We start from the raw sequence: 72,089 nt of genomic DNA, 5'->3' as shown, positions 1-72,089 counted from the left end.
TCCAGCAGGCCATTCCATGATATCATTTTCTCTCCAGAATAATGAATTTCATATAGTTTTTTCCTTTTTTTCATTAAATGTAATTAGTTTAAAAATTATTAAAAAAATGTAATATTTTTTATGAAAAGGTTGATCTGCTAAAGCATCACTGCAGAAACTTAATACCTCAACAAAATTGATACATCAAATTTTTCATAAATGAAAAACAAAGGTACATAGCAACTAGGAGTGGATTAGGGCAAAACTCAGGGGGGAGGAAAATCATTCCTGTTTCTGATAAAGCCACAATTAATAAAACTAGGAATCTAATTTCACCCAGCATAGTTATGTTTATGAACTAAGCCATAACTAGCAAGTTTGTCAACAAAATAAAATGTTCTTAAAACAAGTACAGTGTAAAAAACATCAAAGAATAATATCTTGACTATATTTTCTAGAAGCTTCTAGCATTTTCTAAAATAAGAGGTTAAGTGTAGTAAACTAATTTCAACTACTGATAATTAAAGCTGGTTCATGCATCTAACTATCTTATTATTACACAAGATAAAGATGTTATTAAAACTTAATTAAATTCCTTATATGTGGATTTGTTTGGCCAACCCATGTTTATGGTCACTTATTAGTTTGTTATGTCAAATTCTTCCTACCGAACATTTTTAATCAAAAACCCATTTCAGATAAAAAAAAATCTGCAATACAAAAAATTTGTTCTGGAAACATATTCTGAAAAAAGGATCCAGAATGTACTTATATATTTAACCATTTTTAAGGGCATTTTCGTCTTTTTCTCCTGGAATTGGGTATCTTATTAATTGAAGACTCCATTGTATTTAGTCAAATTGAAGACTTTCCATAAATATAATCATGGCACCACTGTATTAAACATCACCACACTAGTTTTTATTTTATTTTAATGTATAACTATGTATTAATAACAACATGCATAAAAGCATAAATCATTTTTTATTAAATTAAATAATGAGCTTGGTTAAACCCGACTCTTATATATCTCTATTTTTTTTATGCTCAATTAACTAATAAAAACTCACCTACTACTTATTGAATATAAAACTATTCTATAATGTTATGTAGTGATTATTTTCTTGAAAAAAAATACATGTTGTGTAGGGGTGATAGAGTAAATGAGACCCACCAGTCCACTGCTTAATTTGGTGGGTGAATAGATATTTTCAATTATTCTTCCCTTAAAATTTAAATGAAAAAAATAGTTTAAAAAATAAAAATATTTGTATTATATTTGAATGATGTAAATATATAATAGATTTTATATTTAAATAATTAACACTCACAAATTTAAGTTCTAATTATTAATTATAATGAAATAATTTAATATGTAAAAGTAATAATTTAATCTATTCATTATAGACATTTATTAATCAATTAAAAATTTAAATGATGAAAAGTGATATTATATTAAATAAAAAACAACTTTTTTTAAAAAAGTTAGCACAGAATTTTAGTCTGTTTACCTCGTTTTGGCAAAATAAACCGAACTGTCTTACAACCTTTATTGCTACGTAATTTACTTTATAACAAAATTTAAGACAAAAAGTTATTTGTTTATGAACAAAGAAAAAAAAATACATATATATAGTAATCACAAGATTATAAAATAGAAATTAATTTTATAACTAAAAAATAATTAGTTAGTAAGTGATTAAATTAAAGATCATTTAAAAAATTTTAATTTTTAAATTAGTTTTTATTATTGTTAAATGATTTCTAAATTAGTATCTAATTGACTACCACTTTAGAAACATAATAAAAATTGATTTAAATTTTTTTTTAGTTTTTAAAATAATATCTAATTTAGTTATTATATCAATTAATTATTTTTTGTTATTAAAATTAATTTTTTTTTCATGATTTTCTAGTGAAGATAATATATAAATTGAGGAAGAAAAAAAATTATTTATGAAAATTGAAATGTTATTTGCTTGGAGTCAACATGTTGGTGAGCAGCAGTAGGAGATGGTCCTTCACCAAACCTTTTCATTCTCTTTTTATCCATTAATTACATTTTTAACTGAGAATTTATTTGCTTTTCTTTATAATAAATTTCTTAGAAGCAATGATTAGGACCTAACTATTTGTATAATTAAACCAACAAAAAGGCAAAATTGTTGGCTGAGACCAGTGCTTCTACCAGTAACTAGATGCACATTTTACAAGTTCTAGAGAAGTCCCACTAAAATTACCAGTTAAAGCTATAAGACTCAAAGTGCAGATTTTGAGCTAAACCAGATGAGCAAATGGCTGCAACCTCCTGCCTCATCTTCTTGGGTCCCGAAACAAAAACTCCCACTCTTCTCCCTTCAACTTCCATTAGCATTTCTGGAAAATGAGAACAAGAATAAAACATTCAAACTTCATGTTATTCATCATTCGCTCAGATTTGCCTTTAGTTCTTGCATTTTAAAAATGATAGTTAAGTATGGTCTTTTTGTTTATGAAATGTGGTCAATTTTGTTCTTAATCAATCCAGTATGTTTTAGAAAAAGGAAGATCAAATCCACTGTTTTTAAAATGTGTGAATGAAAACAATTTCTGACTAATTTTTTAGAGTTCTAAAACGCATTTTTTACCCTTGAAGTGGGGTAAATGACTTACTTCTCAGATCAGGTCTTACACCAAAATGCACTTTTGTAGCTTGAACAAGGGATTGGTGTGGTTGGCTTTCCAGTTCTTTATCCCCTCCATTCAACTCTGGGGGTTCTGTTGATGATGACCCTTCTAACTTCTGCATCTGCTTTGCTTCTTTATCGTTGTGTTTCTTGTTCCAAAGAACAGTCACACTAGCAGCCATTGTTATGGACACACATACTGCTAACACGCTGAGGAATGACCCCAAAGCTTGTGAAAACATTTTATTAGAATTATGGTCTACAGGGAAAATGATGTATCGTGTAATGATCCCAATTAGGATGAGGAAAATAATGAAGGAGGATGAGATTATAGCACAAAGCCAAAGCCAACTGTTAGGACCTAAAATAGCAGATATGGGTGCATCTGTTGCCTTGGGCTTGAACCTTATATGTTCAAGGTGAATTTGACTTTCCAATATATGCTCCTCCTTTCTTGTGATGTAGACCTCAATTTGTAGTTTCATGTTAGAAATATCAAAGGGGGTGCCAGAATTTGGAAGGATCAGGTCCAGCATTGAGAGATAGGAAGAGTTCTTGAATGCACAAATTAGGATCACTTTTGGGGTTCTACGTCTGAATGCTGTGTTCAAGTACATTAGCTCCCTGATGATGGAGATAAAAGGGGTGATTCCACTCCCTCCACTAACCATCACAAGAGTGTCATACCTAGTTATATGAGGAAATCAAAACATTTTCAGATATGAATTAGCTACAAGTGAGGGATGCAAATTGCATGTAAATTTGCTTTTGGTTCAGTAGATGCAGACCTTAGATAATTGGTTGATGCAGGTCCATATGGACCTTCAACAGAGACACTGAGATGATCAACTGCTGCAGAAGGGGTTGCAAGCATCTGGTAGAGCTTCTGGGACCAAGTTCCTTCACCTTTAATGACAACACTCAGCACTTTTGGCTCCAAATTACTATTAGAAGTAATGGTAAATGGATGCCACTGTAGCTTGGATATGCTTGGTATATTTATGAACATGATACTTGTGGGACTATAACTCAAACCTGCTAAAATCCAAAACACATGTCACATCTGAAAAAAAATCAAATCATGAATAATAAAGCACTCTCAAGAGCTATATGCAGAAGACTTTTAGTCTTATTCTGTGGTTTCATCTGATTAAAATTTTTATTTTGTTTTGATATCTTGCCAATGTTTCTGTTAATGTCAATTCTGATTCATACAATACAATGACACTTAATTAACATCAACTTGGTTTATAAGAAACTTTTTACATAATCACACAAATTAATAAAAATAATTAATTCAGTTGGATTTTTAAAATAATATTATCAATGTATACACGTTGTTTTTTCAACTTATTAATGACAAATACACATTCATAATATACAATAAAATAAATAAATAAAACTACAAAATGTAAAAATATCATCAAATATTTGCTCTAGAGTTTATAGTAGTGTTGTATTAATTATACCATGGGTCTTGGAGAAGTTGAGTTGTAGAGTTTGACAAGGCAAAAGACGAGCAGAAATCAAACGAACTTGGTGTCTTGATTGCAGAAACCTTAGGTAGCGATCAACTAAGAAGAGGTAGAAAGCAGGGAGCATAGTGCATGCATAGGCGAAGCCAACGTGAAAGATGAAGAAGAGAATGTAGAGGTAGTGAGTGTAGAAGAAGAGCTCAAAAGCTTTACGCCTAATACGAGGGATGGTTGCAATCCACATCAACAAACCAGCAACCAGAGCTACCTCTCCACCTACATTTGATATCCCTGTTCTTTTCCATTCCAACATCTGCTTCATACCTCCAACATAAAATACAATCATATTCCCAAACAAACAACATCAAATATATGTCAAACTATGATTTAGTTTCCATATTGCTACTGTCATTTTTTTACAGTCAACTAAAGTCATGGTTTCTAAGATTAAGAAGTGTACTTTAAGCCTAATTTAACCTTATAATACTTATGAATGGTGTGATAGTAGCCTAATAGCAAGTGATGCGATAGGTCTAACAAAAATATTTGTTAAGACAAACTTTAATATCATATTAAGAAGTGAACTTTAAGTCTAACCGAACATTATAAAATTATGGTTTCTAAGATTAAGAAGTCTACGTTAAGTCTAATTCAACCTTATAATACTTATGGATGATACGATAGTGGTTTAATACAGGTGACACGATAGGTTTAACAAAAACACTCGTCAAGGTAGATTTTAATATCATATTAAGAAGTGGACTTTAAGCTGAATATTATAAAACGAGTTTATAAGGAATGAGTTTATAAGGTGAGCTTTAGATTGAGTTGTATGTAGTTGATGTGTGTGACCTCTTTTTTACAAAATTTAATTAATGTATTATTAATTAAATAAGAGTTTTACATTGTTATTACCTGAGCTATTTTCTCTTAACAGCTATTGTGGTTTGATTTATAGGAAGAAAGTGTGAACATCAACATTTATATTCCTTGAGTGTTGTTGAGTGAGAGTGAGTCCTCGTTTCAATGTTATTTTCAGTGTATTCCCTATTCCCTCTTTATCTTCTTCACGTTCCCTAGAAAATAAATTGTTGTCTCGGTTTATTGCATTGATGCACTACTTTTTAGATTTTTCACATGAATACATTAAATTTTCTGGTGATAGTAATAATTTATTATTGCAGCAACTTCCACAGTTTTACTGCTATTATTCAGTGAAGAGAGCATTAAATATATTTCGCATTTTAAAATTTATAAATATTTTTATTTAACATTTACTTTGTGAAATGCTGACATTTCGAAAGGCACCAAAAGAAAGAGAATATATAGTAGTAAGGATATGAAGATGAACCTTTGAAAGTTGATGAGTAACTGCCCAATAGACGATGAAAATAATACCATGAGCAGTGAAAAGGGTCATGGCAATGTGTCCTAGCCAAATATGGTATTTGATGCAGCTCTCTGGTGTGAGTCCAAGCAGTGGTAGCACTGATGAACTACGAACAACTGGGAAAAACAAGAAGGCCAAACATATGTTCCCAACCAAACCCAACTTCACACCTGCACTAGCTAGTCTCTTCTGCCAGCTGCAAAAAATTAATATAAAATCCTCCACCATCACCACCACCAAGCCTTTTTCATGAATATTAAGAACAAGATAGTTTAGTACTGGTATACTAATCAATTTCTAATTGAATTTTTTAATAATGTGTATAAGAAGTGGTTATAACAATTTGTTAATGACAGTTTAAAGGACATGTTTTGCAACCAAGTACCGAGTTGTTGAAATCTAAGTGGTTGATAAGAATGTTCTTACACTTCTACACCGTGTTCTGCTGCTGATTTGTGGGTGATTTTGGCAAAGCCATTGTGCAGATAGATTGATAAGGACCAAACGAGGAGAAGAATGAACATAGAGAAGAAGGCCAGTTCTGTGCCAGAAACTATGCCAAGAGGGCCTCTCACAAACACCAAACGCTTCCATATGGATACCTCGTCTTTCTTTCCATAACTGATGAACCAAATTAACAAAGCCAATTATTCAGAACTAGTTTTTAACAAAATAAAACACTTGGGAGAACAAATATGATAAGAAGATCGAAATGGGGGTTTCAAGAATAAGAAAATATTGGACCTTTCCGCGTTGGAACCGTTTCCTTTTTTGGCTATGTGGATGTAGACACATCCCAAAGCAGCTATCAACAGGATTGGAGAAGTGTAAACCAGAAGCCTTGCACCTGCAAAAGAAGGTCATAAATTGGAATTTGGATATCTAATACAAAAAACTAAATGCATGTAAACATGAAGTGAATTTGCTCATATATATATATATATAGTTGAATCAGAAAGAGACCTTGTTTACCAAAACCAGAATTAGTCTTTGCTTGAAGGCGATGCTTCCATTTTTGCTGGTAAGTGTTTGTGGGAGTCATTATCCATACGAAAATCCAACCCACAAACACAACCAGCACCAACCACCTTATTGCAGATTGAGCCCTGCCATATTTTTCTTGAGAAAGTAACTTTTTCTGCACTTCTACATCCATGGTTTCTCTTTCAGTTGTCTTCTTCTGCCTTATACTCAGAAAACTCAAGAGAAAACCATATAAATCTCTCTCTATATATATAAATGTATGTATATATATATATATATATATATATATATATATATATGTATGTATATATCTGAGTTGCACTTACTTACGTCTGGTGGTGAAAACTAAAGCCATTGATATTGAGGATTATTGGATGCTGAGTCAAAGTAGGAAATGATCAAAGATAATTTGGGATCACTTGGAACTGAAAATTTTGCGGTTAATAACTAAAAAGAACACACCTCATAGGCTTGTGTCTGAAACAAGTTCATGTTGCTCTGCGCGTGTTTCAAGTGGGTAAGCGTGTGTGAAATTTTGGTGTGCACAAGAAAGAACAGAAGCAATTTGAAAGAACTGTTTTACATTGTATGAAAAAAAACTGTTAACTTTTTATACTATTTTAAAAGTTCTATTTCAAATAATTTGCAATTAAATAATAAATCTACAGTAATTGGCATGCTCTTCACATTCTCTTTGGAATTGTAAAGGAAAATATTTAGTGAAAGGTTGAAAGAAAACAAGACAGTGATCCTATATAGCACCTGTTTGTTTATGGAAAAAAAATGGATGTAATGTTTTTGTTGTGTTGTTGTAGTTGAGTGTTTATTGTTAGTTAGGTTTTGATGCAGTTATGTGAGTGGTTGATGGAGTAACTTCATTTGTTTTTTCATTATTATTAGAGTGTTTTATATGATTGGAAAATTGGTTTTAAAGGAGACTTGTACAGTGAGTTTTAAGGTTAGAACACTAGATTTTGGAAAGTTTTTAGAATATGGATTGTTTCATAATTGTTCTATATTTGTTTGTTTATAATTTGGCTTAAGATGGGATGTTTTTAGAGTATTAAGAGCAGTGAAAAGCATGTTTGATAAAATATTAGGAATTAATAAAATATTATAGCATCTGAGATAATGAAGCATTTAAATGGAAGAAATGCAGAAAATGTATTTGGAAACGGTGGAATGAATGGAACATTAAATGTGTTCGCAGCGTTTTCTTGATCTCCACACTACTTTAACCATTATTCAACACCAAACTTCGCCTCTGTATCCGCATTTTTTATGTATTCATTTATATTGTATTTATATTTAATATTAAAATTAAAATAAGAAAAATGTTACTTTTCAGACATTTATATTAACAATATAAATTTATAATACATTATGAATAAAAAATGACATTATTATCATCATTATATGTAAAATCATTATATCTTGATATCAATTGGCTTAACCAATGCGAATGATTGATCATCCTTATAATTGATCATCCTTATTCAGTAAGGTGTGTTACTTAGTGCTGCCTCGTTATTGTTTAATCTTTCAAATGTCAAGTTAAATGAAGGAATAAATAAAACTATATAAAAAAAAATTAAAAATAATAGTTATGAAAAGTTAAATGTTTATATAACATTTTTGTTACCTGCATTATTGATTGATCGAGCCAAATGTCGAATTGATTTCAATCTTCTTTCTCTATAACTTCTGCTTCGTGTAGATAGTTCATTTGTCATTTGTTCCATGATCATTCTTCGTTTTATGTTTGCAATATTTAGCTTCAAGTTTGGTTTTGTCGTTCTACTCTTCATCTGTATTTATATTTTCGATTTTGTTGTGTAATGTATTAAAATGTAGAAAACTAATAAACATTAGAAAAATTATTTAAAAACTTCTAAAATATAAATCAAAACTAAAAACAAAACAAATTATAAAAACACGGTTGCAAACCAAGAATCACTAATGCAATGCAAACATACATACAGCAGCAAGAAAAAAAGATTAGTATGTGACAGAAAATAGATAGCTAAATTAAAAATATATTCAGAAAATATTTTACAAAATGTGAAAATAAATATATAAAATATGATAATATTTAAAAAACACTTTGATCTATATATTAAATATTGTTTATATAAATGAAAAAATATAATTAAAAAATATCTTCATATAATAATTCGCAAAATGTAAAAATAAATATATTAAATATAGATAATATTTTAAAAAAACATTTTCATCAATATATTATTTAAAAAAGTAGCGTAAAAAAAATATATATTTAGAAAATATTTTTCAAAATGTGAAAATAAATGTATGAAAAGCACTTATATTTTTCATTTGGTTATGTAATGTATTAAAATGTAAAAAAATAATAATAAACATTAGAATAATTATTTAAAAAATTCTAAAATATAAATCAATACTAAAAGCAAAACAAATTATAAAAACACTGTTGCAAACCAAGAATCACTAATGCAATGCAAACATACATACAATAAGAAAAAAAGATTAGTATGTGACAGAAAATAGATAGCTAAATTAAAAATATTTTCAGAAAATATTTTACAAAATGTGAAAATAAATATATAAAATATGATAATATTTAAAAAACACTTTGATCTATATATTAAATATTGTTTATATAAATGAAAAAATATAATTAAAAAATATCTACATATAATAATTCGCAAAATGTAAAAATAAATATATTAAATACAGATAATATTTTTAAAAACATTTTCATCAATATATTATTTAAAAAAGTAGCGTAAAAAAATATCTTTAGAAAATATTTTTCAAAATGTGAAAATAAATGTATAAAAAGAACTTATATTTTCCATTTGGTTATGTAATGTATTAAAATGTAAAAAAATAATAATAAACATTAGAATAATGATTTAAAAAATTTTAAAATATAAATCAATACTAAAAGCAAAACAAATTATAAAAACATTGTTGGAAACCAAAAATCACTAATGCAATGCAAGAAAAAAAATTACTATGACAGAAAATAGATAGCTAAATTAAAAATATTTTCAGAAAATATTTTACAAAATGTGAAAATAAATATATAAAATATGATAATATTTAAAAAACACTTTGATCTATATATTAAATATTGTTTATATAAATGAAAAAATATAATTAAAAAATATCTTCATATAATAATTCGCAAAATGTAAAAATAAATATATAAAATATGAAATTATTTAAAAAAAACATTTTAAATTTTAAATTTTAAATTTTAAATTACCTATATAGGAAATCTCCTCTTAACTACCATTTAAAACTACCATTTAAAATTTAAAATTTTGATTTTTGAATTTTGAATATTTAATTTTTAATTGTTTTAAAAACTAAATTTTGAATTTTAAATATTATATTTTAAATTTTAAATTTTAAATTACTGGGATCTCCTCTTAACTACCATTTAAAATTTAAAATTTAAAATTTTGAATTTTAATTTTAATGTTTTAATATTTAAGTTTTAATATTTAATTTCGTATACGTTTTATGTACTAATAAATTTTAAATTTTAAATATTAAATTATCTATATATAGGGATCTACTTTTAACTACCATTTTAAATTTAAAATAGTGAATTTTGAATTTTGAATTTTAAATATTAAATTTTACATTGATCTCCTCTTAACTACCATTTTAAATTTAAAATAGTGAATTTTGAATTTTGAATTTTAAATTACTTATATATAGGGGATTTCCTCTTAACTACCATTTTAAATTTAAAATTTAAAATTTTGAATTTTGAATATTTAATTTTTAATTTTTTTAAAAACTAAACCCCTAAGAAAACCATAATCCCTGCAACTCACCCATCACTGCAATGCCTCTTAATCACTATCCTTTGGATGGAAATTTCCTATATGTTTTCTCATATAGTAACACTTTCATTGGTTCAGTTTTTTCTGATACTTAATTTCTCTTTCAATTTTTTAATTGTTCTATTTATTTGTGTGAGCACAATAATTATAATATTGTCATCATATAATGCTAAAGACATTCATAAATGAATAATCAATAAAAGTAAAATCAGAATATATACTTTATAGTTGAAAAACAACACTTATAGATTGATTTCGTGGTTCTGGAACGGAAGTGGTTATGGAACTTGCGACTTCTGGTAATTTGAATTTGAAAACAGAAAGTTTGATGGGATAAAAGTGAAGATGATCGAGAGAAAAAAATGATAGAAAGTTTGATGGGATAAAAGTGAAGATGAACCGGAGAAAAAGATGATAAAAAGTTTAATGAGAAAGAGAAAAAGATGATAGAAAGTTTAATGAAAATGAGAAAAAGATGATAGAAAGTTTAATGAAAAGGAGAAAAAGATGATAGAAAGTTTAATGAAAAGGAAAAAAAGATGATAGAAAGTTTGATGGGATAAAAGTGGAAGATGAACTGGAAAAAAAGATGCAATTGTAGAATGTTTAAACTCTTTGAGATATAAAATTTAAACTCTTCACAAAATGACAAATAAAATAATAAGATATAAAGATAGAGATAAAATTAAAATAAAATAAGATGGTAGTTAAGAGGGGAATCCCCTTTTTATATAGGTATAGATAATTAATTTTATTATGCAAAATAATTAACTTTTAATTAAAAAATATAAATTTTAAGTTATTTGTATTTTTTTTAATGTTTTTGTGTTAATCACAAATCAAATTAGGTGACAAAATAATAGAGATCAAATTACGTTTCTAGTTGTTTCTATTAGAATTTATTCTAGATAATATTACAAGAAAAATATTAAATAAAAATTAATTTTAAAGATAAAAATTATTATATTAATTATTATTTAAAAAAATTTAAAAAATTAATTTTTATTATTAATAAAAATTTTAAATTAATATTTAATTTATTAATAAAATTTTGGTTATTAAATAAATTTTATTAATAAAATTTTAAGTATCTAATTTATAAATTTTATTAATGATAAAATTATTTTAAATATTAATAATTGTTTTAGTATTAATAGTTAAAATCTGAATAGTTAATTTGATATTAATTTAAAAACTAGTTTATAAATTTAAATAATAATAAAATTTACTTAAATATCAATAATTTTATTAATATTAATAGTTAATTAAATATAATTTAAAAATTAGTTTATAATTTTATTAATAATAAAAATTATTTTAAATGTTAATAAATTTTTTAATTTTTAAAATAATATATAATTTAATTAATGTAATGATAAATTATATTATCTTTAAAATTAATTTTTATTTAATAATAATAACATTGATATTAACATCCAACAGTTTAACAAATACCACAACATTTATAACATTAGAAAATCAAACCTTAAAGCTAAAACTCATATTTTATTGTTAAGAAGAGATTTGTACATGTGAAAATAAATCTATGGTAATGATGACACTATAATAGATATTTAAAAATAAAGTATATAGAAGGGTTTATATAATGGAAAGGAAATATTAGTTTAAATTAATTTGAGATAGTACTTTGATTCTTGGTACAAAAGTAATATTCTTTTGATTAAATACAATTCATATTTAAGTTCGTATTTTATTAAAATAATTGTCTTTGTTTATACATGATTCACTTCTAAGTTGTATATTTTGTTTTAAGAGTAGGGATCTGTTTTTCCTTAAGTTGTAAACCAAGAATAACTTTTTATCTTGGGAAATTGTGTTTTTTACTTTTAATTTATTCTTGACTCACAATTTAATACTATATCACTGTTTCAGTATTTATTTTAATGTAAAGATTGAATTTTGTTTAGTTATCTATAATCGATAACGTTGTTTCCCTCAAAAAGATTTTGAAAACTTTGTTTTCGTGTATTTTATCATCACTTAATTAAACTTCTTAAATTAATGAGGTTAGGAGATTACATAAAATCATAATCGATGTAAAAATAAACTATATAATGAGTTAATATTTTGAGTGATGTTATGTCTCTTAAAATTATATAAAAGTCACTCAATTTTATATTATGAGATGTTGGTTAAAAATTAAATTAATGTAATTAATATATATAACAATGATTTTTTCCCATAAAAGTAATTTAGAAATAAGTATGAATCAAGTTGACATCAAAACACAAAATAGATGTTACATGTTATCCATGATTAATTATGGTGGATGTGTTAGGAGTTGTGTAAAGATGTTTTTGAGTGGATTAGGTACTAGTTTTAAATGTTTGTGGTATGTTTATTTATGGTGTTGATTTCTCGAATTTTGAATTAATTGTGTTTCATATAAGGAATTGATGAAATTGACTATGTATATCGTTATATGTATTTTCATGTATTAAACGTTCTTGCACCAGATTATTGATTAATGTTTATTCTATACATTGATTTATTGGACATGTTTTATGATTCAATTTTCATCAAGTCGCCCCTTCATATCTACTTTGTGGGATTTATATAAATTATGAAGAAGGGATTTCTTAGAATAAACTGAGTTGTAACTTCACAATGTTAGATTAGTGTCATCCAACAACAAAACAAATTATCGTGATGCACAACGTCCAGAGTTGTGCATATCTATAGACTTTGATCAATGTTCATCCTTCCAAGTATTGCTATGGATTCAATACAAATTGCAATAAAGTGATCTTTGTTACAAAAATTAAAACAAAAGTTAGTATTAAAGACAAAAGTAAAAAAAAAAATGAGATTTTGTTTTGTTATATATTGTACTTGATCACATTAAATGTGATTTATCTTTACTTTTTACTCAACTAGATCATTGTGATGCACATTTTGAAAGTTTAGTACATTACCTTTGTTGTATGTGTACATCAATGGTAAGTTGGTTGAAGGTTGAAAATGAACACTTTGTATACCTATGATTAATTATAATAGTAACAAACAACTACTCACTGGCTTTGCCCTAATATTTGTGCACCCACAAAATTTTCTTTACAAAACCACTAAATATGCATAATCCCAATTACAATATAAGTTCCTATAAAGATTAGTGAAAAGAATTAAGTGCATAAGGTGTACTTTATTGCCTGTTTTGAAGACATTAACACATCTCCAATTAAACCTAAGATATACACCTTACAATAGACATAGAATTTCTCCGTGAATGGTTCTTCTGATAATGACAACATGTTTCTTTTAGCTATTTCAATTTGATCATAAAATCAACAAGTGAGTCTCTTTTGATAAACACAATAACCAAACATATATCATATTTTTATTTCTAGTCGGACATTGTGGGACCAACAACATGTCCATTAACTCTTAGCCGGAGCTAAAGTGCAACATCTTGAAGTGTTATGTTGCACTCCTTAGTAGGTAGATGATGAGATGTACAAGTCTTAGGTCTCTACCTTTCCACCAAAATGACTACCACATGGTAATCCACCTTTAAAGGGACATAAATGATGTTGGAGACATGTGAAAATGAATATGGTGAAGTCAATTAATTTTGTTTTAAAGAAGGTAAAGTCGTCAACCTAAGTCAACGATGATGGTATTATTACTGATACCCATGTATTAAAAATGATTACTTAAAAATCTTAATTTTATTTAAATATCATGATTGAATTGTGGACATGTAGAATGTCTACTAAAAGAATTATGATGTTTCTAAATTCATCTACCAACAAACTATTCCACAAACCCTAACATCATTTTCATCGAAGCAATAATTTACTTTAGTGGACTTATCCAACGTGTTACCATCATGGAAAATCCAAATGGTTACAATCTTACCTACAAATGTTATAACCCTTGAAAAATGATGTTCCAACATATTTGATTTTTTGTCCAACTATTTGAAAATATCACCAAAGTACTAGATTGTAGAAAATACAAAAAGCAATCGCAGAATTTAACTGAGATTTGAGTTATAAATCAAAATATCATTCACAACTCAAACTACAAGAAAATATTTCATCAAAAAATTCACTAAATAATAATTAATTTAGAGAAAGAAATAATTAGTCATTATATCATTAATTTAGATATTAATTTATAAACTAAAAATTATTATTATTTAAAAAAATTATTATTAATAAAAAAATTTAAACAACACGTGTTTTATATTAGTTCCTATGAAATTGTTTATTTTAATATTTAAATTATGTTTATGTAATGCATTATTTCAAAAATAAAAATATAAAAAAATATTTTTATTAATTATTAAATTATTCTTTTTTTTCACTTGTTTTAGAAAGGGAACTATTATTTGGAAACCGAGTTTCAACTGATTTTCAAGGATGGATAGAACTACTGAAGGCCAAAATTCAGCTCTTTGAAAACTCATTTCTAACTTCGAAGAGTCAACAATTCTCATTTTGTAGATAAATTGGCAGTAGGTTTAATTAGTTTTTTTTTTAAAAAAGGTATATATTTTAAAAAATAAAACAAAATATTTTAAAAAATATTTTCAATTATAAAAAATCTTCAAAATTTATTAATTGAGTAAAATTTAATTGTCATCTAATAAATAATCTCTCACAAATAAATTAAATATTATAATTTAAATAATCATTTTATATTAATCTTATTAATTTTTTATGAGTTATATTAAATAGATTTATTATTAATTACATTAAATAGATTAATTATTTACTTTATTAAGTATATTAATTATTAAATATATTAAATAGATTGATCATTAATTATATTAAATACATTAACCATTAATTACATTAAATATATTAATTATTAATTACATTAAATAGATTAATTATTAATTCCATTAAAATACATAAATTATTAAGTGTATTAAATAGATTGATAATTAATTAAATTAATTAATTATTAATTGTATTAAATAAAAAATTATTAATTATATTAACTAGATTACTCATTATAAAAAATGAAAATAATTAAAAAATATTTTAGATATTAAAAAATACCTCCATAGTCTTCTAACTTATACTATAAGCAAAAATTGAAACACAAGTGGTGGAAAAAATGTTCCGTGAAGAGTACAAAAGTTTATTCGGGCTCCCATTGGATTAAGGTACATCAATAAAGTCAGAAATTTTAATGTATCTTTACCAAAACTTGTAATTTCAAAATATTTTATAATTCTTAAATATTTAATATTGAAAAATTTAAAATAGACATTTAATATATAAAATATTGATATAAATTGAATAATAAATATTACTGTTATTGTTATTTAATAATTTTGATAAAATTGAACTATACATCCAATAAAATTCATTACTCAACAAATTATGATTAGTTTGATCTAGCCATAAAAAAAATTTAACTCAATATGCTTTAATCCCCTCGAATAAGATTGCTTCCTACATTTATGTGAAATGATAAAATTATCTTTTTAAGTTTTAATTTAAGAGGAGAGTATGAATCAAAATACATTCCAGAATTTCTGTTCTGTGATCCGTTCAGTTTCCACAACACTTCCCAAAATTCCTTTTCCAAAATGCATTTTCAGATTTTATTTTCTGAAATTTCATTTTTAGAATGTACTGTTTTATGGAATTGTTTTTTTTTCAATTCTATTTTACAATTTCATTTTTATTTTGGAATGTATTTTTTATTCTGAAATTGCTTTTCCAGAATTAAGGAACAGTTTTGGAAATTTAAAAGTTGATACAGTTGAAGGTTAAAAAAATGGGGTGTAGGAAGAAATAGCCCAAATCAGATTGAATAGTTGAATGGTCCGATCCAAATAAAATCTCCGATTCCCAGATAGATAGCTATATAGATTTTAATCCACACCATTTTTCTCCAAATTCTCATATATTTCACGCAAACCAAATTTTTCTAAACAACTATTCAAAATTGGAGAAAATGAGCAAAACAAACTCCCCTTTGTACTTCAGCTTCAACTTGCTCATGGAATTAGAAATGTGCTTCATGATTAGTTTAAGCAATAGTAGATCCAAGTATAAACCGAAACAGATCATTTAGGGTATCAGTATATATTCATATAACCACTCACTATGATAGCTACATAAGAATTTAGATAAGTTCAAACACTTAAAACGATGAAAGCTACAGCATTACAGAATAGAGCAAAATGAACAATGATAACAAAACAAGGTCTTGTGGCAAAAGGAATGCCTTCATATTATGATATAAACAAGTAAGGCAACACAGATATAATACAACACTCCCTAAACAGTCTGAATTAGTCAGACTTAGAGTAATTCTTTTCTCAAGAAAGAGTCACCTATTATGGCTACATTTGCCGATAAATTTTACACACAACTTGTTCACTTGGTGACTAAATATTGCCAATCTTCTTCATCTTATCTTTTGATATAACTATATATCACGAATCTTAATTCTTAACACTATCATCCGATGTATTCGAAGACAACCTTGACCACGACACAGATTCCCTTGACTCAAGCAACTTCCTACGAATCACTATGGACAAGCTCAACACAATGCAAACAGCAGCCACCAGAGTAAACAACATACCTGTACTATTCCCTGTCGACCAGCTCTTCATAACAGAATCAGCACAAACCTCTCCATCAAGACTACTGAGAGAATTGTTCAACTTCATGACCTCAACTGCATTCAATATACCATCGATGAGATACGGCATGCTACTCCGTGAGGGACCTACAGCAACACTCAAAGCCCCATCTCCTCCATCAACCACAAAGTCGGCGTAAATCGGTGAAGCCAGCGAGTTCGTAATATAGGAGAGATCCAAATCTTGATAAGCCAAATACCCATTCACATACACATTGAAATAAAGCAAACCAAGCGAAATGCTAGCAATATCACAGAAATGCAATCGAACCAAGTACTTATAGCCTCCAACAACGGGAAACACCCAGGTCATATTAACTCTAGGAACAGAATCATTCTTACTCCTGATCAACCTAGCACTGTTATACACATTATCAGGCCCGACCTCACGACTAGCCCCACCAACACGGTACTTGATCCTACCACCAAAGTAAAGCTTCTCAGACCCAACCCTTGTTTTGAAAAACTCATCATCAGGAATCCAAGTTCTCCACAGGGAATCGTTAAAAGGGGTAACTTTAACACCCCCAACAGAGACCCTGTACACAACCTCTAGAGACTGTTTGTTCAACCCCTCAAATTTCTCTACTTTTGATTGGCTCAAATACCGTGCCGTGTCAGGGACAAGGTCTTTGGGAGCAGAAATCACCTCAATGGCGTTGACAAACGCCAATTTCGAATCTTTATTGGGCACAAACACGACCACGAGGCTATCTGCATCGACCCAAATTAGATACTCCACGATCCTAGGGTTTCCGGAGCCACTGGCCAAGCGGGTGAAGTTGCTCAAAACAACATGGCCGTTGAGCAAGACATGAAATTGGGCTCGACCCAGATCGATATTGGAGGAGTTGAAGGGGTGGAAGTGGAAGCGCACGATGTGGGTGCCTTTGTCGGTGATGGGGAAGGAGTACCTGGCGGGGCTTGTGAAAACCCTAGCTGTGTGGTAGATTGGGGGTAAGTCGGGTAGGGGGTTGTCGTTTCGGAGCGAAACGGCGCGGGGGAAGGGGGAGCGGTGGTCAACAATATCGCCGGTGAAGGAGCGGTAGTCGACGAGGGTGGAGGGGACGGCGGAACCGCAGTTGATGAGGTAGTTGTCGGGGGGAGAGAAGAAGTGGGAGAGGGTGGAGAAAGGGAGAAGAAGGAGGAAGAGGAGAGAGAAGAGGGTGGAAGGCATGGTTGTGATGTAGGAGAGGGAATGAGATGATGAAATCTGGTGGGAAGAAGAAGAAGAAGAAGAAGACTGAGTCGGAGAGAAGAGAACGTTGGAGGGACCCACACGCTCTCACAACCTGGTAACTCACTGTCTTGACTTCTTGACTTTTCTTCATCATGCATTTTTTTTTTTTTTTCTGGATTAGATTTTGGTTGGAACGTGTTTTTCTTTTTTATAATATTAATGATGTGATGGTAACTTAGATTTTTGTTTAGGGTTTAGGGTTTAGATTTTTGTTTCCTCACTTCAATTCTTCTTAAATTTCTATATTTACGAATAGTTTTGTGTTATGAACTATCCACTAATGACCCAATAGTTATTACAAAGTTTTTCGATTATTTAAAAAGTGTATATAATTTTTTAGTTAATTTCTAAAATTATTAAAATTAAAAGTTAGTATCATGAAATAAAATTTGTCTTTCGGTCGTTGAGTAGAGGGTTATTATTATACCAAAGATAACGTGTTTATATGTTATTTTAAACAACATTTTTAATTCTATTTATTCATTATAAAAAAATTTCAGTAAAATTTTATGTAATTATTATATTTATTTAAGAAACAACTCACTTGTATGTATATAAGTGATACACTAAGTCAAACATAACATAATGGTTTTTTAATTGAATTGTACAAGATATTAATGCGAGAAAGTAAATAGTTATGGTGAAAAATGTGACTTTGATGATGGAAATGGAGATTTTTAATGTTTTTTTTTTAAAAAAAAATGGCCATCATTCTTCTTCATGCATCGTTACATTACTAATTCTATTTATAGTTGTTTGATAAAGAATAGTCATACATGACTTATTACTAATTTTATTACTAATTTTATTTATAATAACTAAACAACCCTTTTTTCTATATGTTTTTTTACAAATAGTATAATTTTATTTAATGTTTTTTTTAAATGGACAAAAAATTATTTTAAAATTAGATAAATCGTATTTGTTATTGTAGAATATTATTTTTTTATATTAAATTGAATTCATATTTAAACGTACAATTTTAACTATATTAAATTTTGTTAAAATCGTATTTTATATTTCAGAAAATATCAAATAAAATTATACTATTTGAAAAAAAAATCCATTTTTTAATATTGAAAATATCAAGAATGAATTTTGAACATGGACAATTTTAACTTTCATTGCATAAAGAACGAAATGAGAGAGAAAGATTTTGTATAAAACAAGGCTGAAATGTTTGATATTTTAGTATAAATAATTTAATAGGTGAGGGTGTTAATAAAGGATTTAAAATATTAATAATTAACTATTGTCTTTCTTTTTAATGGATTGATAAAATTATTAAGATATATATAAAAGAAATAACATTTTGTATTTAGAGATACATTAACTACTTGAAGTTTCATTTTAAGATACATTAATCACTTTGAATCGCATTTAATTTATATCATTGGAAGAAGAAGATCTTTTTAATGATTTGGATACAATATTCGAACCATTAGAAAAACAAATTCATTTTATGTCTTATGTTTCTAAAATAAGGGGAAAAAAACTTTGAAATTTTATTAGAGATATATTAAACAAACGTTTTTAAATGGAAAGGCTCACTTTCATAAAAACAAAAATAAAGAAGTTAAAGGTTGTGTTTGGATTGAGGAGTGGAAGTGTGAGAATTTGAGAGAGTTGATGTATAAGAATCTGAGAGTAAAGTGTGAAGAAAGTGAGTATGTTTGGATTGAAGTATGTTTGAGTAGATTTATGAGAAAAGTTTATTCAAGTTTGTGAGTGATATAATAGTTGTGAGAGTATTTTTATTTTTTTAAAGGTGTAAAATGTAAGATTACAAACTTACTTTTGTTTTCAAAAGATAGAATAATGAAATATTAGGTTATTTTGTCTAAATTTGAATGAATTAAAATTATTAGTAATATAATCTGATATAGTTGAATAATTAATTTTTAAAAAAAATATTAGTTACTTGATGAAAAATAATTTACATGTAAAATTTTAAATGTATGTAAAAATTGTAAATTGTTATATAGAAATAAATAATTTAAATATTCATAAATTTTAAAAATCTAATTAGAAAATTTGCTTGCATTAAATGTAAATAATATTATTATATTTATAATAATTATTATTATTACATAATTTGTTTATTATAAATAACTATATATTTTTGTATTAAAATTTTATTTTGTTATTAATTATTATATTTTATTTTATTAAAATATTTGTGTTAGTTAAATTTATTTAATAATTAATTTTTGTAATGAAGACTACTTTTTATTAATAAAAAATGCATAAAAAGTGAAAAACTAACATAAGGACAAATTTGAAAATTACTAAATGTTGAATTGGTTTTACCTTTGGTTCTCTTTATTTTAAGGGGAGAAGAGATTTACTATTCACATTTATATCCTCTTATTCTTTTTTCCACAAAACCATATATTCAAATTAGGGATATACTTTCACATCTTTGCCTGTGAATAGTAATAGTAGCAAGTAGCAGGTAACAGGAAGAAGGTAGCAGGTAACAGGTAGCAGGAAGAAGGTAGCAAGTACCAGGTAACATGTAACATGTAACATGTAACATGTATCAGGTATCAGGTATCAGGTATCAGGTATCAGGTATCAGGTATCAGGTATCAGGTATCAGGTATCAGGTATCAGGTATCAGGTAATAGGTAATAGGTAACAGGTTAGAGGTAACAGGTAACACGTAACTGGTAACCAGTAACAAGTTTAATTTTGTATCCCTAACCTTTTAAAGGCCTAAAGGTATATTTGTGGTAGTTACAGTCTCATATTGTGTTGGGATGAGTTGTGATTTCAGGTTACAAGTTTCAAGTAAATAGAATTTTAACTTAGTAATAAACGAAAAAATTTATACATTCCATAATGTCTAAATGTTTTGGTTTAAAATTATACTTTTTATTCCGTGAATGAATTAGTTATGATTCTCACGGGTGAAAAGTTGTTTTGAAGCAAACACACAACTAAAGATTGAAACTGTCACAAAGATGCCTTTAGCCCTTTAATGTAAAAAAAAAGAGAGTATTATATGACATTTGTGTTTAAGTTGAATTAGTAAGAAATCTAACAAATTGTGTTAAGAAAAGCAAGCCTATAACATGTTTAGGGTAATATCCATGAAAAGTATAATACAAGAGCATGACATCTCTTTATAACAGAGATCTTCAAAGATTATTTTGACAACAACAATTACTGATATAACTTCTGTAGAATAATTTACTTCCTAATTTACTTTTCTCCATGATGATATAAAAAAACACACAGTTCTTTGTAGAATGCAATTTCAGTTAGAACCATTCACAATTTAGATAACAACAAACAATAAAGTAAATTTTGGACCCACTTGTTTTACCAAGAGAGGCTCAACATGCCACCAAAAATAAGTGAAAATAATGCAGATCATGATAGATATGTATTTAAGTATATTTATTTAATTTACTTTTGAAAGACTTACCTAGTAGGTAGCAAGTAGTAGGTAGACGGTAGCATGTAACATGTAGTAGTTAACAAGTAGGCGGTAGCACAAAACATGTAGCATGTAGCATGTAGCAGGTAGATGGTAACAAGTAGGTAACAGGTAACTGGTAACAAGTAGGTAACAGGTAGATGGTAACAGGTAATAGGTAATAGATTAGAGGTAACAGGTAACAGGTAACTGGTAACCAGTAACCGGTAACATGTAACAGGTAACATGTTACATGTTACATGTTATAGGTTGTTACATGTTATAGGTAACATGTTACATGTTATAGGTAACATGTTACATGTTATAGGTAACATGTAATAGGTCACAAGTAACAAATAACAAATAGGTTTAAAACTGCCACAAAGATGCCTTTAGCCCTTTAATGTATTAAACAAGGGTATTATAAATTATTTGACATTTGTATTTAAGCTAAATTAGTAAGAAAGCTAACCAAATGTGTTAACAAAAGCACACCTATAAGGTAAAAGGTAGCAAGTAACAAGTAAGGGGTAATAGGTAGCGGGTAACAGGTACAAGTAGCAAGTACCAAATAACAAAGAGCAGATAGCAGGAAACAAGTAACAGGTAACAGGTAACAGGTAACAGGTAACAGGTAACAGGTAACAGGTAACAGGTAACAGGTAACATGTTACATGTTATAGGTAACATGTTACATGTTATAGGTAACATGTTACATGTTATAGGTAACATGTTACATGTTATAGGTAACATGTAATAGGTCACAAGTAACATGTTACATGTTATAGGTAACAAGTAATAGGTCACAAGTAACAAATAACAAATAGGTTTAAAACTGCCACAAAGATGCCTTCAGCCCTTTAATGTATTAAACAAGGGTATTATAAATTATTTGACATTTGTATTTAAGCTAAATTAGTAATAACGCTAACCAAATGTGTTAACAAAAGCACACCTATAAGGTAAAAGGTAGCAAGTAACAAGTAAGGGGTAATAGGTAGCGGGTAACAGGTACAAGTAGCAAGTACCAAATAACAAAGAGAAGAAAGCAGGAAACAAGTAACAAGTAACAGGTAACAGGTAACAGGTAACAGGTAACAGGTAACAGGTAACAGGTAACATGTAACATGTAACATGTAACATGCAACATGTAACACGTAACATGTAACACGTAACAGGTAACATGTAACAGGTAACATGTAACAGGTAACATGTAACAGGTAACAGGTAATAGGTAACAGGTAACAGGTAACAGGTAACATGTTACATGTTACATGTTACATGTTACATGTTAACAGGTAACATGTTACATGTTATAGTTAACATGTTACATTGTATAGGTAACATGTTACATGTTATAGGTAACATGTAATAGGTCACAAGTAACAAATAACAAATAGGTTTGAAACTGCCACAAAGATGCCTTTAGCCCTTTAATGTATTAAACAAGGGTATTATAAATTATTTGACATTTGTATTTAAGCTAAATTAGTAAGAAAGCTAACCAAATGTGTTAACAAAAGCACACCTATAAGGTAAAAGGTAGCAAGTAACAAGTAAGTGTTGGGTTTAATAGTGCCAAAGTTCAAGAGGGGGGGTGAATTGACCTTTTAAAACTTCTTCGCAAAAACAGTGTTTAACCCAGTTTTACAGAAAATAAATCGATTTATGTAAAAATGAACAGATTTATTTCAGCACTGTTTTTTGTTTGAAAAGCTTTTAATTCAGCAAGATTAATCACAAGATCATGCAGTGAAAATTTTCAGCAGCACACACACAAATATCAGATTTGAAAAACAGTGAAACACAAAACTGTAAGCTTCAATTTCAAGCAAGTGATTATAGCATGCTAATTAATTGAGTTACCTTTGCACACAAGCTGTTCCAGTGGACTTTAACAGACTATGAATGTCCTTCTTGATATTAAGCAGTTTTCCAGAAATTAAGAACACTTAATCACAGAACAGCAAGCTTCAACTTTTAGCAATTTGTTTAAGGTTCAATTAATGATATTGACAGTTTCTTGATCAGCTTATCACAGTCAATCTGTTCCAATGGTTTTAGCAGATTATGTATGTTCTTATCAGATTACAACAGCTTTTTCAGAAATCAAGAACAGTATGCACAGTGCCCAGAAAGAACAGATTTATTTTCAATTGAACAGATTTATTTCTTTGCTGTTTTATCAATTATGCAGAAACGAAATTGCAGAGAGAGAGAGAGAATGAACACAAGCAATTATACTGGTTCACTCAACCTGAGCTACATCCAGTCTTCACCAACAACAGGTGGAAATCACTAAAACACAGTACAATCAAGTACACTTCCCACTGTTCTTGAAACCTACAAGAACTTAGGTACTCTTGCTGAAAAAACCTATTTCAGCACTCACACACACATCCACTCTCCAAGAACACCTATCAAGAAGAGGATTCAACCAAACTTTTACAAGTAATAAGAAGTGAAACGACTACACCTGATTGAGGTAGCAAAGATCAGCCTTAAACCAGTAGGCAAGATTGCTAGAACAGTAGCTGCACCTCACACCAAGCTTTTGGAACCAAACCAAGAACAAGCACTTTGTGATTTTCGAAATCTTTGAAGAACAAATGCTAATCCTTGAAAACACTTAACTCTCTGCTGTCAAAACTTGTTTTTTGCAAATGTATAAACTGTTTGAATCGTTTTTTTAACTCAGAAAACAAGCTTGCATTTTATAGAAAGCCAGCATATAACAGATTTTTGAAAAACAGTTAAAGCTGTTATAAAATGAACAGATTGAAAATAAAATGAACAGATTTATTTTCAAAAAGCAGTTAGAGAATCTGTTAAGTGAGGAGACTTAGTCAACCATTCTGGTGCAGAGATAAAACTGAAAACGTTTAAGCTTGTCATGGCACCAGAGAGAAAAAGAATCTATTCATTTACAGATGAACAGATTTATTTTTCAAAACGAAAACAGAGAAGGTTTAACTATTTGAAACTCAGTCGTTTTGAAAAGAAGAAGACTTAGTCAAAATACCTGATGCACAAAATCCAATTTTTACAAGACTTTAGCCAAGGCATCAGTGAAGAAAATGAATCTGTTTATTTAGAAAAGAACAGATTTATTTTTATGCAGTAAAACGTGTTTTTTGTGTAAAACATGTGCAAAACAGTTTTAGAAAACTTATGCTTGTTCTTAACACATGGCCAGTGGTTATGAGGTGAGTTACTCAGCAAAAAGCTACTCTTAGACAACCTCTAAGCACAAACTAAGACATACTTAAAGCAAAGCACAAATACATGGAAAGGACATAAAAGTCTTCATCAAACACTACATACAAGTCTTCATCAAACACAATCTTGAAGGGGCAGCAACCATCTTCAACAGTAAGGGGTAATAGGTAGCGGGTAATAGGTACAAGTAGCAAGTACCAAATAATAAAGAGAAGATAGCTGGAAACAGGTAACAGGTAACATGTAACAGGTAACGGGTAACGGGTAACGGGTAACGGGTAACGGGTAACGGGTAACGGGTAACGGGTAACGGGTAACGGGTAACGGGTAACGGGTAACGGGTAACGGGTAACGGGTAACGGGTAACGGGTAACGGGTAACGGGTAACAGGTAACAGGTAACAGGTAACATGTTACATGTTATAGTTAACATGTTACATTGTATAGGTAACATGTTACATGTTATAGGTAACATGTAATAGGTCACAAGTAACAAATAACAAATAGGTTTGAAACTGCCACAAAGATGCCTTTAGCCCTTTAATGTATTAAACAAGGGTATTATAAATTATTTGACATTTCTATTTAAGCTAAATTAGTAAGAAAGCTAACCAAATGTGTTAACAAAAGCACACCTATAAGGTAAAAGGTAGCAAGTAACAAGTAAGGGTTAATAGGTAGCGGGTAACAGGTACAAGTAGCAGGTAACAGGTAACATGTAACAGGTAACAGGTAACGGGTAACAGGTACAAGTAGCAAGTACCAAATAACAAAGAGAAGATAGCAGGAAACAGGTAACAGGTAACAGGTAACAGGTAACAGGTAACAGGTAACAGGTAACAGGTAACAGGTAACAGGTAACAGGTAACAGGTAACAGGTAACAGGTAACAGGTAACAGGTAACAGGTAACAGGTAACAGGTAACAGGTAACAGGTAACAGGTAACAGGTAACAGGTAACAGGTAACAGGTAACAGGTAACAGGTAACAGGTAACAGGTAACAGGTAACAGGTAACAGGTAACAGGTAACAGGTAACAGGTAACAGGTAACAGGTAACAGGTAACAGGTAACAGGTAACAGGTAACAGGTAACAGGTAACAGGTAACAGGTAACAGGTAACAGGTAACAGGTAACAGGTAACAGGTAACAGGTAACAGGTAACAGGTAACAGGTAACAGGTAACAGGTAACAGGTAACAGGTAACAGGTAACAGGTAACAGGTAACAGGTAACAGGTAACAGGTAACAGGTAACAGGTAACAGGTAACAGGTAACAGGTAACAGGTAACAGGTAACAGGTAACAGGTAACATGTAACATGTAACAAGTAAGGGGTAATAGGTAGCGAGTAACAGGTACAAGTAGCAAGTACCAAATAACAAAGAGAAGATAGCAGGAAACAAGTAACAGGTAGCAGGAAACAAGTATAACAGGAAACAAGTATAACAGGTAACAGAGGTAATAGGTAACAGATAATAGGTAATAGGTAATAGGTAACAGATAATAGGTAACAGGTAACAGGTAACAGGTAACAGGTAACAGGTAACAGGTAACAGGTAACAGGTAACAGGTAACAGGTAACAGGTAACAGGTAACAGGTAACAGGTAACAGGTAACAGGTAACAGGTAACAGGTAACAGGTAACAGGTAACAGGTAACAGGTAACAGGTAACAGGTAACAGGTAACAGGTAACAGGTAACAGGTAACAGGTAACAGGTAACAGGTAACAGGTAACAGGTAACAGGTAACAGGTAACAGGTAACAGGTAACAGGTAACAGGTAACAGGTAACAGGTAACAGGTAACAGGTAACAGGTAACAGGTAACAGGTAACAGGTAACAGGTAACAGGTAACAGGTAACAGGTAACAGGTAACAGGTAACAGGTAACAGGTAACAGGTAACAGGTAACAGGTAACAGGTAACAGGTAACAGGTAACAGGTAACAGGTAACAGGTAACAGGTAACAGGTAACAGGTAACAGGTAACAGGTAACAGGTAACAGGTAACAGGTAACAGGTAACAGGTAACAGGTAACAGGTAACAGGTAACAGGTAACAGGTAACAGGTAACAGGTAACAGGTAACAGGTAACAGGTAACAGGTAACAGGTAACAGGTAACAGGTAACAGGTAACAGGTAACAGGTAACAGGTAACAGGTAACAGGTAACAGGTAACAGGTAACAGGTAACAGGTAACAGGTAACAGGTAACAGGTAACAGGTAACAGGTAACAGGTAACAGGTAACAGGTAACAGGTAACAAGTAACAGGTAACAGGTAACAGGTAACAGGTAACAGGTAACAGGTAACAGGTAACAGGTACAAGTAGCAAGTACCAAATAACAAAGAGAAGATAGCAGGAAACAAGTAACAGGTAGCAGGAAACAAGTATAACAGGTAACAGAGGTAACAGGTAACAGAGGTAACAGAGGTAACAGGTAACAGAGGTAACAGGTAACAGGTAACAGGTAACAGGTAACAGGTAACAGGTAACAGGTAACAGGTAACAGGTAACAGGTAACAGGTAACAGGTAACAGGTAACAGGTAACAGGTAACAGGTAACAGGTAACAGGTAACAGGTAACAGGTAACAGGTAACAGGTAACAGGTAACAGGTAACAGGTAACAGGTAACAGGTAACAGGTAACAGGTAACAGGTAACAGGTAACAGGTAACAGGTAACAGGTAACAGGTAACAGGTAACAGGTAACAGGTAACAGGTAACAGGTAACAGGTAACAGGTAACAGGTAACAGGTAACAGGTAACAGGTAACAGGTAACAGGTAACAGGTAACAGGTAACAGGTAACAGGTAACAGGTAACAGGTAACAGGTAACAGGTAACAGGTAACAGGTAACAGGTAACAGGTAACAGGTAACAGGTAACAGGTAACAGGTAACAGGTAACAGGTAACAGGTAACAGGTAACAGGTAACAGGTAACAGGTAACAGGTAACAGGTAACAGGTAACAGGTAACAGGTAACAGGTAACAGGTAACAGGTAACAGGTAACAGGTAACAGGTAACAGGTAACAGGTAACAGGTAACAGGTAACAGGTAACAGGTAACAGGTAACAGGTAACAGGTAACAGGTAACAGGTAACAGGTAACAGGTAACAGGTAACAGGTAACAGGTAACAGGTAACAGGTAACAGGTAACAGGTAACAGGTAACAGGTTACAGGTTACAGGTTACAGGTAAATAGAATTTTAACTTAGTATTATATGAAAGAATTTATACATTCTAGAATGTCTAGTTTTTCTTGTTTAAAATTATACTTTTTTATTTTGTGAACGAATTAGTTATGATTGAAATTGGCACAAAGATGCCTTTAGCCATTTAATGTATTAAACAAGAGTATTATAAATTATATGACATTGGTATTTAAGCTAAATTAGTAAGAAAGCTAACCAAATGTGTTAACAAAAGCATGCTTATAACCTGTTTAGGGTGATATCCATGAAAAGTATAAAAAAATTTGATATTTAGAAAAGAGTATCTCCTAAACCAATATAAAGATACACGAGCATGACATCTCATTATAAGAAAGAGCTTCTAAGATTATTTTGACAAAATCAATTACTGATATAAGTTCTGTTTAGGAGATCAATCACTTCCTAATTTACTTTTATCCACGATGATATAAAAAAAAAAGTTCTTTGTTGTATGTAATTTCAGTTAGTACCATCACAATTCAGAAAACAACAAACAATTAAGTAAATTTTGGAGCCACTTGTTCTACCCAGGGAGGCTTAACATGTCACAAAAAATAAGTGAAAATAATGCAGATCCTAATAGATACGCATTTGAGTATATTTATTTAACTTGTTTCAGAAAGACTAACCTAACAGATAGGAGGTAGCAGGTAACATTTAACAGGTAGGAGGAAGCATGTAACATGTAAAAGGTAGAAGATAAAAGGTAGCAAGTAACAAGTTAGGGGTAGTAGGTAGCAGGAACAGGTAACATGGACTAGGTAACAAGTAACGAGTAACAGGTAATAGGTAACATGTAACATAACAGATAATAGGTAACAAGTAACAGATAATAGGTAACAAGTTTAATTTGTACGACTAATCTAGCGGGTAGTGGGTAGTGGGTAGCAGGTAGCAGGTAATAGGTAACAAGTAGAAGGTAGAAGGTAAAAGGTAGCATGTAACAGGTAACAAGATTCATTTTGTATGCCTAACTTTTTAAAGGGCTTATGCCTAACTTTTTAAAATTAGGGTTCATAAAATTGGAAAAAACATCATTCATGGGAATCATAAATTTGAGCATCCATGCTCTGATAGCACATGTAAAATCAAATCGTACAATAATAAACAATAATGCACATCATCATAAGGATCTTACAAATTATTATTCTCACATTCCATACATTTATTATAATAGAGATAGACATTTACCTTGATCAATCAGAGTCTCTATGTGAGCCGTTTCTTTAATTCCTTTTCTCAATCGCACTCTTTCTTGATAGTTAACCAATAAAACAACCTCATTTGCAGAGACAAAATCTGTTTCTATTCTTTTCCAATCTCCATCAAATTAGAATTTTTTTTCAGTTATCTCATATATATATATATATATATATATATATATATATATATATAACTTCTTACATTAACCAATGAACCTTTAATTTTATTAAATCATATTCAAATTTAAAGTCCAAAATCTATTTCATATGAATCACATTATAAAATTAATTTACATCACTTTCTAACATATAAATAAAAATAAAAAGGTTGACATTAAAAAATAAATTTTAATCATTTATAAGCTAATGGACCTTTCCATTTTGTTCTATTAATCATAATCCACATACTGATATTTTTCCAGTATAAAAGTTACATACACTTTTTTTCATATAATTTGCTTGTGTCGGAAACTACAAACAAAATTATGCAGAAGAAAATACATGTAACAGAGAAACTGATTGGCATGAGTATTCTTTCACCACATCTTAAAAATCTAATGTAAGTTATAATAATTTTACATCATCATAAGAACCCCACCAAACAAACACCAATTAATTTACATTTGCAATGCTACTCTTCGGCACACTCTACACTTTCCACTACGAAGTTCTTAAAATCATTTGAAAACCACAGCTAAGAAAAAAGAAAAATAAAGAACATGATTAAGAATATTATGAGGTGAATCCTCATGTCTCTTAATTATTAATTAGCAAATTCATCTTTTCTACATTCTCCCACCTCAATCACCATAGTTCCTTCCTCCTCTGTTGGTCTAAACCTGCAACAATTTCTCCTTGGAGACTGCTCAAACAATAACACAAACCAAAACCCTTTTAAGTAAGCAATTTTTCAGTTCCACTCATTAATATCAAGTGAAACTAATACAATAAAGACAAATATATCAAATTCACACATTCTATTAATCAAGATGACTCATTTTATCTCAATAAATCTAACTTTAAATATTATTTGAAATGTGATCTAACTCCAAGGACTCCACTTCCATAAATTCTGTCCCCAGTATTCTAAGTTTCCTAAATGGGACTCTAATTCATTATGGAGTGGTAACAAAATCTTTAACACTCATTTTTTTTTTATCTAAATCTCTAACACACTCATTTATGGATTAAAGTCTATTAGAGGTAGTATCCCTATGATTTTTCTTTCCCACATATTACCCAATTGAAATAGGGCAATTGCTTCCTGCACCCAACACTTTTGAACCTGCACCCAACACAATTTCAAAATTCCAAAAATATCCTTTATTCCAGAAATGAAAATCTGGAATTGAAAATAATGCATTCCAGAAAAGTAAATCCGGAAGAGATTATTGTGTTTCAGATATAAAAATATGGAAACAAAAAATCAAAATCCTATTTCGGATAAAAAAAAATCCAGAATTAAAAATCATACATTCTGGAAAAATTTATCTGAAAGAGATTATTGTGTTCCGGAAAAGGGGTCCAGAATGTAATTTTATACGTAACCCATTTTTTTAAGGGTATCTTTGTCTTTTTCCCTGTAATTGGGTGCAGTCATGTGGTGCAGGAAGCAATTGCCTTAAAATAGTAATGAATATGGGCCAAAAACTGGGCCTTGAGAAAAGAAAGAACCTACCTTGTCCCAGAAATGCGAATCAAGTTTCTTATGAACCCTTATGATTGAGATTTGGGTGGGATCCGGCATTTTCCACCTGCAACCCGGGTTGGGCTGGACCCGAACATAGTCACTGACAGTCTCATCAGCAACCCCATCATAGATCACATTATCCAAGTAGAAAACAAAAGGTTTCAGGCAAGCATTCCGGCTGAAAGGCCGCGTGTTGAACGGAAATCCAGTATAATCCGCCCGCCGGATCCAATTCAGAAAGGTTCTCGCCGGCATCTCCATGTCCCGGGCCAAGACAATGCCCCGGACTATTTGAACCGCATAGCCCCACGAAACGGATACAGTCCAATACCGGCTTCTGTCGTAGCATATGGACTGCTGCATGAGCCCATAAGAGTCCAGTCTCATGGGCCCAATAAGCCTCTGCAGGGCCTCCAAACGGCTGGCGTTTGGGAATATGGGCTCAATGACGTCCAAGTGGTGCATGGAAACTAAAGGTGTGATGGGATGTGCTGCTAAGAGCCCAAACACGTTGCCGTATACATCAAACTGAAAACACCATTAAAAGAAGCACAGTTGTAAAAAACTGAATGCACGATGAATTAGGTTTTGTGTTGTGTGATTACGTGGCACTCATAAAAAACAATGTGGTTGCATGAGTTATGTTAGGACACCTCTGCAGAGGAAGAGTAATAAATTAGCCACGTGCATCACACGTGGAGGCAACGCATGCATTGGATGTTCTTAAAAGCTCGTGTTGAATAAATACTACAAGAAAAATAAATGAGAAAAGAAAAGGTGGAGGAAGCAACAACTTTTCATAATTGCTTTTTCGAATCCTGGAACATCACAATCACTCTCTCATTTCGCTTTTGTTTCATAGACAAACTCGAGGAATTCGGTAACTCCACTCTTTCCCAGGCATCTTCTTAAATAACAATCAAAATTTGCCTCAAATATGAAACCCAAAATATTGTACTTAGTGTGTGCCACCTACAAATATTGTTTTTTTCTGTTTTATGGCATTATAGCACCCTAGAAAAATATTATTATTATTATTATTATTATTATTAACTCATATCATTGAATTATAACTCCAGGCACGATATTGTCCATTAAACTAATGATGATAATGAAGCATATATGAATCAACCATATGTTTGGGAACTCAAAACCAAAATTCAAGCAGCAAAAGACCTACTTAATTAATGCTAAAACAGTAACACTAAATGCAGGTTTTGTTTTATAGCTACACAATGCATGATTTGGACTGAACAATTTTCTAAGATAAACTGAAGAACTTGTGAAGAAGACAACAGAAGCAGTGAGTGAGAAGAATATTTGAGGGAGTAGAAACCTGGTGAAAGCCAATTTCCTTGGTGAGAGGGACACCAAGCTCTGCCATACAAGCCTGGATCCTGTCATCTGAGCCGAACAATGCAGGGTACCTCAGAAGGCAATTGTCCTGCATTTTCTCCAATGCCACTGCCAAAGGGTAACTTATGGCAAACCCTCCACCCCCATAAGCCATGTTATAGGAAAAGTGAATATTCTGCAAGTGGCTCTCCGAATTCGCCCCTATGTAATAGAATTGCTTCTCATCATACTTCTGCAACACCTTCACCAAATTCTCAGTCACGAAGAAAGTGTCATCATCCCCCATCACAAACCACCTCACATTCTCCATCCCAAGCCTCACTGTCTCCGACACAATTCGAGATATACGAACCCCCAACTCCTCACGTGGATTCTTCACCTTCAGCTTCGAGACATCGCTCGATATTCTCAATGTTGGTAAGAGGGTCTCATCCCCAGGTTCACTTTCCACTTCTTGGTCTAGCCACACATTGCCCCTTGTTTCGTTTGGCCTCCACCATAGCTTGATGTACTCTTTTCTCTGCTTCCATAGCCTGGACGAGGCTCCTATGCCAAACACTATGTGGGATATGTTGGTTTTCTCAAAGGCTTTTGGGGTGTGTGGAGGTGGGGGAGGAGTGGTGGCGATGGAAAGGTGTGTGGTGGTGGTAAGAGGGTAAGGCTTTTTTAGAGAACAATCGTATGAATGAGTGATGAATCCAAGGGAGTAGCAGAGGTAGGAGATGGAAACCAAGAGGAAGAAGAAGCTCACCAGTTTTGCTATGGTCCATGAAGAGTGAAAGTAGTGTTCTTGATCCTTGAGGTTGCTTTTCATGGTGGAGATGAATCAATGGTTTCAAGGATTTTGCTTAAACAAAATGTGGAAAGAAGAAGAAGGGCACAGATAAGTAGCGGCAGAAAGAGTGAAAAACGAGAGTTGACAGAACACAACAAAAGGAACCTCTTCTGGGCCCCTATTTGTTTTAGACTCAATGCATAATTCCTGGGGAGTTCATACAAATCTCATCAATTCTTAGTAAATGTTTAAGCTTTAATTGTCCCTTTTTAGTCGTTATGATTCTCATAACAGTTGAAGTTGGTTAAAATTTTGAAAATAAAATATTTTATATCTAGTAACAGAATTCATAATTCATTATATTTTATCTCTAAAATTCAAATAAAATTCACTATTTGAAATTTTCAATTTCTGGACAAACACTACTCATATAATTTTAAAACAAAAACCATCACATCACGAAATAAAAATCAATTTTAAAAACTAAAACTAATTATTTGATATAGTGACTAAATTAAAGATTATTTTAAAAGCTAAAAAAAATTAATTTTTATTATTGTTAAAAATTGGTAATAACAAGATTTTTCTACCAAATTTATAATCCAAATAATTAGTAGTTAAAACTTTAGTAGATAATTAGATACCAATTTAGAAACTATTTAACAAAAACTAATTTAGAAACCAAAAATTTGTTAGTATCTAAAATGGTCTATAATTTAGTTATTATAACAACTAAATAATTTTGGTTTCTAAAATTGATTTCTATTTCATTAATTTCTTGTAATGCATATTTAATTATATTTTAAAAAATATCTATTAATATTTTTATTTTCATTCCATTCCAGGATCCCTTATATTAAAGTAAAAGTTGTAATTAAACTTAAAGTAAAAAAATATTTTCAAATATAAAAATTATACTGTGGATTTATCATAGGTTATTTTAAAATGCGATATAAAGTTTTCTCTAGAATCCTTCGATCAACTGTTAACAAAGGATGTTCAACATTTTTCTTACTTTAGTTGAGGATTTGTCTTGATAATTTACATTGATATTTTAATAAACAAGTTTATAATACTAATTATTGAGGTAAATTCATTTTCAGTGGAAAACAAAACAAACAAACGAGAAACTAAAAACTGCGTGCAAATTATGTCTTTATTTTAATGATTTGGGTTAATCTATCATCTATAGAATATGACAATTCAGTTCATGGATTATCTTAGGGTTTATTACATTTAAAAAAATAATAATTAACACAGTTATTAATACTAATAAATAAGTAACATGTTTGAAATTAATTTAAACTAATACAAAGTAACTAATATAATTAGAATAATTAATTATATAATACTCAAACAGTTTTTAAAAAAAATAATAAATTGTTTAACTTTCTCATTAATACTGTAAAAAGCATTAATTAATTAATTACTGAAAGTGATTAGCCTTAAATTTTAGTGGTTTGTAACTGAAAAATTAATTAATAACCTTGATTGATATTCTTACAAATAGCAATTTAAAGCAATAACTAAAAGATAAAAAAAAAATACTGAAATTTATATAGTGTTTTGACTCTTTCTCAATAGCTACATAATAGCTTAGTCTAGTTGTACTAGACTCACAATAAATCCATATTACTACTAGAAAATCATTAGATAGAAATTAATTTTATAGAAAAAAATAATAATTAATTGTTATATTAAATAAATAAGATACGATTTTAGAGATTAAAAAAATTATTGATATCTAAATTAATTTATGTTCATGATAGGAAGATGAGACCTAGAGAACTATTGAAGTCTTCGTCTTCCTCCTTTGGTTGGGCAGGTTGCTAGGACTTTGTTGGGATCCTTCTCGCCTTCGTGCTTCTCCTTCAACTCTCAGTCTCGGGTGAATGCCAAATGGGAGAGGTACTTGCAGAAGACACTTCGACGCTCAAGTCAGTAAAGTGGGTGATCGGCACTCAGGTAGGTGCGCAATAATAAATGACGTACCTTGTTCCTTGGAATGTGTGCTATTTATATTATTTTAATGGGCTTACCTCATTGAGTCTGATTAGTGGAATGGATCATACTTAGGGTTGCATTACCTATTTCTTAATGGTAGTTTAGCTTCACTGACCTTAGTTTGAGCGTTAATGGTTATATGTGTGGTGTCTCGGTCAGGAAGACCGAGCCACGTCAGTGTGTGTCTCAATTAGCTAGGTCAGGAAGATCGAGCCACGTCATCATGTCGGTAGGCCATATCGGTACAATTTATATTATTGATAAATAATTTCTAAATTGATATAACTTTAACTACCAATTATTTAGATTCCAAAGTTGGTAGTTAATTAGATATCAATTTAGAAACTATTTATCAATAATAAAAACTAATTTAGATAACTATATATTTTTAATCTCTAAAATATTATATAATTTAGTCAATTTAACAACTAATTATTTTTCTCTCTAAAATTAATTTCTATCTAATAATTTAATTTTCTTGTAGTGTATTACAAGATATCAAGAATCAGTTTCTTGCACCCTAAAAGGACAGGTTCACAATAACTATGTAAAACTCTATTACATAACTCACCCTGAACATCCTATCTAGTATAAACACTTGCAATCTTCTTGTAAATAAAAAAATACATAAAAAATATTACTTGTTTTAAAGACAAAAAATAATCAGTCACTATATTAACTAAATTAGATAATATTTTATAAACTAAACAAATTATTGGTATCATTAGCTACCAGATTCTAAAATGGTATCTAATTAATTACCAGTTTCTAAATTGGTATCTAATTAATTACCAGTTTCTAAATTGGTATCTGATTAACTACTAGTTTCTACTAAATAATTTATAAATTGATATCTAATTAGCTACCAAGGTTTTAGCTACCAACTGGTAGCTAATTATATACCAATTTAGAAACTGGTAGCTGATGATACCAATAATTTTTTAATATCTGAAATAGTATCTAATTTAGTCAATATAGTGACTCATTTTTTGTTTTGTTTATAAAGTTAACTTTAATTTTGATTTTCTAGTAATGTGAATTCACTCATTAGTGAAATAAAATACGTAGATTGAATCATATATTAACGGATAAAGTCTTATAAGTAAATAAGTGAGTTCAACCGGTTAGGAAATTAGTTAACATCATTGAAAACACTTTGCCAAAACTAGACCATATAATACGTAGATTGAATCATATATTAACGGATAAAGTCTTATAAGTAAATAAGTGAGTTCAACTTGTTAGGAAATTAGTTAACATCATTGAAAACACTTTGCCAAAACTAGACCATATTATACGTAATTTTAACATATTAACTCCACAATTCAACTTATTAAAATACCTAATGAAATTCAAAAGAGCTTCAACCAATAACCCTTTAACATATTTAAAGTACCATTTTAACTAGTTAAAAATATCTCTTTACCAAATTTAGTTCTAACTATTTCCTTCACTAATGTGCAAAGATTGTTAGAATTGAAGGCCTTAAACAAGAGGGGGTGAATTATTTTTAAACATTTTTCATAAAGTTTGAAGATATGAAGAAAGTCAAAGAAGAATCACAGTCAAAGGAATGAAAGAACACAAGTTATAAAACAGTTTTAGTTGAATTCCAGAAATTCAACTGGTTGTTTATGCGATTCAACCGGTTGTTTTTATGCGCAGAATACGAAAACAACTAAAAGTAGTTATAAAAGAGTTAAGGGAGAGAAAGAATCATACAAACAGTTTTCTACTAGTTCACTCTTACACCAAGAGTGATATCCAATTCCCAAAAACCTCTGGGTATCCACTAAATAATCAAAAACCATATTACAAACACACAACCACCAAAGAAGTGATTTTGATCCCCTCAAGAACACACACTTCCTTTGGCACACCACAATCACACCACAGAAGACCCTTTGACTCTGTGAACACCAGTACTTACAGAATTACAAATGAAGAAAGAAATAGGATTGATCACACCTGGTACAAATCAAATCAAAGTACACGGCAAGTCCTACTTCACTCTTAGAGAAATATCCAAAGTTTTAAGCAATATTGGAAAAAACTTGATTTCACAAATTGATCTTGTAAAATTAATGTTAGGAGTGTAAAACAGAACATATATACTCCAATAAGCAATTGAAAACATTTATTATAAAAGTCAAATCAGTTTCAAATCATTTAAAACAATTTAACTAACTTAACATACTTTTGTTAAGACAATTAAAAAAACCGTCATTGTTTTATCGAAATAACCAATTTGGTTTGACAACAAAGTCAACCAAATTTAAATATGCTAAAACCAGTTTCAAAAACCTTAACTATGAAACAAACTATTGAAACGATAAATATTAGAATACACCGTATTATTTTTTAAAAAAATTATTTTACTTTATTCATTTTAACTCTTTTAACGATAGTTCATCTTTAACTGCTAAATTAAATGAAAATAATAAAAAAAATGAGCAATTTTATTCTTCTAATAACTTCATCTTCCCTCTCTGTATAAATTTAAAGAAAACTTGATTCCACAACCTATTATCTAATAGGTGGGATAGAGTGAGGGATTTTAGTTTTATTAATCCAGCTGTGTAATATTTTAGGTTTTAAAATTTTTAAGAAATATAAATACATTTTCTGATGAAAATTAAATTAAACTATTTTTTCATTTTAAATTTTATTTACTAAATGTCTATTTAATAATATTTTTTTTCTTATTTTTTACGGGCCGATGGATTGGACTCAATTTTTCGACCCGTTTTCGTTTTGGCAAATGCTTCCTACACCCAATCATTTTTAACCTGCACCCAACATATCTTTTAAATTTCCCAAAATGCCCTTAATTCTGGAAATAAAAATCTGGAATTGAAAATAATATATTCTGGAAAAATAAATTCGGAAGTGATTATTGAATTTCAGAAATAAAAATCCGAAAACAAAAACTTAAAATTCTATTTTGGACAAAAAAATTCTGAATTAAAAAATAATACATTCCGAAAAAAAAATCCGAATAAAAAATTATTGTGTTTCGGATATGAAAATCTGGAAAAAAAATGAAAAATCCATTCCGAATAAAAAAATCCATAATACAAAATTTTGTTTTGAAAAAAATTATCCAGAACACATATTTTGAAATTTTTTTTAGGATAATTTCGTCTTTTCTGCTAGAATCGGGTGGAGTTAGATGTTGCGGAAGCAATTGCCTTTCGTTTTTTAAACCTGTTTTGTTTTTGGTTAGTAGACTAACCGAAGTTAGCTTCTTTATAGATTGATTAACATAAATCTATAACACTTTTTTTATATATAACTTCTTATAATTTTATCTTTTGAATGATTTTTAAAAATTTAAATAATTATCAATTTTTTATAATTATATTTAATGAACATCTATTTACAATTTAATAATATATTTTTATTTCATTAATTATAATAATCGTAATATTTTTTTTCTTTTCAAAAGTAAAATATAATTTATTTTTTTTATATAAATAGTTGAGTAATTTCTGTTTATTTTAAAATAACTAAACATTTTTTTCCTTTTAAAAATAAGAGCTATATATATAATGATTTACCTTTAAAAAATATATATTATTTTATTTATTTAATAAAATAAATAGAGTAACTTTTCTTTATTTTAAAATAATTAAATAACTTATCTTTTAAAAGTAATGGTCACATAATTTGTTAATACTATTATTATTATTATTATTATTATAAAATTATATATTATTTTTTTTAATTAATTACTTATAAAAATAATAAAGTTTAAGATAATAAAATGTGAATACATATTCGCGGGAATGAATGTGATAAATAAGATGGACTGAGTCATTTTTATCATATATATATATAATACCCTTCAATTTTGATAAATCCTATTTTTTCTTGTAATTAATGACTTTTAAAATTTATATTAATTAATTTAAAACCTTGATTACACATTTTATCACTATTATCAATTTAATCACTCAAGTTCTTGTAGTACATTTTACCATCAAACTTATCATTTTTCACACATATTATTACATTTGATTGATATGTTAAATTTTTAACGAAATATTGACGCAACAGGAAAGTTTATAAAATAATAACATTGTTCTGTTTTCAAATTTTGCAAAACAACATCGTTTTGATCCTCTCTTTTGTTCATTCAATACACCGATAACATATAGGTAAAAACCCCTATGATTAAAATATAGGTGTGACAATAAAATATAAAACAACTTAAATGATAAAATTTATAAAATAATAATAATTGAGTGTTAATTAAATTATTTAAATTAATTTATATTTCTCTTACAAAAAAAATTAAAATAAATTTTGAACAGATGAATGAGCAGTAACGTTGAATTGTGTGAAAGAAACCCCTCCTCAACAAGGCCATGTCTCTGACTTTCTATACGAAAGAATAGAAATGAAAATGTTGAAAAAATATATATATTTTTTATAATATTTTCCTAACGTGAGAGATGAATCCCGAAATATACGAGCAAGCGCGAAAAACAGGAGAATGTCGGAATGGAACAAACAATCATATGGATCAACCAAACCAACCATAAACAGAATCAGTTACACAAAAAAACATTAACATGTTTTTCTTTTCTTAATTCACTTTTCTTGTTTCGGTAAAAACCTGGCTATTACGTAGCGACGTGTGTGCATGGCGTAGCATAGGCGAGGCAGAGAGAGAGAGAGAGAGGAAGGAGAAGATGGCGATGGAGAGAGAGAGAGAGTTGGGAAATGAGTCGAACGAGTCGACTCGGTCAGAGGAGGAGTATGACCCGGTGGCGGAGGTGCAGCGAGTCATCGAATCGGTGGTTCAGTTCGGGGACTACCGGAGGACGCAACGGCGGGAGTGCCACAACCTCGTGCGCCGTTTCAAGCTCATGTTGCCGATCTTGGAAGAGCTTCGCGACCTCCCACAACCCTTTCCTAAGATCGGCGTCGCTTGGTTAGTTAAATTCAAGGACGCGCTTTTGTTCGCCAAGGATTTGTTGCAATTGTGCAGCCAAGGAAGCAAGATTCACCTCGTAATTAATTAATCCCTTTTCCACCTATAATTTTAACCTTCATTTGTTATGGGGAAACTAGTTTCTTCCGTTTGAACAAAAAGTAGTTGGTTCTTTCCATATTTGTCCAATATCATAACACAAACACTCTTGAGAGAGATGTTTAGTTTTCAAATGTTATGGTGTGGTTTCGCTTTTTGATCCCAAAGGGTTATTATTCGACATGAAATAAGGTTTTATGACAGCTATTTCAGCTGTAACATCAAGATTTTTGTTGCTGCTATAAAATCTTGATGTAACTACAACCGAGACAATATAAAAGAATTTGTCTTTAGTTTCCACAATAACAAGGATTTCACAAAACTGCAATTGGAATATTGAAAACCTTGCTTGAAATGAAACTAATGTCGATGCAATGTCAAGTTATTGAACAATGTGTGATGTAAGATTTATTGTTTGACTTTTGGGAAAAAGTTAATTCGTGAATGTTTGTCCATGCATTATTTTGCAAGGCAAAATGGGTTGTTGGGTGTTGAAGATGTAAAACTGTAATGTAGAACATTTATTGAATGTGGTGTTTTGCTTTTTGTTATTTATTTTTGGTTCAGTCTCTGGAGACCGAGGGGATAATGGTCACGTTTCAGAAAGTGTACGAAAAATTAAGCCAAGCGTTTGATGGCGTGCCTTGTGATGAATTAGGCATCTCGGATGAAGTCAAAGAGCAGGTAGGTCCTTTTCGTTTCTCATATCTTCGCGTTTCTTCATTTTTTGGAAGAATGGTTTTGAGAGTTTGTGAATGTTTATATGAAAATGTGAGTTTCATCTTTAATATAATCATAGCCTTCATTTTTTGTCGAATTTGGTTTCAAGTTTGAAATTTTGGAAAGAAATTCCCTTGTTGGTAATGGTGATTATGAATTCTTGTGGCATTCGTAAAATCATACATGTTGAGGCAATATTCTTATACTTTGTGCTTCAGCTTGACCTAATGCACGTGCAACTCAGGCGAGCCAGGAGAAGAACTGATACACAGGACATAGAACTTGCAATGGATATGATGGTAGTGTTCTCTGAGGAGGATGATAGAAATTCTGACAGTGCTATAATCGAGAGGCTGGCAAAAAAGTTGGAGCTTCATAGTGTTGAGGATCTTAACACAGAAACAATGGCCATTAGGAACCTTGCAGAAGAAAGAAAAGGGCAACAGATTGAGAGTACTAAGCGAATAATTGCACTTCTTAACAAATTCAAACGCATTGCAGGCATGGAAGAAACCAGTGTCCTTGATGATCCTGTCGCACCAAAGATGCTAGAGAGGTGCACCTCTTTGGTCATCCCTCACGAGTTTCTCTGCCCAATAACTCTAGAAATCATGACAGATCCTGTTATCATAGCAAGTGGACAGGTAATCACACTTCTTTTAAAACTATGTTAGAAAAATGAAAAAGATGTTGATCTCATAAACTTTTCATTAAGTATTTACCAAAACTCAATTTTTTTATTTTTTTATTTCTTTAATGTTTATGATTTTTCTAAAAAGTTTAAATCTGCATGACACTGAGAGACAAAAATTCTTGTGATTACAAAGACATATGAAAGGGAAAGCATAGATAAGTGGTTCCGAACGAACCACAACACATGCCCAAAGACTAGGCAACCTTTGGAGCACATGTCATTGGCACCAAACTGCGCATTGAGAAGCTTGATTGAAGAATGGTGTGTGAACAACAAGTTCAAGCTTCCTAAAAAGTACGATTCAGCTCAAGAAAGTAGTTCCGTGGACAGCAAAGAGGAAATTCCAGCTTTGGTGGAGAGCTTAGGGTCCATTCATTTAGAAGAGCAGAGAAAAGCAGTGGAGAAGATACGCATGCTGTCAAAGGAAAATGCTGAGAACAGGGTTTTGGTTGCTGAACGTGGAGGAATACCACCACTGGTGCAACTACTGTCGTATCCAGATTCAAAAATACAAGAGCATGCTGTGACAGCACTTTTGAACTTATCAATTGATGAGGGTAACAAGAGACTTATATCGAAAGAAGGTGCCATTCCAGCTATCATAGAAGTTTTGGATAATGGTAGTTGTGTGGCGAAGGAAAACTCAGCAGCAACTTTGTTTAGCTTGTCAATGCTTGATGAGATTAAAGAGATTGTTGGTCAATCAAATGGGATGGCCCCTTTGGTGAATTTGTTGAAGAATGGAACAGTTAGAGGGAAGAAAGATGCTATCACAGCTCTTTTTAACTTATCTCTGAACCATGCAAACAAAGGTAGAGCCATTAGGGCTGGCATTGTGACACCCTTGCTTCAATTGCTGAAGAACGTAAACTTAGGCATGATTGATGAAGCTCTCTCCATTCTCTTACTCCTTGTAACAAATTCAGAAGGAAGACATGAGATTGGACAACTTACTTTCATTGAAACCCTTGTTGAGTTCATGCGAGAAGGGACTCCCAAGAACAAGGAATGTGCAGCTTCAGTTCTTCTTGAGTTGTGCTCAAATAACTCATCATTTACATTGGCAGCACTTCAGTTTGGAGTGTATGAACATTTAATGGAAATCAAACAAAGTGGAACAAATAGAGCACAGAGGAAAGCAATGGCAATCTTAGAGCTCATAGCCAAGAGCGAGCAAATTTAATCTTGCTTTCTCCAATGTAGGTATAATTGTATTATGCTATAGTAAATTAAACTGTTTCTTTCATGTATTTCATGTACAAAGTACAAGTGTAATTAAAACTTCTTTTTAATTATCATTAGTTTACAATGAATTAATGCATATACTTCTAACCCTTCAAATCCTCATGGAGATACTTTAAACAATTATTTTTTAAATTTCATTTTGAAATAATTAAGTAAATAAGACTATATATCAAATTTAATTAATATACATATATAACCATCCTTTTAGTCTCAAGGCACCATAAAGTAGTGTAGATTCCCTGTACACCCATGCTGGGAATAAATATGGCTATACAATATTCAATATTTTCTTATCAAAACCATTTAGATATCAAAATAATAATAAGTTGCAATATTAATTAAATTAAAGACTATTTTAAAAACTAAAAAAAATTAATTTCTAAATTAATTTTTATTATTATTAAATAGTTTCTAAATTGTTATCCAATTAACAATCAAAGTTTTAACTACCAATTATTTAGATTCTAAATTTGGTAGCAAAAACCTTGGTTGCTAATTAGATACCAATTTAGAAACCATTTAATAATAATAGAAACTAATTTAGAAACTAAAAATTTATTTAGTTCTTAAAATGATATCTAATTTAGTCACTATAGCAACTAATTATTATTATTTTTCTAAAATTGGTTTCTATTTCATGATGTTATTGTAATGTTATATTTAAAAATTTGTATCATTACCATATTTATTATTTTATTAAATAGATCATTTGACAGTTCTTAATTAAAATTAAAACCTTGTAATTATAATATATGCTACAACAATGAAGTTAGAATAGAAGTTTGTATGTACATAATGAATGTAATCAAGTTATATATATGTAGTGAATTTCACTTAATCGTAAAAAAAATTAAACCTATCCTATTTTGATTGGATCAGATTAATTAATTTGATTATCCAACTTAATAAAGATCTGAGACATAATCTTAAGTTGAATTGGAAAAATATTACAAATTAATCATGTGAATAAACATATGTTTTGAATTTGACACCTCATGAATTATTACTCTTTCTTATTCTTGTTAATAGATAGGGGGAAAACTAAAAATAAACAAAACTGATAAAATTGTGAAGAAAATGATAAAGTAAATAAATATGAGAGAGAAATAGAAAAAAAAATGAGTATTTGATTTAAGAAAAATGATTTAATTTATTTTAGATATTCTATTATCAGAGCTCAAAAACAACTTATGATTTTTAAAATTAATAACTATTCATGTCTTTAATAATGTGTTTTGATATAAAATTTTAAGATAATAATTTATTTTATAGATAATTTGAAATGTTTTTATAGCAAAATATGTTATTGGATAAGAAATTTTTGAAAGAAATTGAAATTTTAAAATTTCTATAAGAGTAATAGGATTATTTAAAAGTATAGAATTATGAAATACCTCAAGAAATATGAGAATTTTAATTACTGTTTTGGGTCTATGAGGGAAAAGAAATTGATGTGGGATGAGATTAGTGTTTTTAGGATGAGGCTTTTAAATTGGGTGTCGTGCATTGTAGGGAACTTCAATTCTATCAAAAGGAAGGAGGAGAGAAAGACATCTGGCTCTGATTATAGTAGAAAAAATCTCAGATTTAATAATTTTATTGAAAAAGTTGATTTGTTGGATATCCCAATAGTTGGTAAGAAATTTACTTGGTATAAATCAAATAGGACTATTATAAGTAGAATTGATAGAGCTATGGTTTCTAAGGAATGGTTGGAAGTATGGTCAAACAGTAGACAATTTATTTATAGTAGAATTGTATTCGTTCACTGTGTTTTGGTGTTAAAAGATTCATGTTCGGATTGGGGTCCAAAACCTTTCCGTAGTTTGGATGGTTGACAAAAGGATGGCAGATTCATAGATTTTGTTCGTAGTCATTGGCTTAGTTATGAGGTACATTGATAAGAGATGTTTGTTTTCAAAAGAAAAATTGAAAAAGTTAAAATCAGATTTAAAAATTTGGAATAGAGAAGTCTTTGACAATGTCAACCAGGTAGGGGAGGTACTACAAAAGAGAATTCAGGAGTTGGATGAGTGTGACGATGTCGGTGGCTTAGATGAGGAGGGTAGAGCGGAGAGGAGGTCATTGTTGGCAGAATAAAACAAAAAAAATCTTCAAGCAAGAAGTTGTTATTCATAAAAAAAAACCCGTATTAAGTGGTTGAAAGACGATGATCTTAATTCAAAGTTCTTTCACTCGGTCGTTAAATGGAGGAGGATGAGGAACGAGCTTAATGGGTTGTTTATTAATGGTTGTTGGTGCGAAGATAAGGAGTTGGTTAAAAAGAAGGTAAGAGAGTTCTTTAAGGCTAGATTTGAAGGATGTGATGGGTCTCAAGTCAAGTTGAATAATGTATCCTTTAATTATATTTATGATGTTGACAACGAAATGTTGATTAATACTTTTTCTGAAGAGGAAATCAAGTTTGCCATCTGGGTCAGATGGTTTTAATTTCGGGTTCATTAAGTTCTGTTGGGATTTTTTAAAGGACGATATTCTTTTGGTTGTGAATGATTTCGTAATTTCTGATAAATGGCCCAGGGGTACGAATGCCTCGTTTGTGTGTTTGGTCCCTTAAGTCTGAGAATGCACAACAACTTGGTGATTTCAGGCCTATTTCTTTAGCCGGGTGTTTGTATAAAATCATTTCGAAGATGTTGTCTTTAAGGCTTAAAAAGGTGATTAGCAAAGTCATTGATCCAAGGCAATCTGAGTTTCTTGAGGGAAGGGGAATCTTGGATAGAGTTCTTGTGGCCGACAAGGCATTAGAGGAGGCAAAAAGGAAGTGGAAAAGTTGTGTGTTCTTCAAGGTGGATTATGTGAAGGCGTACGATTCTATGAGGTGAGAGTTCATCTATTATATGTTTGGTAGATTAGAATTTTTTGAACAATGGATTGTATGGATTAAATCATGTTTGGAGTCTACTCTGGTGTCTGTACTTGTGAACAACAACCCAAATTCCTTTAAAGGGATTGAGACAACGAGATCCTCTTGCTCTGCTTTTGTTCCTTATTACGGCTGAAGGCCTTGCAAGAGTGGTAAGGATTGCAGTTAAGAAAAATATGGTGGAGAGTTTGGAGGTTGGGGCTAAGAAGTTTAAGATTAATATGCTTCAGAATGTGGATGAGTACTTTGTTTGTTTACAAAGCGGATATCAAAAGTGTGTTTAATATAAAGGCTATTTTAAGATGTTTTGATCTGCTTCAAGGTGAGTTTCTTTAAAAACAGTATTAGTGGGATAGGGATTGATCATTATACAATTTGTCGCTTTGCGGTTATTCTTAATTGCAAGGTGATGAAACCTTCAAATACCTTGGGATGCCTTTGAAATTGAATCTATTTATATACAATTATTTATTATTTTGTTGAGATAATCTGTAGCATTATTAATTATGTACAGGAAAATATGACTGTGTTTTGTTAGAATTTACCATAATTTTATTTATTTAATAAGTTAAAATAATAGGAACCACTCAATTCACGATCACGGACCAACAGTAATTTCGACTTATTTGGACAAAACTTGGGGCAAAATAATTCTGGTTTTTTATCTTTTTCGGGCACAAACTCATTTATACGTTTACAGAAAAAAAAACATTAAAATATATTTTTATAAATTAATTTCCTATAGGATGCAAATATATGCAAAATAAAATTCTGTTCTAAAAAATCAAAATAAAGCTATATATAGTCCATGGTTAATATGAAGCCTTAAAAGTATTATATAAATATAATGAAATGATCTAATTAGTGTATAGAGTTAGGAATATATTTTTATCAAATAATTAAAAATTAAAACAATGCAACTCTTAATTATTGGGTTGGTCGGTTTGGTGGTATTTTCTAACTTTGATTTTAAATTCATAGTCATATATATTGTTTCCTGGGTAGTGAACTGAGGTTCTCTTCGTCCTCCTGCTTCTCCTTCGGCCCTCGGCCTCGGCTGAACACCGGATGGTGGGGGTACCTGCGAAGGCACTCCGACGCTCAAGTCAGTAAATCGGGTAGTCAGCTCTCAGAGTGATAAATGACATACCTTACTCCTTGGGATGCGTACTATTTATATTATTCTAGTGGGCCTACCTTGTTGGGCCCATTTATCGAGGTGAACACCTCTTAGGTTTGCATTACCTAATTCTTAATGATAGATTAACTTCACTGATCTTGGTTTGAGCGTTAACTGTAATGGGGGTCGGCCATCGGCCAAATCATCATGGCATGGGTCGGCCATCGGCCATGTTCTAGTGGTCTCGGTTGTCTCGGCCCCTCGGCCAAGTCTTCTAAGGTCTCGGCCTCTCGGCCAAGTCTTCTCAGGTCTCGGCCTCTCGGCCATACCGGTACATATATCATTCTTTATAACTCACAATCAAGGTTTTTTATGTGTAAAACAATAAGTCACAAGCACATCTTTGAAATGACAAATCAAAACAGTCTCTATCATTGTGTTTGGTACCTTTAGAAATATACAAATATTTTTACTCAAATCAACTTCATCTATTTAAACAACAAATTATATATTTAAATTATTGTAGAAGTGTGGTATTTCAATTTATTTAAATATTAACATTAATTAAACTCGTAAGTAATTAAGTATGAAATTAAAATATACATAATTGGTAGTTAAATTTTTAGTAATTAACTAAATATTAATTTAAAAATTATTTAATAATAATAAAAATTAATTTAAAAACTTTTTTTTAATTTTTAAAATAATCTTTAATTTAGTCTGTATTTATTAATTATTTTGTTATTATGTATGAGTGAAAAATTAGTATCCAACTCTAGATTAGGTGAAAGAAAACGTATTAGGAGAAAAAAAGTGTATAGCTTTTCACTTTTTGTGTATATATAATATTTAAAGTGTGTGAGAGAATCTTAAGCATGTTGTAGTGTTTGGATTATGGAAAACTAGGATAGTTCCACTAGCCACCAAAATTTATTGTTGTTTAATGAAACTACCCAACTATGCCAAGAAATGAATAAATTAAATAAAATATTTATAGATGTTTCAATATAAAAACAAATTAGAGACATGTGTTCTTTTTTAAATAACAAAAAATATTTTAGGTAGAACTTTTTATGAAATAGTTATAATAAAGTGAATGGATAATTTATACTAATAAAATATTTAATTAAATTTAAATTATTTTATAAGTTTTTAAAAAAACTTTATCTAACGCGATGGTGAACTTATTTCTGATAACGATAAAAATCAATTTATATAATATAATTTTAGATCAAATAAAAAATAAAAATTTTAAATAAAAAAAAATTAAAGATGAAAAATGAGAGATAAATTGTTGGTGATGGTTTTTGAACTGAAAAAAAAGGTGTCATTTTCATTGATTGAATCACATCCACAAACACCCACCGAAGAATGTGTGGATGTGATTCTGACGCGTGTCATCTATCGCTCAGTGGAACACAAAAGTTTCACCACATGTAATATTATATTACATGCTCTGCAACCCTAATTTCACCACATTTAATATACACTACACCCTTATCATATTATTACTTAATAATTAAAATATTACATTTTTAACTGAAATTAATTTTAATATTCATTATATATAATTTCTTCTTCTTATTTCGTTTTCATTTTTTACACAAATAAAAAAAATATAACATTTTACAAAATGAACACTGTAATGATTGAGTCATTTATAAGCTGAGAAGATTGAGATTGAGAGAAGCACGTGACAGGAATAGTCCACCCGTGAAGTGGGTCGGCAAGGGAAAGGGGCCCACTCACGAGACCCAATTTGAAAAGGTTAGATCTCCAATAAAGCGAAACCTATGGGCCCACATGGCCCACTTGCTTGCATGCATTCCATTATCCAATACCTTACAAATAAATATATTTTTTAATAATTCGTTTTTTATTTAAACCATTTAGTTATAACAAAATTTAAAATAATTTTTTTAAAATTATTCATAATATTCAATGAAAAAATTATTATAAAAATATATTTTCTAGTTTAGATCATAACTTTAATTACCAAACATATTTGAATAGTGATACCAAGAACTCTTTTTATTTGCCAAATTATAAAATTGAAATATATATATATATATATATATATACTCATCCAACCATATTTAAAATCACTTAATACATTTAATTTAGAACGCTATCTTGAATTAATACATGTTACTAATTTACATCATTTGAAGAATAATCTATATGTACACATTTTCCTTTTTCTTTTGATATATTAAGGGTTGACTGTGTTAGACATTAAGGCTGTCAGAAGATTCTATACTAGGAATTAAACAGTCTGTGGTCAATTTAAAATTCATTAATAGAATTTTGATAAAATTCTAGTAGATAGTTGAAACTAAAACATTCCTTATCAAATGCTTGATCAATTGAAAATTTGTTCACACATGAAAACGAATTCATTTCCTGGGAAATGTATGTACATATATGATTCATGTTATATATGAAATTCAGATTATCATCAACGAGATTACTCTCTCAACCACTAAATTGAGGAAAACTCATGAAAACAAAAACACTTCATCTATTAAAAAAAATCAAATCACTTCATCTGCTTGAATATTCTTAACACAAGTTCTGTTAAAGAAAAGCCTTATGAGGAAAAGAACAAATTGTTTTTGAAACACATGATGTCAAACACAATTCCTATTCTAAATTGCAAATAAGGGTCAAGACTTGCACTAATTACCATTGCTTTGATTTGTTATTGCTCCTAAAGATAATTAATTAATCATTTAAATTTTACCTATAAAAATAGCAATATCTAAGCTCAAACAGGTCTGATATGTTTGCTGCAAAATAAAAACAAAAGAAATTTGAGTAGTTTATGGTTTTTAATCTTTTAGGAACCAATGAACCTAGTGGCCATAACTTGAGTTCCACTATAAATACTTGTCACAGGTTCACTCTCCACACATATCTAAACCAAATTCCAAAGTTCTTTTTGTTAGAATGGAGCTGTTGGGGAAAACTCATATGAGGGTACACTTAAGACACTTTTTCCTCCTTTCTTACTCTATCTACTTTAACCAATATTCTCATATTCTGTTCTTAATATATGCACTACTTTAGTGCATATACTTGTTGCTTCTGCAAGAGAACCAACCTCTTAGAGAGATAATAAAGCCACCTACAGCTTCATTTTCTTACAAGCCATTTTCATTGATGTATGGTTTTTGCAGGTGATTGGAACAGCTTTTGCTCTCCTTTTGGTTACACTACTGAATTCAGAGAGAGTAGAGAGCAGAAAAGCCAAAGTTGTGACAACTTCTTTAGAGTACAACGCTATCAACTGCAGAGCTCATAGTGCTTCATTGACTGATTTTGGTGGTGTTGGGGATGGAAAGACATCCAACACAAAGGCATTTCAGTCAGCAATAAGTCAGCTGAGTCAGTATGCTTCTGAAGGTGGTTCTCAGCTCTACGTTCCTGCAGGAAAATGGCTCACTGGTAGCTTCAGTCTCACTAGTCACTTCACCCTCTATCTGGACAAAGATGCTGTTCTCCTTGCTTCTCAGGTATCCCATTTTCTACTCCTTCTTGGTGACAATTTAACAATAAACATCAGGTTTTAAGGCATAATGAGTGTTCATTTTGTGCTTTCTGAAAGCACTTTCAAGTTTATTCAAAATCCATCATTTCCATTAGTGCTTCAATTGCAACTACCTACAAATTTTCACCACACATGTTAGATGAGAGACTTTTATCTGTGAGAATCTGTTGTCTATGAACATTAAAATAGTCTTTCACAATTTTCATCACTCACATGAGTACTCTCCAGCTCTCAAATTTCAAAGCCTTATTATTGCTCACAAGCCTTTGAAAGTAGAAATAGCCAAAACCTTTTCCTAATTCTTTTTCTACTGACTCTGGGTTTAGAAAAGAGTGTTACTGTACCAATCAGTTGGCTTCATCTGACTGTTCTTGCACCTTTCCTTTTGGCAGTATCTCACTAGAACATTTTCCAAGTCTGATACAGAACAAAACAGGCAATGAAATACATTTCGAGCTTTCACCGGAAGAAAACAATAAATATCAAAGAAAAACTAGGCTTCAAGCATTAAGAATTATTCTATGATCAAAGACAACACATATTCACAAATTTACTCAATTTGACGTGACATTTAGTCAATTTTTACTAACTTTTTTTTAGAAAATGGCTGAAACATAGACATATAATACAATATTTCCACCTTGTTATTTGTCATTATTATCATAAACTCATTGATCATTTTTTAATGGTGAATAAGGGGTTCACGTGAGTAACAAATAAGGAAAGATGTCCAATAAATGAAACGCAAAGAATGTGTCACAAGATTCCCCACTTTCTACCAAGCATATGAGATGAGAACATTAGTCTTAAAATAATTCAACTATACACAAAAGTTTATCACTTTATCCTGACACTTTTGGTCTGTTCTTACATTCAGACAAAAACTTTCAGAGTGCCTTACACATTTGTCTTGTGTTACCTAGGAAAAAGGTTGCAAGTGTGACACACTTTTGGCACATTCATGTGTGCTACTGCTAACTCTTTTTTACTGAACTAATAAAATGGTTTAGGATATAACTGAATGGCCTGTGCTTGAACCCCTCCCATCATACGGCAGAGGAAGAGACGCAGCAGCAGGAAGATTCGCAAGCCTCATATTTGGAACAAACCTTACTGATGTTATTGTCACAGGTAAGGAGGCAAAAAAACCAGTTCTGTGTATCCAAAAGTTCTAATCACCAAAATTTGTTGTATGTATTTATTTATAACTGTATAGAAATTAATACTAAGTGATCATAAAGTGAATTCCTGTTTAATTCTAGATGTTTGTGTACATATATTTACACACATCCCTATAGTATATAAATTAAAGTCTTAAATATTAACTATAGATTATACTCTTCTATTATTATTAGAATTGAATTTCTATATAAAATCCATTCTGTCAATTAACCAGAAGTCATGGTAAGTATGATTTTACTGTAATTATTACAAAATCGATAAATTTACTATGCATATTAATTTGTAAATGGATATCGGTGTAAAATCATTCATATTATTAATACATAGACTATTTTTAGTATTTTATCTTATTATTATTATAGATAAATTATATCAATCATGATCCTTTTTGTTAACAGGAGAAAATGGCACAATAGATGGTCAGGGTGAGTTTTGGTGGCAGCAATTTCACAGAAAAAAGTTGAAGTACACTCGTCCGTACCTGATTGAATTGATGTTCTCAGACAACATTCAAATCTCAAATCTAACCCTCCTCAATTCCCCATCATGGAATGTTCATCCAGTTTATAGCAGGTAATACCACTTTATTTTGTTCAAGTTTTGCAAAAAAAAGTGTTCTTACATTTATATAATTACTCGTATAGTTACTGTTCAGTTACTCTGTAACTATCTTTTACTTCCAATGTTCTGACAAGTTTTAATACTATGCAGCAACATTATTGTGCAAGGCATCACCATTTTTGCTCCTATCACATCTCCAAACACTGATGGCATCAACCCAGGTTGGTAGTTCATTCATTATCAGCTTCAAACTCTTCAAATATAAACTGTGTATAGAAGGAAAGAACAATAGAGTTTGGTTTGAATTTATAAAACAGTTTGTTCAAACTCCTTTTCTATCTTTTAATTTTTCTTATCAGATTCTTGCACAAATGTAAGAATTGAAGATTGCTACATAGTTTCTGGGGATGACTGTGTGGCTGTTAAGAGTGGATGGGATGAGTATGGAATAAAATTTGGGTGGCCAACCAAACACCTAGTGATAAGAAGGTTAACATGCATTTCACCATTCAGTGCAACCATTGCCTTGGGAAGTGAGATGTCAGGTGGTATCCAAGATGTGAGAGCTGAGGACATCACAGCCATCCAAACCGAATCAGGGGTCAGAATCAAGACAGCAGCAGGAAGAGGAGGGTATGTGAAGGACATATATGTGAAGAGAATGACCTTGCATACTATGAAATGGGCATTTAAGATGACTGGTGACTATAACTCACATGCTGATAGCCACTATGACCCTAATGCCTTGCCTGAGATAAAAAACATCAACTATAGAGATGTTGTGGCTGATAATGTGACCATAGCTGCTAGGTTTCAAGGAATCTCCAATGACCCATTTACAGGAATCTGCATTGCCAATGTGACTCTAAGGATGGCAGTGAAGGCCAAGAAGCAGCCTTGGACCTGCACTGATATTGAAGGGGTCACAAGTGGGGTGAATCCTCCACCTTGTGGTTTGTTACCTGATCAGGGGCCAGAGAAGATCACAGCATGTGATTTCCCAGCAGATAGTCTGCCTATTGACATGCTGGAGCTTAAGAAATGTACTACCAGCATGACATATGTTGCAGATAAGTTCTTGTTTTAGGAATAGTCTTTCTAACATATCAAGAAAAGCATTTTTCAAGTTAATAGATGAATGGTGTTTCAAATTATAGAGAAATGAAAGGGTTTTCTTGTCTTCTCTCCTTGTTTGTGGAACTTGATGACTCGATGTTGCTATGAGTTTCAGAGTTAATATTGATCAAAAGTCTTGCTATGAGTATCCTAAAAAACATTTTCAAACAGTAACAAGCGGTTTGATTGATACAATTATCCAAGAATACCAAATAATTATAAAATGAAAGACAATCTCAAAATCTCAGTATATCAAGAATGTTAATACTTCTGTGCAGAACTGACAACTCCCCCAGTACCGTGGTAAACCAGTCAAAAAGTATTTCACTGTTCACATATAATAATAATGCAAAATCTAAATAAATAGGTAGATCGGGATTGAATATCATTATATCACAGATTCTATCCAGATAAGTTCCTTGGTATCTCTTCAGTGAAAAATGGTTGCTCAAAATCAAAACTGAAAGGCCTAATGCAAAGAGGTTCCTTATAAATATCATGCAGTGGTGGTGCCAAGTACGAGTGGCACAGTTGCCACATCTTGTTTCTTTGAATTCCAAGAGAAAACTTTTGACATCATCCAAACTTCCTGTCGAGTCACTATCTTCACTGCATATCCTTGAAGATCTCCACTTTCATCCTTGGAAAACCTTTTATCATATTGTGCCTCTTATGTATGTCAATCATCATTTTGCTGCATGATAATGAGCTTGACTAGGACAATGCATAAATCTGGACAAAAACTTGCAGCAAACATTATGTTAGGTCCAGTGGCTATAAGAGTCCACAAACTTCCAATTTACTGGTTTATAGTTCTGCATGAGAAACTTCTTCAATATTTCCAAAGAATATTTTCTTTATGTAATAAAGATTCCTGCATCACATTGGTGTATCTCTATTCCAAAAAAGTATAATTAATCATTTCAAATTGAGTTTCCATGTGATTCTTAAATTTGTTCAAGGAATATAAATTATTGCCAATGACGAGCAAATCATCAATATAAAAGGACACAATGAACTGAACTTCATTGCTTTACCTATTTACATACAAAGTAGTTTCACTTTCACTTCATTTAAACCCCTTGTACAGTAGATAACTGTCAATTCTATTATACCATGTCCTTGAAGCCTGTTTCAATCCACAAAGAGCTTTTTGAAGTTTGTAGACTTTGTTTTCACTGTGAGGAACAACACATTCTTTAGGTTGTTCAACATAGATGTCTTCTTCAAGAAAACCATTTAAAAAAGCTAATTTCACATCAAAATGATAAACCCACTTTAAGACCGATAACCTTTTGATTAGTTGACTTATCTACAATTTGTCATGTTCTATTTTTCTTAATCATATTCATCTCCTCCTGCATAGCATATCTCCACCCATCTATTTCAGTAGCTTAATCATACTCTTTAGGTTCTAGTGCATCAATGTTACATCTTTCATAAATTTTAGCAAGAATTTTAGTGTCTCTAACTAAAAAAATAATCATCATCATCATCTAAATCTTCTTTAATTTCTGAATATTGTTCTTGGAGATTGTCTGCTCCAATTTGTTTTTTGCTTGAGGTTTCTACTTTGCATTTCTCCCAATTCCATCAAGAAAACTCATCAAACTTCACGTTTCTACAAATAAGAATCTTCTCTGTCAAAGGATTGTATATCTTGTAACCTTTGGAGTTATTACAGTACTCCAAAAAAATACCAATTTATGACTTGTGATGCAGCTTCTCTCTTTACATCTGGAATAAGAGCATAACATACACAACAAAAATTTTTTAGAAGCTCCACCGAAGGCTTCCTTGTATATCATATTCAAAATACATAACTCTATTCAACCCAACTAGTAAAAAATTAAATCAGTATAAATGTAGTGCTCGTAAAAAAATTTAACCTAACCTACATTGATTGGATCAGATTAATTAATTTGATTATCCAACTTAATAAACATCTTATACATAATCTTAAGTTGAATTGGAAAAATATTACGAATTAATCACGTGAGTAAACATATATTGAATTTAACACCTCATCAATTGTTACACTTTCTTCTTATTCTTGTTAACAGAGAGGGGAAAAACTAAAAAAAAATAAAACTGATAAAATTGTGAAGAAAAAAATAAAGTAAATAAATATGAGTGAGAAATAGAAAAAAAAAGTATTTGATTGAAGAAAAATGAAAAAAAAAAAATTTAGATATTGTATTATCAGACCGCAACAACTTACTTATTTTAAAAGTAATAACTATTCGTCTTGATTTCTGAAATAATGTATTTGGATGTGAAATTTTAAAATGGAATTTAATTTTATAAATAATTTGAAATATTTATAGAAACATATATTGTTTGAATAAGAAATTTTGAAAAAAATTAAAATTTTATTAGAGTAATTGTATTACTTAAAATTATAAAATCTATCTACAAATGTGAGAATTTAAAAATTTTCATGCTTTCAAATTTATATATTTTCTCTTCATATTTTTTTTAATTTAATTTTTGTTAATACGTTACCCATTTGATTAATATAGAGACATTTTTTTGGATGATTACCTTTGATGTTAACTTGGATTTTTTTTTATTTATGTCATGTAACATGAATATTTTATTATTAAAGTGAAAAATATATATAAATAAAAAATTTAGTTATTCATGAATCATCATTTCTATAAAAAAAAAATTATTCCTTTCTTTGTCTTTGTTTAAAATTCTATCGTCATTGGACTCTTGGTAGAGATTTCTACAAATATGTCTTATCAGAATCTTAAACAGAGTAAGTTCATTTTTAAGGTTGCATGTAAGGTTTCTAGCTTTATGATTAGTTCCGATTAGCTTAAAGTTCTAGTGATATAGTTACATTTTTTTATAGGATTATATGGTGCAGGTTAAGTTGTTTTTGGAACATGTAGAAGTTTAAATTCTTAGTGAGTACCCGCTTAAACTCAAGTAATTATTTCCATTACAATATTAGGTTAAAAGATCTAGATGTGAAGGTAACGTAGTTACCAGTGTCAAATCTTCTTGCGAGGATGTTTGATTTTGTGTAAAGTGATATTTTAATTGAAATTAAAAATTTGAAATGGTTAATTTCATATATTTGGTATTGTATAGGTTGATTTTGTTGTGAATGAGTGATTGAATATGTTTTAGTTTAGATTGTAATGTTAAGTATGGTTGTATGAATAAATTGAGGTATAAGATCTTTCTGCATATGAATTTTTACTCAAGCAAAACTATCACTGCAACTAAATTTAGTGTCAGCCCAACTTTTACTCAAACAAAAATTGTATTGTAAGTGAACCTGCGAAACAATTTTCGTTCAAGCATAGTAATTTTCATGCAAGACATTTGTTCAAGCTAAAAAAAAATATTTTAAAAGATTGTTTAATAGTTATTGATTGTTTCAATTAATTATATATAAATTTTAATTATACATATATTCAACACATTGTTTTTTTGTTTGAATATATTTTAAACATTTTTAAATTATTTTAAAATCTAAGTTTATGTGTATGTGATATAAATTATAAATCATTGGTAGTAGGATGTGCATTAAATTAAGAATTCTTGACTTTATTGATATGTAAATTATGTAAATAAAGATTATCAAGTAGTAAGAATGAAAGAAAGTTTATATGAAAAAGTTCATATGATTGAGTTTGGAATTTAACTATGTGGAGAAGATACCACACCGAATATAATATGACATGGGTAAATATTTGAATCTAAATTAAATGCAGAGTCTTTCGAAAATCAAGTCAATTGTTTGGATTCGACATAAGTAGTACTAAATTATGTCAAAGGATTTTTTACATTTTTCTCTTCTTTTGATTTTCTATATATATAATCATGCATGTAACTCTAGATTTTACTTATTTCATTATGTCTTGACTTTAGTTTACTATCTTTTAAAGAACTAAATAACATGCAAAGCCATTCAGAGAGTAAATAAAAGAACAAGGCATTTAAGATCTTACATTTAAGTAATTCACTTAGATTGCCTCTTACATTGAAAATATGATTTGTAATCTATTAAGTCACATCATTAACATCAACTTATATTCAACATAATTATAGACTTCAGTCAAATAATTTTTTAATTCTTAAACAACAGTTGCTTGTAAAAATAACTCCATTTTTTAAACATAAGTACCAACTTAGAATGCTCCAGCAAAAAAGTTAACTCAATTAACTTAATTGCAATCAGAAATTAAAAAAAAAACAAAAAATAAGAGGCTGTTGCAAATAAATGTACAGTGTCTACCGTATCATCGTAGAGCATGATATTTATTAAAGAGGTTCAAATCTTTCATTTCTTTTCCACCTCATTCTGAGGGGCTTATCGATGGTGATGAAACGGTATCATCGACCTAGTAAAACTTGGTCTCCAATAACCTCTCCAACTTCAGTTCATAGTTGATAAAAAAATTGAGTGTGTAATAAAGCAAATATTCACTTCAGTTTTCAGATCTCAGAAAGAACTCAATTTTCACAGATCTCAACAAGTAAAGCAGGGCAGCAAATTCTTTGCCCAACTTACACAATTGCAAGAAGTCCTGTGAGTTAAGGTGACAAGAGATCAGAATTAGATGTGGCAACTTGATATAAAGGTATTGCAACTGATCTGAGTTTCAAAATATCAGATGATAACAATATACAATATACTTATCATGCAATACTCAACATTTTGCTGCATCACATGATATTCAATAAAAATTGTTAAGACAAGTGTTGTAAGAGAGATATACCATTATACTACACTATTCATTACTGACAATTAAGTCCTGAATAACCACAAGAAATTTAAAAGAAAGTGTACATAAATAAGTAGAGAGACCAAGAGAAGGGAGCTAAACAAAGTGCACAAACCAATCTAAGAAATAGCAAGTTGCATGTACAGTGTAGAAATAGCTCACCAATTAGTACGCCCGAGTTCAAAAACAGAGTCGAAGCTCATAACTGAATCTGGGACTTCTTCTGTTCTTCGTCTGTATCCCCAGTTCTTTATCTGCCTCTGACATTTAAACATTCTAAATGTGTACTACCATGCTACAGATTATATTCATGATGCAATCACAGAATAATAATCTGAAAATTGCTCTCATACAATCACTTCATCGAGTTTCATCACAAAAGTTCTTCCCAGTCAACACGAGATACCACTCCAAAAAAAAAACAAAGCAACCGCACTTTAAGCTTCTTTCTAAATTACACAGATTTCATTAACAAATGAAGAGAAAGAATTAAAGGGCAGCAAATTACAAACTTCAATGAGCACAGGTAACTTCTTTATATATATTTTATTATTTAACATTACACAGAACATCACAGATATATATTTCAGAACAATAACACAGCCATATAACCTACTAATCATTCTAACATCCATACAATAAGCTAGATATGATTGAGCACCATCAATCATAAAACAGAACCAAAAACCTAGATACATCGGTATGTACCAGAGTTAGGTTGCAACACACTCAATTGACTATCTGTGCATTTCTGTTACCCCCCATGTTGCTTGGAATGACAGTAGCACCCGACCTCAGATTTGATAGCAAGGCATCACGACCAGTCAAGACCACATGGAAAAAGCTATCAACTTCCTTTGTAAGGAGATCTAGTCCCTGTGAAAGCTTTGCCGTTGATCTACCTAATTCCCCAACAATCCCCGGAAGCGATTCCATCTTAATGGGATCTACAACACCCTGGATAATAGGATATAATTCCTTTACAGAGGAATCAACAGATTCCAACTCATTCAATACAGCAAATCTTCCACAGGAAAATCTAACTCTAATTTCCTCATTTACAAGATTTTGCAACCTTTTAAAGGTTGGAGGCCAAGAATATACATCAGCCACGTTCAAATCCAACATATTCTTTGTAGACCGTGAAAAAGATGCAGCGAACACACTGCATACAAATACTGTGAGAACCTTGACTCCATACATAGCTTGCACCAAAACCTTCCCTTTGGCTAACTTTTTAACCTTTGGAAGATCAAGTGACGCCAGAAGACCATCCAATATGCTTCCACATTTCTCAATCCTAACGTTTTCCGAACAAATATGCTGCTTCCAACCATCAAGTGAAGAACATGCCCGATCATACTGCTCTGAAGAGGAGGAACCTAAATTGTGCAACGCACACTGGAGTAAAAGATGACCCTGACTCATTCGTGATATTTCAGAACTGAATGCATTGCACATATCCAGCAACTTCATGCTAATGTCAAAGTACACATCTATCCATTTCTCATCCCAATCATTAACAGGCATCTCAAGGTCAGTTATAAGGGTTTTAATGTCATTATGACTCTCGCAAAGTACCTGCATCGCCAAAGTCATCCAAGATAAACTAAGGATCTCATCCTTGCTCTCAGGAATAAGCTTTTTCAGTCTCTCTTCCAAAGTTGCTTCGAAAGCTTGTAATACTGACAAAAGCTGTGAAGTAATTTTAGGGCCTTTAGGGGATATCATCCTAAAAGGATTTCCAAAAGGGAAGAATGATCGGTTTCCATCCTGTGCACGACTCATTTAGAACTTTTACTGCAACAAAAAAATTGGAAGTAGTAAGATAACACATTGATGAAAAAAGAAAGTAAAAAATCTGTCGTCACTAATTGTCACACAAGAAGCAGTACACTACGTATTCTTTATCCAACAAGTTAAGTATTTCTGTGCCTGAATAGTATGTTTTAATTCCAAAATGGTATTAAAAAGGAGAAAGGAAGAGGGCAGATACAAATATTTTAATGTCAAACAACCACCCTCCATAAGCCACTGCAAACACTGTTTCCTCCCCTTTCCCCTCTATTTAGGCCATTATTATGATAAGTATTTACTTTGCTTATAAATTCGAGCTCTAACAAGGTGTAAGAGAAACTGATCCGATATAATTTATTGCTAGTAAGGCAGACATAGTAAAAAGTATCGAAAAATTGAACAAACAAAAAAGTCCTAGCTCAGAAATTTTCACCTAGGTTCCTTTTTCTACCATCTTGAAAAAAACTCATAAGGGAATCAGAAATTAACAATCGAAATTAATATATCCTTACAAAAGCAAATTAGAGAAAACAAATAAAGAAATTAACAAAATCTGAAATTATAAAATCTTCTACACTTCCATTTTCCAGAAGCTTTGCTCGCAAATAAAAATTCTCATCCCCCTTTTCCAAAATCAAGAAAGCTAAAAATTTCACACAATATCTACCCATCATTCCCTCGACATACGTGAGGCATATATCCATACCAATAAACCTCAGGGAAATTTTTGTTATTTTCAATAAAAAGTAAAATTAAAAAAAAAACAAATAAATAAATCGTCTGAACCTCACCAAACACCATAGATCGACGAACTAGAAAACCAATCAAAGCGAAAAACTTGACCAATTCTCAGATTTTCAACTAAACGACAAAAAAAAATGGGTGGGGAATTCTTTTTCAAGAGATTCACAGAAAAATTAAAAGATCGAAACTTTGATTGAGAAATAAGTTAAGAGAGAGGATCAGAGGGTGAAAGAAGGCACCTGGGAAAGGATCGGATCGGAAAATACGATTAGGGTTTGTTCATTTGTTAGGGTCTGCGCCTGTGTGGATGAATATTAGATTGTGGTGGATTATAAAGGGAGGTGATGATAAAGCTACCGAGTTTGGCATGATATTATTTGAATATTGAACACGTGGTACCAAATTGTTGGTGGCTTCCACATAAAAGTATTTCTTTTATTATTATTTAATAAATATGATCGTGTTATAATTTGTGATTAAACGTTGTACATATTTTCTTTTTTGTCCGTGAGATTACTTTATTGTTAAATTATAATTTTAATGACGAATTTGATAATAAATTGAATCTTTTATATTAAGATATAATATTTAAAAACTAATTTTATTTTTTTATATTTAGAGATTAAGTCAAAGTTTTCGTTTCTTTAAGACTATAATGATGTCATCTCACATCATTAACTCCATTATTTAAAAAATAAATTCAATACGAAAATAAATATATATGTTCAAACCGATGTGCTAAAACCAGTCATCCTGATTTCAAAAACGATTATTCAACTTATATGCTAAACTTTGGACTTTTAATATTTTTTTAAAATTTATTTTAGATGTTTTTTTTTATTTTCGTTAACAAATGGAGTAATTTTAGATATTTGTTAAAAGTGTAAAATATAATAGTTAAAATTTGGTTGAATTTTTTTTATTATATAACAAACACAAAATTGGTTTAAAGTGAAGATTTTTTCAGTTAAATGAATATAATTTATTTAAGCAAATTATTTCACCTTCACTTAAACAAGACATTTTGGTTGTTTGGGTAAGGAAATGTGAACATTATAAGTTAGTAATTATATTTTAGTATAACCCATTAATAGTCTTATAAATTAAAATTTAGGGAGAAGTTTTACATAATTTGTGTAAGTTGAATAAATCCAAAATTATTAAAGTGGTGATTGAAAAACATATCTTAATACATTTATCATAAATAGATTTTCACTCATTAAAATTTGCTTTCTAGCGATTAATTAATAGATAATTCATAGTTATAATATAGTTGTCTGAAAAATATCATCTATTAACCACATGATATAAAAATTAATCTTTTATGGCTAATTTTTGTGTGTGAAGGAACAGTTAAAAGCAAGAAAATTTATACTTATATTTTTCTTTAACGAATGTGAGTGAATTAGACTTTGATCGATAATTATTTAAAAATGTTTTTCTAAATAATTGAACCAACTAAAAATTAACAACAATTAGTTTTAAAGAATCATGATAAAATATAAGAAGCGAGTTAAACTGTATTTTAATAAATTTTAATTTTTTTTTCTCAAAATAGGTAATTTTTTTCAATAACAAGTATAACTAGACTCAAGATTAAAAAACTTTGAATTAAGTATTTATTGTTAGGTCAAAAATTTTAGTAAATAGTTAAAATTAAACTCTCTTTTTTATTTAAGAGGGTACCAATTTAATGCTAGTAATAAGATTAAAATAGAGAAAGGTAGAAGATAAATATAAGATTATTTATTTATATTAGTTCGAGTCTAGATCCAATTCTTAATAAATATGTCAAGTTCCACTAATAAAAGTGTTTTTTTAGTGTTTTTTCAATGTTTTGGACTTTCAACAAAAGTTTTATTCCAATTTTATTCCTTGCTAAATACACTAGTGTTCTTTGCTTTACTTATTCAAACAAACTACATGATAATTATTTAGAAGCTTCTCCCAGCTTTTACAAAATGATCATTCTTTAAAATTTTACTCAAGCTTTTACAATAGCAAATCACTCAATTTAAGATGCAAGGATAATAAGTTACTCACATTAGAATTAGATTTTAATGTCTTGAAAAAGAAATACAATATTTAACTCTTTCTTTCTCTACCTATGTAGAAATATAAAGACGTCCAAGAAATTTGTTCATATCTTTGTCAGATGTAACAAAATGAAAGAAGTGCAAGAGTTGATGCTTTGTAAGAGGGTTGAACAAGTAAATGTATATATAGTGTGTAAAAAAAACCAATACGTTGAGGATATCAATGGCATGCACGTGGCTTGGCTTTTGTGTCTCGTTCACAATGAGAGACTGCTAGGAGAACTTGAGTAGCTCAGTTCTCCCCATTTTCGATCCACAATAGATCATCTTCAGAAAACTCTCTCTCTGCACTCTTCAACAGAGCCAGTAGAACTCTCTCATATCAGCTTAGAGCATGATATTCATTGAGTAAAGTGGTTTTCACACCTTTGATTTCTTTACCACCTCACCTTCTGAGGGGCTTATCAAGGGAGATGAAACATATTATCGACCCAAAACCTGGTCTACAATCCCCTTCAACACAGCTTGCAAAGCTCTGAGTTGAGACATAGAAATTGAGTTATACTCTAGCAAAAATTCACTTCAGTTTTCAGATCTCAAAAAAAAACTCAATTTTCACAGACCTCAACAAGAAGTGACGCAAGGCAGCAAATTATTGCCCAACTGACACTCAATTGCAGCAAGTTCTGTGAGTTAAGGTGTCAGGAGATCAGAATCAGATGTCGCACCTTGATATGAAGGTACTGCAACTGATCTGTGAGTTTCAAAATATCAGATGATCAAAAAATGCAATATGCTAAATAAACATGCAATACTCAACAATTTTCTGCATCATCATATGATATTCAATAAAAATTGTTAAGATAAGCTTTGTAAAAGAGATATACCATTATACTACACTATTCAATACTACTGAGGGTTTCATTCCTCTTCCACATCCCTCCAAATAAAATTTAAGCTTCTTTTTAAATTCACTCAGATAATGGAAAAAGATATTTCATGAAGAAATGAAGAGAAAGAATCACAGGGCTGCAAATTACAAACTTCTATGAGCACAAGTAACTTCATTGTATATATTTTACTATGTAACATTACACAGGCCACTAGGAATATACATTTCAGAACAATAATACAGCCATATAACCTACTTATCATTCTACCATCCATATAATATGCAAGACATGATTGAGCATCATCAATCATAAAAAAGAAAACCAAATACCTAGATCCGTCTGTGTGTACCGGAGCTAGGTTGCAACAAATTCAACTGACTATCTGTGCATTTCTGTTAACCCCCATGTTGCTGTGAATGACAGTAGCACCTGACCTCAGACTAGATAGCAAGGCATCACGACCAGCCAAGACCACTTGGAAAAAGCTATCGACTTCCTTTGCAAGAAGATCTAGTCCCTGTGAAAGCTTCTCTGTTGATTTGCCCAATTCCTCGACAATCTTCGTATGTGATTCCATCTTGACGGGATCTACAACACCCTGGATAATAGGATATAATTCCTTTACAGAGGAATCAACAGATTCCAATTCATTCATTACAGTAAATCTTCCACTTGAAAATCTACCCCTGATTTCTTCATTTACAACATCTTGCAAACTTTTAAAGGATGAGGCCCAAGAATATATGTCGGCCACGTCCAAATCCAGCATATTCTTTGTAGAGCCTGAAAAAACTGCAGCAAACACACTGCAAACAAATACTGTCAGCACCTTGACTCCATACATAGCTTGCATCAAAACCTTCCCTTTTGCAGATTTTTTAACCTTAGGAAGATCAAGTGACCCCAGAAGACCATCCAAAATGTTTCTACATTTCTCAATCCTAGGGTTTCCTGAACCAATATGCTGTTTCCAACCATCAAGTGAAGAACATGCCCGACCATACTGCTCTGAAGAGGAGGAACCTAAGTTGTGCAACGCACACTGAAGTAAAAGATGACCCTGGCTCATTCGTGATAATTCAGAGCTGAATACATTGCAAATATCCAGCAACTTCACGCTAATGTCAAAGTACACATCTATCCATTTCTCATCCCAATCATTAACAGGAAGCTCAAGCTCTGTTACGAGAGTTTTAATGTCATCATAACTCTCAGAAAGTGCCCGCATCGCAAAAGTCATCCAAGACAAGCTAAGAATCTCATCCTTGCTCTCGGGAATAAGCTTTTTCAGCCTCTCTTCCAAACTTGCTTCAAAAGCTTGTGATACTAACAAAAGCTGTGAAGTAATTTTAGTGCCTCTAGGTGATTTCATCCTAAAAGGATTCCCAAAAGGGAAGAATGATCGGTTTATATCATGTGCACGACTCATTTTTTAGAACTTTTACTGCAACAAAAAAGATTGAAAGTAGTAAGATATAACATCGATGAAAAAAGAAAGTCAACATCTGTCGTCACTAATCAGCCACACAAGACGCAGTACACTACGTGTTGTTTATCCAATAAGTTTAGTATTTCTGTGCCTGAGTACTATGATTTAATTCGAAAGTGGTATTAAAAAGGATAAGGAAGAGGGCAGATACAAATATTTTTATATGATAACACTGGCATGCTTAATGTCAAACAACTACCCTCCATTAGCCACTGCAAACACTGCTTCCTCCCTTCCCCTTATTAGGCCATTATTATATGTACTTACTTTGCTTTTAAATTCGAGCTGTAACAAGGTGTGAGATAAGTTTGACAAACGAATCCTAAAAAATTTATAGCTAGCAAGGAAGACAAAGTAAAAAGTACCGAAAATTGAAGAAATAAAAATTCCAACATCAGAAATTTTCACTTATTCTTGAAAAAGAATTAAGGGAATCAGAAATTAATATATATAACAAGCTAATATATCCCTAAAAAACAAATTAGAGAAAACAGAAATAGAGAAATTAACAAAACCTAATACCAATCAAAATTATTCCCTCTTCTATAGTTCCCATCTTCCTAAAATTTTGCTCTCCAATAAAAATCCACCACCCCTCTTTTCCCAAATCAAGAAAGCTAAAAATTTCACAGTACCTAACCATCACTCCCTCAACACAAGTGACGGATGTAGCCATATCGATAAGTCTCAAAGGGAAAATGTTGCTATTTTTAATAAAAACTAAAAAAAAAAAAAACAAATAAATCGTCTGAACCTCACCAAACAGCATAGATCAAGGAGCCAGAAAACAATCAAAGCGAAAAACATAACCAATTCTCAAGATTTTCAACTAAAAGACGCAAAGAAATGGGTGGGGAGATTTCTTTTCAAGAGATTTACCCAGAATTAAAAGATCGAAACTTTGATTGAGAAATAGGTTAAGAGAGAGGATCAGAGGGTGAAAGAAGGTACCTGGGAAAGGATCAGATCGGAAAAGACGATTAGAGTTGGGTTGTTGATTTGGGTTTGTTCCTTTGACAGAGTTTGAGCGCGTTAGAATCAATATTTATTTGTGGTAGATGATGAAGGGAGGTGATGATGATAAAGCTACCAAGTTTGGTCTCAAATTCTATGAATATTGGACACGTGGTACCGTATCGTTGGTGCTTTTCCCACGTGTTTTTTAAACATCTTTTTTCTTGACGAAATGTTTTTTCCAGCTAAAATTTCGGTCTTAATACTCTTTTCTTTCTTTTTTTTTGATAAAAAAGTAGTATACACTTTTTCTTTAAGTTTTAATGTTATTTAAGTATAAAATCGTTTTATTCTGACTAAAAATTTTCATATAGCTTAAAGTAATCTTATTTTGTCTCAGAATATTTTAATTTAATATTTTTTTAATTTGGAGTGGCATATGATGTTAATTTAATTAGTATTAAAAATAATTGTCGGCGGTAGCATTCAAATTTGGCGAGCTGCAACATGATTAATCTCAACGGCTCTAATTGTACGGTCATGTTTCTCTTAGTAGTTTTAATCCAACGGTTCTTATACATTGCCAGTTCTACACTGAATATCGAGGAAAAAGTGTTTTTATTGTTAAAACGCGTACATCATCTATACAAAGGTATTTCTTTCTTTTTTTTCTTAATAAAAAATCATGTAATAATTTCTTATTCAACGTAATATATTTTTTTTAAAATTTAATTTATAGCTTATTTTCCTATCATAAAATGTTATCTTTTAATTTATAGTAAATAAAAAGTTAGATTTTGAAAGAGGGAAATTTTTTTTTTTTTTAAAGAGTTCAATAATTGCATCATGATGTCATTAGATTTTGTAAGCTTATTTTGTTGTTAAACTAAAATTTGATATAAAAAAATTGAAAATATTTTGCCAAACCAATGTGCTGAGCCCAATGAAATTGTGATGAGAAACATGTGATAGTGGGGTCCACTCCATAGAACACTTTTTTTATTTTTTAGGTTATAATAATAATCTTAATGTTGGTATGTCTCACATCTTTCAATTACATCATTGCTTAGTCTTTTACTCACACCACTTGTAACTTACACCATGCAACTTTAATTTCTTTCTCCATTTTAATAGATAACCCCAAGAATAGATATCATTCATTTGTTTAGATTCAGTGGAATTAGGTTAAGTTTCTTTATATTAAGGTTTGAATTTGAATCTTATGAGTAACAAAATGTGAATAATTAATATTTAAAATATAATTATTTAAAAACTATCTTTGATTAGGCAGATAGCATGATCATAAACTTTGTGTCTTAATTGGTGTATGATGGAAGAGTAAAGGGGAGGTGGAAAAACTATGTTTTTGTGTTTATGTAGTAGATTCAATCCTTAAGTTAATTAGGTATTGGTTCGTGACTCTTAAATTATCAATTATCTCCAAAAACTTAACATTTTTCTATGTAAAATAATTGAACCCATTTTAAGTTAACAGCAATAACTTTGAAAGGATAAAGATAATTGACACTCTTAAGTTTTTTATTTTAACAATGATATGATTTTTTTTTCTATTTTGTTAGTGTTTCTGAGTTTGTGTGAATAGAATTGAGAGGGGGGGAGTTATTTTTTGTGCAAGTCTTTGGTTGGTGAGGAATCTCATAACATGGTAATTTGATTGAAGTTATAAACTCAGAAAGAAAGGATATTATAGCAAGTGGTATAACATAATTCTGAAGTGATTCATAAACAATGCATGCAAATTTCTAACATTCTAACGTTTGAAATTTATCATATATTTAATAACTTCTATTATTGCTTTTATATGTGTTTTAATCACTTGAATTTTGAAAAAAAAAATATGAATTTCAATTATTATTTTTTAGTTTATTCGAAGACAAATTTTCAATAATATTATTAATATTTCGGATATTTTTCTTCTTAAAATATAACTATATACACTTTAGCTGAGGTAGTCCATAGCATTTGTTGAAAATCTTACGTCGATTAGAAATAATGACATTTCATAGTATATAATTTGATGCAAATTTCATCTTATAAGCTAATTTTATAAATTAGAGTTAGACTTAAAGTTTACTTTTTACTATGGTATTAAAACTATTTAGAATCTATTATAATAAGAGTTTGTTGGATTTATTGAGTTACCCACTATCGGACAATTATCGAACCACTCATAAATATATAGTATTACGCACAAGTTGACAATTTCGGTGTGAGAAGGTGTGTTAGATATTTTCACATTAACTATATAAGTACATTTCAAAACCTCATTATAAAGTCAGTTTTATAAGGTTGAGTTAGACTTAAACTCCACTTCTTAATATAATATCAAAGTCATTTAGAGTCTATCATATTAAGAGTTTGTTGGGTTTATCAAATCACTCACTACCGATTCATCATCGAACCATCCATAAATATACAGTCTCATTCACGAGTTAACAACCTCGTCATGAGAAGGGTGTGTTGGAGATTCCACATGACTAGAGATAAAGACATTTCATAATATATAAGTGACTGCAAACCTCATCTTATGATTCAGTTTTATAAGGTTGAATTACACCTAAAACCTAAAGTCAATTTCTTAATATGATGGTTTAACAAAATTTGACAATTTGTTAATTTTTCAATTTACTTTCATGTGATTTCTTAAAATATTTATAACTTGACATTAATAAATAAGGTGACACATTGTAGAATATAATAACTATACTATAATGATGATCAATTTAATCATCACAGAGAATAATTATTAAATTACAAAAATCTCACAACCTTACAGCTAATTAGCCAAACTTTAACATAGTTGGAAAAAAAATCCAAACATATGGAGTGTCATGCTATCCTAATTAAAATATCACGTTAATAACATTTTATAAAAGTGCAAGGAAAGATAAGTATTTTCATAACTAAAAAACACACATGATAAAGATGTTCATATTTTTTTTAGGTTAGATCCACTTTCAGTTTTATTAATCAATTTGACAATATTTTAAATAACCTGATTCAGTTTTAAACCCTTTTACCACTCATCAACTCACCTTTTATGTATATGCATGCTTCTCATTTTTTTAACATACGAACTTTACCTTTATTCAACACAAAAAAACCTTCAGAAACAAATTCTTATCATTTACGATAGCAAAATTTCAGTAATAATCCCTTATTGGGAAATGTTGTCCCATTCTATATTTTCCAGAAACAACTCATCTTTGTCCACAAACATACATGATTCCTTACCAAACAAAGGTGTTTTCTAAAAAAACATCCCTTCTTCCTCTTAATAAGGTTGTCTCCTAGTTTGTATATCTAAGCAAAGGTGAGTAGAAAAAAAACCCTTTAATTTGGAACTTTTAAGCCAAACCAAACACTAATTTTCCGAAACTTGGTATGACTTAAAAGTTAAGCATAAATAGTTGCCACTGAAACTGAATTAGGGTTAGGTATGAACACTAACCTTTTTCCCATAAAAAAAGTAAAAAGGAACAAGAAAGGCATGCATCACTTTCTACCAATATTTATTAGCCACACGTCATCTTATCTCTTATTTTCGTGTTTTCTTTTGTTATATATATATATATTTATAAAAAAAAATTATATAAGATATTACTATGCAACTTGTCATTTCAGTTAGGTTGACATCTCACGTAACAACGACCATCTGTCATCATATGGAAAAAAATATTATTAAAAAATTACAAAAATATGAGAGAATAAGTCTATACATATTCATAAAAAATTCTAAAAATAAATAAATAAATTAGATGAAAGTCTATTATATTAATAAAATAATTTTTTATAAATAAATCTTAAATTAATCAATTTATCAACACTTTTTTATTATATTAACAATTTTTTTTGTTATATTAAAAATGATGATGAATGAATTAATGATGATATGGAATAGTAGTTTCTTGAAGGCACTGCTTCGAAATGGTTTGGGTTTGATTACAAGAAACTTTATAAAAACTCTGTTTAACTTCTACTTTAGTGCCAAATGAAGAAGCAACTTTATAATTAAAGCACGTGTGAGATAATTAACATGTTCTTCCAAGAGTTTAAGAAAAATCTCACACACCCAATTCAACTTCATGCTTTAATATTCATAGAACTATAACACGTAAAGGCATGTACTGCATATAGAAACTATGTAACATTATCATCATTCTTGTTCCTCAACTACTTCTACTTTTGTCAAACAAATATTTTGCTTCATTTTTTCTTAAATTCTTATGAATATATAGTTTGGTTGGCAAATTGTAAAATTTTCTTTCAATTAAATATAACTACTTAACCTATTTTAAGTGTATAAAAATTGAAATTTAAAACCATTCAACATTTAAGTAGAGAGTAAAATGTTTAAATTTAAATAGAAAATACATTAAATTACATAAATAGAAAATAACTTCAAATTGCATAAAGTTAATGTTTATATAATTTACTTAGATCTTAGAGAAAATGTCAATTTGAAAAAAGAAATCACTGCTTATATAGTGAAATTATTATTTTTTAATTTAAATTTTAAATCTCCTGAATATTTATAGGAAGAAAATAAATCACCCTAAAAGTTTAGGGACGAAAAACATATTTAACCTATTATTTTTTTATGGAGTTGAATTTTGATATGACAATTATCACTATATCACCATTTATACCTTAATTCTTTACATTATTTTGTTTTATTTTCTTCACTCGTGATTTTTATCATATATAGAATCTTAACATCTAAAATTGTGTTGTATCACTACAAGAAAATATGTAATTAGCTGCTAAAAAAAGTGAGGGCCAAGTAAGGGACATTATTAGTGCCCCCAAATCCTACATAATTGAGACACAAAATTAAATATTAATTATAGTGTGGACAAAGAAGTTTTAAACGGACACTAAAATCATAAAAAAAAAATTAGTTGTGTCCCTCATAGTCCCCACTAATTCATTAGCAACATTTGAATTAGTGTCAACTTAATGGAACACTAAACTCACTTTAAGCATCATTTAGTGCCTCTAATTTACTTTTCGTGTAGGTTTTTTGCGGAGACTAATATTATTATTTCTTGTAGTAGTTTCTACAAATATATTAATGCCTCTTGAAAATATGAAAGCAATGATGTTGTAAACTAAGTATAGACTTTCACTTATGCCCGAACTTATTTATATTTACTAGCACAGAGTTTCACAATAAAAAGAGAAAACACATAGTGATCTATTCCCTAGCTATTACTTTTATCTCCTCTATAATTTCAAAACCCTTAATACTTTCTTCCTCTCTTACCAAGTATTACTTTTCTATGTGTAAAATTATTCAATTATGTCATTTCCATTAATAAAAATGAAAACAAAACTTTTAAAGAAGATTAATTATTTGAAATAAATCAAATATATATATATATATATATGACCAACTTACCATGTTAACTTTCAAGATATGACCACCTAAATATTATTTTACATTTAAAAAAGTTAGTTCTATTAAATTGTTTTAATTTAGTCAACTATCTTATTAACCTTGAACTTTCTGGTATATTTTGAACTTTTTAGCTGGTTTATCTATTAATTTTCTCACATGCTTCTCAATCCTTTTATTATTCCTCTTAATATTCAATAAAATAGTATTAAATAATAATAAATATATATATATGTATTTAATATTTTAAAAACATAACATGTATTTCATTTTTCTTGGTGTAATAAATCAAAGGATGTTGTAAAAATATTTAAAACTATTATATCCATTATTATGACTTGGTTTGCTTAAGATGCATTTTGAAAACCATTCTCATTTTTCTGGGTATTTTTCAGAATCTTTTGGAGCATAATCCCCTAGTTCTAATAACAAGACATTGCCGAGGCAATATGGCAAAACAATAACATTATATTGGCCTACCAGACAAGACAATACATTAACACATCACATGGCATGAGGCCTCTTCCAACCCACAATGAATGAATTTGTCAGCAAATTGTAACACTTCAAGCAAGAGTTAGCATCTTATTTTAAGAAATAATAACCAAATTTCAAGTGGTCTATTCACCAAATAATGGTGAAATTAGCATGACATTACCATATATGTTCAAACATAGGGTGTTTGTCAGTTGTTTGCAGACTATAAAACGTTGTTTGATCCTCAGTTACCTATTACAGCTTCTCCATTTGGGTGTCAAGCACTAACATTAACACACATTATTACACAAAAAGTTATCAAAAGGTCTTTTTC

The 72,089-nt window shown here is 30.2% G+C and overlaps 7 protein-coding genes across 8 annotated transcripts; 2 read left to right on the top strand and 5 right to left on the bottom strand.

The window, feature by feature from the left end:
• Positions 1-2,098: 2,098 nt before the first annotated feature.
• Positions 2,099-6,700, bottom strand: LOC137825585 (ferric reduction oxidase 2). Its single transcript, XM_068631286.2, has 8 exons — positions 6,474-6,700; positions 6,255-6,357; positions 5,937-6,131; positions 5,472-5,706; positions 4,115-4,433; positions 3,434-3,680; positions 2,632-3,332; positions 2,099-2,355 (listed from the first exon to the last, which is right to left on the bottom strand). Exons 1-8 carry the CDS (start codon positions 6,664-6,666, stop codon positions 2,216-2,218), a joined length of 2,133 nt encoding a protein of 710 aa, XP_068487387.1. The 5' UTR covers positions 6,667-6,700; the 3' UTR covers positions 2,099-2,215.
• A 9,825-nt stretch (positions 6,701-16,525) lies between these two features.
• Positions 16,526-18,305, bottom strand: LOC137823667 (receptor-like kinase). The gene has a single exon (XM_068628890.2). The coding sequence runs from the start codon at positions 18,141-18,143 to the stop codon at positions 16,764-16,766; it is 1,380 nt and encodes a 459-aa protein (XP_068484991.1). The 5' UTR covers positions 18,144-18,305; the 3' UTR covers positions 16,526-16,763.
• Positions 18,306-29,767: 11,462 nt separating this feature from the next.
• Positions 29,768-33,282, bottom strand: LOC137823666 (uncharacterized). Its single transcript, XM_068628889.2, has 3 exons — positions 32,290-33,282; positions 30,942-31,481; positions 29,768-30,125 (listed from the first exon to the last, which is right to left on the bottom strand). The coding sequence occupies exons 1-3, from the start codon at positions 33,121-33,123 to the stop codon at positions 30,027-30,029; spliced, it is 1,473 nt and encodes a 490-aa protein (XP_068484990.1). The 5' UTR covers positions 33,124-33,282; the 3' UTR covers positions 29,768-30,026.
• A 6,503-nt stretch (positions 33,283-39,785) lies between these two features.
• On the top strand, positions 39,786-42,723 carry PUB15 (Plant U-Box 15). The gene is made up of 4 exons (XM_068632270.2): positions 39,786-40,106; positions 40,694-40,810; positions 41,065-41,490; positions 41,674-42,723. Exons 1-4 carry the CDS (start codon positions 39,786-39,788, stop codon positions 42,721-42,723), a joined length of 1,914 nt encoding a protein of 637 aa, XP_068488371.1.
• Positions 42,724-49,615: 6,892 nt separating this feature from the next.
• LOC137823665 (putative polygalacturonase) lies at positions 49,616-53,270 on the top strand. Its single transcript, XM_068628888.2, has 6 exons — positions 49,616-49,771; positions 49,972-50,307; positions 51,353-51,473; positions 51,923-52,097; positions 52,236-52,306; positions 52,445-53,270. Exons 1-6 carry the CDS (start codon positions 49,742-49,744, stop codon positions 53,170-53,172), a joined length of 1,461 nt encoding a protein of 486 aa, XP_068484989.1. The 5' UTR covers positions 49,616-49,741; the 3' UTR covers positions 53,173-53,270.
• Positions 53,271-58,463: 5,193 nt separating this feature from the next.
• On the bottom strand, positions 58,464-60,841 carry LOC137823664 (protein BPS1, chloroplastic). The gene is made up of 2 exons (XM_068628886.2): positions 60,727-60,841; positions 58,464-59,746 (listed from the first exon to the last, which is right to left on the bottom strand). The coding sequence occupies exon 2, from the start codon at positions 59,732-59,734 to the stop codon at positions 58,676-58,678; it is 1,059 nt and encodes a 352-aa protein (XP_068484987.1). The 5' UTR covers positions 59,735-59,746; positions 60,727-60,841; the 3' UTR covers positions 58,464-58,675.
• A 1,659-nt stretch (positions 60,842-62,500) lies between these two features.
• On the bottom strand, positions 62,501-65,987 carry LOC137823663 (protein BPS1, chloroplastic). 2 transcript variants are annotated; one of them, XR_011083155.2, is made up of 4 exons: positions 65,857-65,965; positions 63,746-64,860; positions 63,147-63,277; positions 62,501-63,058 (listed from the first exon to the last, which is right to left on the bottom strand). XR_011083155.2 is itself a non-coding variant. In XM_068628884.2 (2 exons), exon 2 carries the CDS (start codon positions 64,843-64,845, stop codon positions 63,787-63,789), a length of 1,059 nt encoding a protein of 352 aa, XP_068484985.1. In that variant the 5' UTR covers positions 64,846-64,860; positions 65,857-65,987; the 3' UTR covers positions 63,573-63,786. The 2 variants fall into 2 exon arrangements, 1 of the variants encoding a protein (XP_068484985.1); XM_068628884.2 differs by lacking the exons at positions 62,501-63,058; positions 63,147-63,277 and having other exon boundaries at positions 63,573-64,860; positions 65,857-65,987.
• Between the last annotated feature and the right edge of the window lie 6,102 nt (positions 65,988-72,089).

Source organism: Phaseolus vulgaris, chromosome 8 (assembly GCF_051622355.1).
Source record: "Phaseolus vulgaris cultivar YP4 chromosome 8, ASM5162235v1, whole genome shotgun sequence".
Taxonomy (NCBI): domain Eukaryota; kingdom Viridiplantae; phylum Streptophyta; class Magnoliopsida; order Fabales; family Fabaceae; genus Phaseolus; species Phaseolus vulgaris.
This window is presented reverse-complemented; position numbering and strand designations above follow the sequence as displayed.

What these genes read in the sequence shown, in the direction of transcription:
- LOC137825585 (XM_068631286.2), bottom strand. Translation starts at nt 6,666, where the DNA reads ATGGATGTAGAAGTGCAGAAAAAGTTACTTTCTCAAGAAAAATATGGC. An exon ending in TTCTGGTTTTGGTAAACAAG is followed by an intron (nt 6,358 to 6,473) that starts GTCTCTTTCTGA and finishes CTTCTTTTGCAG; the next exon opens with GTGCAAGGCTTCTGGTTTAC. An exon ending in GCATCAACCAATTATCTAAG is followed by an intron (nt 3,333 to 3,433) that starts GTCTGCATCTAC and finishes TCATATAACTAG; the next exon opens with GTATGACACTCTTGTGATGG.
- LOC137823667 (XM_068628890.2), bottom strand. Translation starts at nt 18,143, where the DNA reads ATGCCTTCCACCCTCTTCTCTCTCCTCTTCCTCCTTCTTCTCCCTTTC.
- LOC137823666 (XM_068628889.2), bottom strand. Translation starts at nt 33,123, where the DNA reads ATGAAAAGCAACCTCAAGGATCAAGAACACTACTTTCACTCTTCATGG. An exon ending in AGGAAATTGGCTTTCACCAG is followed by an intron (nt 31,482 to 32,289) that starts GTTTCTACTCCC and finishes TGGTGTTTTCAG; the next exon opens with TTTGATGTATACGGCAACGT. An exon ending in ATTCGCATTTCTGGGACAAG is followed by an intron (nt 30,126 to 30,941) that starts GTAGGTTCTTTC and finishes TTGTTTGAGCAG; the next exon opens with TCTCCAAGGAGAAATTGTTG.
- PUB15 (XM_068632270.2), top strand. Translation starts at nt 39,786, where the DNA reads ATGGCGATGGAGAGAGAGAGAGAGTTGGGAAATGAGTCGAACGAGTCG. An exon ending in CGGATGAAGTCAAAGAGCAG is followed by an intron (nt 40,811 to 41,064) that starts GTAGGTCCTTTT and finishes TTTGTGCTTCAG; the next exon opens with CTTGACCTAATGCACGTGCA. An exon ending in TTATCATAGCAAGTGGACAG is followed by an intron (nt 41,491 to 41,673) that starts GTAATCACACTT and finishes GTGATTACAAAG; the next exon opens with ACATATGAAAGGGAAAGCAT.
- LOC137823665 (XM_068628888.2), top strand. Translation starts at nt 49,742, where the DNA reads ATGGAGCTGTTGGGGAAAACTCATATGAGG. An exon ending in CTGTTCTCCTTGCTTCTCAG is followed by an intron (nt 50,308 to 51,352) that starts GTATCCCATTTT and finishes AAAATGGTTTAG; the next exon opens with GATATAACTGAATGGCCTGT. An exon ending in TACTGATGTTATTGTCACAG is followed by an intron (nt 51,474 to 51,922) that starts GTAAGGAGGCAA and finishes TTTTGTTAACAG; the next exon opens with GAGAAAATGGCACAATAGAT.
- LOC137823664 (XM_068628886.2), bottom strand. Translation starts at nt 59,734, where the DNA reads ATGAGTCGTGCACAGGATGGAAACCGATCATTCTTCCCTTTTGGAAAT.
- LOC137823663 (XM_068628884.2), bottom strand. Translation starts at nt 64,845, where the DNA reads ATGAGTCGTGCACATGATATAAACCGATCATTCTTCCCTTTTGGGAAT.